Genomic DNA, 72,089 nt, shown 5'->3' on the forward strand with positions numbered 1-72,089 from the left:
TAGGGTCATCAGAACCATTTTTCTAGGTTCCATATATATGCATTAATATATAGTACTTGTACTTTGAAATGCAGATTTGAGTCCACATCCTCAACTTTGCAGCCTTCTTGTTCTCCTTTCTGAGACACATTTGTGTGGATAACAGCTCATCTCCAGGAGTACACTGGACCTGTGCGGGAGTAGAAAGTCAACTGGAATGGTCTGGGGGTTGCTGCTTGTCCCCTACTAAGGGGATGTTTGTGGATGCCAGGGAATCTCCGTATAGCTTGTTTGTCACTGATCTGGAGAAAGCTTCCAAGGGGAAAGGATGCTAGGTGACAATGACATTTCTGAAGCTCTGTGCTTGAGAAAATTCATGACTTTACTCCACACTCACCACCCCCCAAATTCAATAATATCCTAAATGGTAAAAACCTCAGAGACATTGAGATGCTGCAAAATGCAGAGATGGTGACCCCTTCTCTGGTCTAGCACACGTGCAGTGCAACTCCATTTGGATGTGATGCTGAAAAAAACTGGAAAGGCACCATTTCAATTCCCTTGATGTGTCTTCGAGTAGAGTCACTCAAAGGAATTGACCCAATGTGACATTTTTCATTCTAATGAAAATCTAATATCTTCTCCTGGCTACTAGTCTCAGTTTCCTCAACTTTTTAATATTTAGGAAAATACTGGGTAGCCTTACTCAAAGATAAGCCTCAACTACCATCTTTTTTGCTCATATTTTCCAAATTTATGTCTTCAGCTAAAACCTCTCTCCTGAAAGTCAGCAGTTTACTTGAAATTTCCACTTAGAGTCAGTAAGGCATCTCAGTGCATCTCAGTGCAACACATCTCACACTTCCCCCATAAACTAATTTCTCCCCAAATGTCCCACTCCTCTTGTTTTCTTCAATTTGGTTAATGCAGCACCATCTACCTAATCACTCAAAGAAGAAAATGGGCTGTAAACTTCCACTACAACCTTATTTTTCTCTACTCCTTTTTATTAGGTTTGTGTTTATCCCAGACTTTTCCCCAAGCTTTTTGTTCAACAGCTGACAATAAGAATTATGTCTCACATCATATCACATATACACACACGTGTGAAATAACACTTTCACAAAACAATAACAACCCCTACTTTATATAATAGCAAATTATTAAGTGTACCCATTAATAATTTACTATTCTGTTCTGTTCTATTTTATTTCACTTTCTTACATTCCTGCTGTGCTCCACTAAATTGATGTCACAACTCACTAATGGGTTGCAACCTGCAGTTTGAACAACATAACCAAGAGGAAAACCACAGAAAATGAGCTACATAAGGAAATAAATGCAAAGCCTTTGCTAAAATATGTAATACAAGATAGACCCTAGATTAGTATTCTTTGAACTTTTAATGATATTTCTTACCCTTTTTATTTTATTTACATTCTTAATATGCCCCTTAAGTGGCCTTCCCTGATTTCTGAATGTCCATATCCTACATGTATTTCCAGACAAAAGTGCTGTTTCTTCCATAAGCTTCCCATTGTCTGTGGAGTTGGAAATGGTTGGAAAGTGATTGCGTCCTCATGTGAAATCCTGAAATCCATGTGATGTGGCCCCCACCTCTCCATCCCCAGAGCACTTTCCACAGTCTGCAAGAATCATGATAGGTTCCTCTGTGTGTCTTTGATAGCTTTTAGTAAGGACCTTTAGGAGAGTCAGTGCTGAAGAAAGACGCTTGAAAGAAAGTATTAATAGGATTGGAAAACTAATCATATCTGGTTCCAGTGGAGCAAAATAAGCCAATATGAATGTTTTGAGCTTGTTTTATCACAGACTCTTAACTCTAAGAGCACTAACTTTCCAAATTTGGGTCACACAGGATACTAAATATGAGTATGATGAGTACAATTTTATTGCTATTATTGACAAAATCCCTAGACAATTTAGAAAGATTTCTCAAAATCTTGTCTATAAATTCATTCTTCATGTAATAGGCCATGCTAAAATTGGAAAAACTAATAAGAAAAGAGGACATGACAATAAAATCAGAGATATATACAAACATATATATGTACATGTGTAATTTAATATATATAATATATATAAAATTTGAGTTATTCCTATTATTAACATTATGTTTATCACATATTGAATAGATAATAATTGAAAGCAGCAGTCTTTAGAATTCTTTATTTGCATAGCCTTTAAAATAATTTGAAAAAACAATGTGCTTTCTCAGTACAAATAATGGCATGTAAAACTTTTTATCGTAAGTTTAAATAATTTCAAACTATAGACTTCTGGCAGATTTTTATAAATAAAATAGTTATGTCACAATTTTAAATACATCCAACAAAATCAAAATATCATTTCAAAATATCATTTGAAACTCATGAACACACTTTAAAAAATATACAAACACACTTTAAAAAAACTCTGATTTTGACTTTCTTTTTACTTCTTGAATTCCAAATTTTCTTCTTTCTTCACAAAGTGTTATCTAGTGTAGTACAGTTATGTATTTGAAAATCTGTTACTAATCACTCTATCATACATATCTACAACCATATATACATATATTATATATGGTATGTATGCATATGTAAAATATTTTAATATGTTTTGTTTCCTGTGAACATAACTATTAAGAACATTTTTTTCTGGGATATTGCTACATTACTGTTAGTACCCAACTGATCTATAAACAACATAAGTAGATTACAAATTCTGATAATTATTAAAGATAAATGAAACTTTATTGGAATTTTGATAAGATGAATTATGTCCAGAATTTTTCTATGCATCAATGAAAGAGAAAGGGAAATGCTGGCAAGAGCTAGTCTGTCTGGACACCAGCATATTATTTTTTAAAAAAATATGAAGTAGAGGGCTTCCTTGATGGCGCAGTTGTTGAGAGTCCGACTGTCGATGCAGCGGACGTGGGTTCGTGCCCCGGTGCGGGAGGATCCCGCATACCGCGGAGCGGCTGGGCCCGTGAGCCATGGCTGCTGGGCTTGCGCGTCTGGAGCCTGTGCTCCGCGGCGGGAGAGGCCACAACAGTGAGAGGCCCGCGTACCACAAAAAAAAAAAAAAAAAATATATATATATATATATATATATATATACACACACACATATATAGATGAAGTAGAAATGATTAAAACTTTTACAGGATGAAATAAAATGACAATTGACTTCAATTCATATAAATATTTAATGATAATTGGTAAAAATTAGGTTTTAACAACACCTTGAATAACAGAGAATATGAAACATATCACATAAAAGTTTTATCTGAGGTTTTATCCAGTGTCGAGTAAAAAATTTGGTAGTCCCGTAAAATACTGTAGTTGCAGTTAAACGTTTCAGTCAGCTACTTATTCTACTTAGGCTATTTTGACAGTGCTTTGCTTTCCAGCTCTTAAATTGCCCTAAGGATAAATATTGAGGGTAACTGAAAAGAATAGTTTCCATTTAGATATATGAAAAATAAAAAGCAATTTTTTTAGCATTCTGTTTATCTTACCAATACTCTCTTTACTTTGTTTTCTAGGACTACTTTGAGAGTAGCCAAGGAATGGAAGAATCCAAACCTTTCAGTAGGTTTATGGAGTTATGGTAGCTTGATCATAATCATTAGAGGAGGTTCCCCTTTGCTTGATACTTAAAGATTTTCATTCCTTAGGACTTGGGCCACATTAATTTGGGGATGGTTGAGGTGAATGCCTTTCCTTTATAAAGTATCAATAGAAGAGCTAACGGACATTCAAGTGAGTTCTCCAGCAAATTAATTTTCTGAAAGTGGCTACATGGAAGGTGAATATCTAGAGGTTGATTGCATTAAATCTATCCATAATCATATATGGGTTATAAATCCTTTATGTTTCTCATGAGTATCCAGGGAACAGAACTTAGAACCAAACTTCAAAACAAATGATTCTTCTTGGGGGTAAAGAACTGAGTAATTCCTAATTTACTGTTTTAGGGAGTGGGGGAAAATTCTGAAAATTTCTATTTATGCCTAAATAGTCCTTAACCTAATATGCTTTCCTGGATCTCCAAAAAGTTCTATGAACTTGTATAATTATGTTTGTATTGCGTATATCTGCTTTGTAGGGGGTATGGGTTCACAGCTTTTGTCAGATTCCAAAGTAATGTGTGACCCCAGAAGGGTTTAAAAGCCATTGCATTAGAGTTCCCTCCTTGATTCCTGTGGAATCTCTAAAACCACATTACAAAGAAATAAAAGTAAAATGAAAGAGAAAAGTGGATCAGTGAATCAATATTTTTAAAAAGTACATGTGTGTTGAATAGGAGAAGCAAAATATTAAGAGAATAAAAGAAGATTTTAGAGACTAAATCTGAAAATCTTTTCTGAAGGAAGAGGATTCTGGGTTTCACATGGGGGATTTCAAACGGAAACATCTCTCAAAGGGTGCATATATACCTACAACATTTAAATATTTTCCTTCAAGGCAATATCATGGTTCCTTCTCTGGAAAATCTCCCAACTCTTAGTAGAAGAATTAATAATAATAATGCAAATAGCTATGTTTAATGATCAACTACTATGTTTCATGCACTTTACATAGAAAAACTCTCCTCCCAGACACATGTTTCTTTTTAAGGAATGGGACAAATATTGTTTAGAGCCTTTAAGTAAGTTGCCCAAAGTCATATGGACAAGAACGGCAGATCTAAGCTTGGAGCCCATACATGTCTGATTCTCTGCTCTATTCTATCTTATTTTGGTGGAATGACTACATCGGACAAAACAGTTGCCATTTCCCGAGATGACAACCATAAATATTGTTCCAAACTTTCAAGTGTCACTTGAAAATTTTGGAAACCTGGGCCAAAAGGACCAAGAATTAACAATGAGTGTCTGACATGACCCACCTCATCAGAGCAGTGTTGTCCTTTCTCTGTGTATGTATCATTAGATTGCACTGTCCTTCCATATTTCCTTGGCTTCCGGTACTTGTCAAGCATCCTCCAAATCAATGAGGCTTTCTTGCATTGACTCACTTATTTCAACATGACTGCTGAGTCTCTAAAGATATATTCAACACGAATGAGATTTTTCCTCCTCAGGTCTCTCTCCCACATTGAGTTATGTCTCACATTCATCCCTCCTTCTGCTGCAATATATTACATCTCCCCAATTTCTCATTTGCTTTCTAGACATTTCTACCCGGACTCTCCAGTCTCTTAAGCTTGCCATCTTGTTTGTGCTCTACTTGTCTTAAAGCTTGGAGGGATTTAACCTCTTAAAAACTCAGCCCATTGACTCATGCAATCCTTATAGCATATATGATCAAAGCAATTGGCATTCAATTGATTCTAAAAACTTCCTAACCTTTCCTCTTCTGAAGTTAAAATAATGAGTGAAAATTAGTCAGAAGCAGATGTTTTATTTGCATTTTCATTTGTAGCAGCTTAAACTAGTTTGTCTAGGTCACCCATTTAAATGGGAATTATCCTCAATGAAAGCCAATTTAACTTTGATAAGGTAAGCAATACCCAATGTGTTATCTGGTGGGTATCCTGTGAGTTCTCAGTCCATGATGTTTTCTGCTTGAAAATTTGACTACTTAGTAATGGCTAAAACCTGTTTTAAATAGTCCAATTGGTTTTTAGTTATGAAAGCTTCACCTTAGGGACTTCACCTTTATTTATTTTTGTGCTGCACATCACATAGTTGGAGATTTAAAATGTCAATCAAAAGCTTTCATATTTACACAGATCAAAAAGTTGCTATTGGATACAAGTGTTGAAGGTGTCTCATAACATGGGGTACCTCCCATCTAAATAAATGCTCAGGTCCATGAAAAGAGGAGCCTCACACCTGATTAATATACAATTCCATTGCCTAATATTTATTGGAGCAGAGACGCTTATGGTCTAAGTGAATGGAGGCAGGCTCACTTCCATAAACTGGAATAACATTCTTGACATACTGTATGTCCACATACTTTTCCTGTAAATGGAGACTCATGTGCACCTGGCTCCCCTCCCCCTGCATGGTATTTCTTTGGCTTGCCCAGATTCTGGCTCATTCTCATCACCAGGATACAGATATCAGCTGGTGGACTTGTACAGGAACTGTCGTTGCAGATGCCTCTACTTCTTAATACCCATCCTCTACTCTTGGATAATTGAATCCTCAAAGCTTTTGATCTGAACTGGAATCCTTGAAAGTTGGGGCAAAGAGGGAGTCTGCAGAGAGTGTAGCTGGGCATCTGTTGAGCATAGATCAATGGAAGCTGAAGTATCCATCTTCGTAAAGGTCGATTCAAGAAGCTAAAGTCCAGGGGGACCAATGAACGTTTACTTAAGAGGCCAGAAAGGCTGAGCAAGCTGCTTCAGAGGCCAAGACGATCCTAGAAGTGATGAGACACAGGGAGGTAGCGTTTTATGATACTGAGACCATTAGGGGAGCCAGCTGGGATGGGGCTGAGCTGGTGAAGTCATTCAGAAAGAGGAGGGTTGATGCTGAATCTCAGCACTATGGGTTTCAAAGACCTAGTGGGCAAAAGATGAAGAAAGTAAAACCAAGCCGTAACCACAACAACCCACCACATGTGCATAACTGTCAGTCAAATGCAGTGAGAGATTTCTGTTTCTTTAGACTTGCATGCTTGAGTTTACCACTGGGGAGACTTCTTTCCTAAAAAAAACACCTACATGAGCTATTTAGTTATAAAAATGCAAAGCCAAACTCCTTTTCTGAGATGAAGACATGGCTTCAGGGCTTAAAAAAATAAATAAAGCTTCAAAGTGGAAAAGAGAAGGTTTCTGTGGAAGAGCCAGGGTCACCCAGAGGCCAAGCAAAAGCAACTGTTTCTGGAGAAGAGTGGGGAGGGGATGGAAGGGCGGGGCAGACATTGGCTTCCATCCTCTCCTCCACTGCCTTTGGAGTCCTTTGGTTTAAGCTGCGGGGAGAGGTTGGCGGCTGTTCGCCTGAGTGATGCATTAAGACTGTTCTAGAGAACCTTCAGGTCCCATAACAAAATATGGCGTGAAGATAGAGAGAGGGCCAGTCACCCTGCCTGGGCCCTGGACCTGACCTGGATCTGCCACCTCAAGGATTATCAGCTCTGTGAGTCCTGTTCTCAGGACAGACATTGGGCTTGGTACTCTTGGTGGCACCATTAGAAGCAGGCATGATGCTCTTTCAAGCAATAACTTGGGTAATAGACAGTGATAGATGGGTGCCCATGCAGGATAGAATAGAATAGAGTGTGAACTTTATAAATGCAGCTAACAGGCATGGGTGGGCTTCTGTGAGGCATCCCTTGGGGGCCTCCCAGACCTTGCAAAAAGGGCTGAACAGGAGATGATACTAATACCAAACAATAATACTAACAATAGGATTAAAGGGAATAACACGTGCAAAGAACGTAGTAGCATGCTTAATAAATGTTAGCTCTTATTAGGAAATTTGAAATGATGTAAACAGAAGTTAAGAACTGCTGAAAAGTTAAAAGCAAAGATTCCACTGAGCAAGTTTGCTAAAAAATATGCTGTCGTCAACATAGCAGCTGTCAAAAGTTTGCCTGCCTTGGAGAGATACTGGGAAACAAATTTTTAATTTGTCAGTAAAAATGATATGTAACTATATGATATAACGTTTGAGATGAAAAGTTCAGATCTTTGGGAGTCTACTGTAAGTGACCAGCGCAGTTTTCTTGCTCCATTTCTTCTCCTGCTTTGAACGGCTCAGTTACCTGACATGACTCCCACTCCTGGGACCCACCAAAATATTTTTTAGTTAGTGTTCCCCAAGCCATCCTTCTCCTAACCTGACTTCAAGGTCAAGGAATGCCTCTGATTCCAACTGATGTGTCCTTGGTTCCCAAAACAACCTTTGTAGCTTCGTGGTTAAAAGATTATTAATCTTCTTACTTCTAGATGCTTTTGTTCGCTTCTTTTTTCTATGATGCCTATAGTGAAAAGTTGCCCATTGTACATGCATTCTTTTATGTATATTATTGTTTTTACTACTACTGCAACTATAGCTTCTGCTATTATTAGTGCTTTTTTACTTAGAAGGCCAACTCTAGGCAAAGTTAGATGAAAATGTGCCTTTGCCTGGGCTCCTTTCTGACCTCCTTCAGTCACAACACTGCTTCTGCTGCTGAGACTTTGCACCCACACATGGAGAGTTCACATGTCTGTACAGCTATTGTAAGGATGGCAGGAAAGACACACTTAAGGGGAGAAAAAGAAGGCTGGTATGCAAAATGAAGGTCATATGTATGTGAAGCTTTATTCTGGCATTTTCTCTTAAAAATGTGTCAAGAAGATTTCCAAATGGGAGTAGATACTCTTAGATATCATGGTTTTAATGCCCATGTAGTATTCCATTGTATGGGTAGGCCAGAGATTCTTAAATTATTCTTGGTTTTAATTCATTTGATATTTAATTCATTGTTCTACACTCTGCTTTACTTTTACAAATTGTATGCCAAAATGAAATAATGCATTGAATTAACTACACAAACACCCCTTTGCCCAAACTGATGGCAATATTGCTGAGACTGAACTGTTAGTTGGGCAAGTAGAAATGTTTATAAGGTTATATCTGAAAGTCTAAATAGACATAGCAAATGTGGCTTAGAGTGCTAATGATTTATGCATGAAAGTGCATGTTTTTGTTTGTTTGTTTGTTTTGTTTCTGTTTTTGTTTTTTGCGATACACAGGCCTCTCACTGTTGTGGCTTCTCCCGTTGCAGAGCACAGGCTCCAGACGAGCAGGCTCAGCGGCCATGGCTCACGGGCCCAGCTGCTCCGCGGCGTGTGGGATCTTCCCAGACCAGGGCACGGACCCGTGTCCCCTGCATCGGCAGGCGGAGTCTCAACCCCTGCGCCACCAGGGAAGCCCAAAAGTGCATGTTTTTAGAAAGATGCAGGAATAAAAAGTGAAGAATGCCTGGATCACAGTAGAAAATCACAAATTAGAAAATGGGAAAAATAGATTAAAAAATCAAACCTCTTTTTCAAAAATAAAATCAGTCCCTTGAAATTAAAAATATTACTTCAAACAAGCAAACATAATTTGGAGTAAAAATTCCTTTTGAAAATTAATTTTTACAACCTGGATAGATGTCAAAGTGTTTTAGAATTTAAAGCACTTAATGGATACATTCTAGAACATTCATGGCTATATATCACTTTATATAATTTAAATTAGTTGAATTTATATTAATTTAAAAAACTGTAAGTTCCCTTGGAATTAAACAAACTTTAGAACATGTAAATCTATTGTTTAACATTTTTACAGACATAGTTTTAGGAACTAGTTATAGGAGAAAGTGGGGAATAGATCTTATGCTTCATTTGATCTGACCATCATTTCAGCTTTGTAAGTGTACAATCACATCATTTTAAAATAGTTTAAAATATTTTCTTATTATACTGCTTAATGCTAAGAAGTTAATGCTGAGTGATACTGGAGTCAGTAATCATCTTTGGTTTGATTTAAAATTTTATGGAGATGTTGGCTTTTGGCTTGAAATAAATCTTCATTTGATCAGAGAATACTTTTTTCTTTGGGAATCTTATTTCTTAGGGCATCTTATTTACCAAGGGAGTTAGCTTTTTTTTTTTTTTTTTTTCCAGATAGGTACTTCCTAATATGGTTGCATGGTTTCTGCTAAGTTCCGTTTGGAATTTACCTGCTTTTTATTTCCAGAGGCCTAGCAGAGGCAGGAGACAGTCAGGCTCAGGTCTTTCTATCAAAGCATTCTCTGGACTCAATGCTAGAAAAACACACTCAAGGTATGGTTTTGCTCCAGGAGCTTACAACCTCATGGTACCTCGTGCCCCACTATAGCCCATGCTCCTTGACAGGACCAGACTCTGGACATTACTGATTTCCTTTGTTAATTCAGGTTTTGTCATGAGCCCACTCTCTTCCTCATCCAAAAAGAGCCTCTTGAGAGACCTGGTGTGCTCCTTGCAAGAAGGCAACACAGGCAGAGTTAGACAACACTAAATAGTTAGGAGCTATTTGTGGGGACACTGAAGAGTCAGGTGGTGTGTTCAGGGTAGTGTGATGCTTTTCCTGAAATAAGTGGCAGAAATGATACTGGAAGATTCTCAGAGGAGTGATGCTGAGGCCAAGAGAAGCCAGTTAGGGGAGCCCTTGCATGAGGGAGAGGCTTGGGTAAGTGTTCTGGGGAATGGACTCTGTGGGCACCACTGGTAGTTGAGGGGCTCTTTGGCATTCGCCCTGAGATCACCTTGGTGGGCCTCCTCTTTGAGCACATTCTGCTGTTGGAAAGCTAATGCCGACACCTCTTCTCATCATTACTTTCCTCTGCTAGAGCTAAGGGCTCATCTCCCACCTCACCTTGACTAGGTGCAGCCAGAAGGCCAGCTCGGGCCGTAAGTCTCGCCAAACAGACGCACGACCTGTGGGCTCTGACTGTGGAGTTAGTGCCCAAAGACAGGGCCACTTGGAGATCAGAGAGGTCACAGCTGTGTTGGAGGTGTGCAGACCAGATTGTTCCTGTGGTGTGGCCCTGGGTCCTCTGGAGATCCCTGGTTTCTATCTCATTTTCCATGGCCAGCTTTCCGGCCCCTCATCAGTACGAGAGCCCCTGAGAACCTTTCTCTTTTAGCTCAAGAGAGACAGAATAGGCTTTTTTGCTTGCAGCTGAGAGCCTTGACTGACTGACTGACACAAACTGGACTTGGATGAACACAGAGAAGGGAGAAGAACATTCCAGGTGGAGGAAATGGCATCCTCAAGGGTTTAGAGACAGCGCCACACCTACCGGGCTTGGGGAGAGAGAGCAAGGGAAAAGGCTGTCTGTGGAGGGGGTTAAATGCCACAGAAAGAAAGGGGACATGAAACTCATGCTTATTGATTGACTATTGCGTGCCAGTCACATTTCCATAACGTCTTTTAGTTAATCTTCATGGTCCTGTGAGGCTCAGAGAGTGAAGAAAGATAAGGAGTTTGGGATTTATCTTTAATCCCCAAGAAACCATGGTGAGGATTTCAGGGACTATAGTAGGGCAGTGGGAGAGACCTTTTTTGGCCAGAGGAAACTTTCATTCTTGTTCCTCAAAGCAGTCTATAGAGTTGCCTTTTTAACATGTGTCTGTTTTACCCATGAAGTGACAGGCGGACTACACAGCGTATGATTTTAACATGCTTGCTTGTATAAGCCCAGTCATTATTTATTTAGCCTAAATAGACAAAATAACTTTAAGTACTTTTACCCAGGTATTAAGCACATACATTTGGCTGGAGTTTATTTTTACCCTAAGGCAGATAATTTATTACGTCCTGTCTATTGTCTTGAACTGAGTTACTCAAAAAGAACGTTATGTTCTAAGTCATCTTTTTCATAGATCGTAATAAATGATTATAACATCATTCTCAGAATAATTTTAGGGCAGGATCACAGTTCTTTATAACTAGTAGGGAACTTGGTTCATTTCCTTCGTTTTAGAAATGAGGACATGGAAGCCACAGACGCGATTTGTCATTAGTAGAGGGGTGTTTAGGAACAAAACTGGAAAAGGCAAATCGAGAATCCTAACTTCTGATCCAATTCTCTCATCACTTGACTGCATTAAGTTCGACATAGATTTTATGAGTACAGTAAAATTTTTTATCTAACTGGCACTCCTAGGTAATCACCCTCTTAGCCTAAATAATTGCAAACTCATATCTCTTCTTCTGAGAGCTTTGTTCATAGTAGTTACAAATATCGGAACATTAATCAGATTTTCCTTTTACGTATATCAAGTAACATGAGACTTCTACATCCTATTATGCTCTTGATGATTTCCTATTAAGTATTATCACATTGAAAGAATAGAAAATCCATTTCTCAAATAGTTCATGGTTCCATGGAGGCACCGGGCCCTTCCACGATAAGGTCACTGCACCTGCAAAGCTCTCTGTTCTGAATCCTTCTGGAAAGCTGTCCCTGAACAAGTCTCTTCTAAGACTCCAGAGGGGACTGTCCCCCACACACTGTCACACTAAATCACACCATTTATTTATTTATTTTTGCCTCTAACCTGAAAACTGTACAAGGGCAGAAGACCTGTGGCACTTAGGACAGTGTAGGGCACAGAATAGGATTCAATCAACACTTCCTGCATGAAGGAACTGAGCTTGACCAAAGGCTAAAGAAAATTGAGAACAACCAATAAGAGAGGTGACCATTTGCTCAGTAAAAAATGATAGGCTGACTGAATACAGATCATTTTTGAACCTTTAACAGTGAAAGATGTTTGCACCCAATGTTATTCAAGAGGGAGCCAGGGGCTAAAGAGAATTCTGACCCTTTAAGAAAAAAGTTTACTTTGGCAGTCGGTAGAGGGATTGGAGATAACTAGTGCAGAGCTTGGGGTGAACCAAAGCAGAGTTAAGGCTGTCAGATTCCTTCACCTCTGTCCATGGAAGGCTATGACAGTGAAATGGCCACCTCCAAGCTCAGCCTCACCCCAGCTCCCGATGAATCGTCGCCCATGGCAGTGGATATTTAAGTGATTTCACTGTCATGTCCTCACCATCACTATCACATACACATGCAGACACACAGCACGGTGTCTTGATGGCTGGACCTCACTTCCTGGGCTGTCACACAATGCTGCCCTCACCATGCCCTGCTCTGACCACTGGCTTCCTTTTTGATCCCTGATACTCAGCTTTCCTCTCCCAGGTCTTTGATGGCCCATTTGGACAATGAATACTTCTTTTCCGGTGACTGAGCCCAGGTGGTCCTTGCTCACCTCTTCTATATTGTGAGTCCTGCTTCCTATGATGGAAAAACGTTTTTTTTTCTAAGGCGGAATCCACTGATATACCTACTTCCAAATATTCCTCTTCAAACTTTTGTCACTCTCTGTGGTTTTTCTAGGCTTTCTCTCAAATTCTAGGACCCAGCTGCTGAACCCAGTCTTACTGGTTGAGGGGGAAGATTGTCTACCTACTTGTCTAATCTTCACTCCGGGTTGCCTCCCTATGGCTCTACTGGCTTCCTTCATGAGATATCACATTTCCGTACCCTCAGCTCCTGTGCTGTTCTTCTAGGTGGGTCTGGTTCTATGCCTTGGTATTCCCTGCACCCACCTACAACTACTTGCCATCCTGCTATATGTAACAGAGCAGGGTCCACTCAACCATGCACATGATAATCCTGATATGAGTGGAGTGGAATTTGAGGAAAATGCTGACGTGAGATATTGTAAACCATCTTTAAGAGGAGTCCTTAAAGGACCCTATTATAGAAATGTAAATATAATAGAAAGTGACCTGGTTTGTCATGAACTTTCAGTGCTTTCTGGCTGGATCTCCTCATTTGATCTGTCAGGGCATGGTAATGTTAACTTGCATATAATACTTCCCCTAAAAGGGGTTAGGAAGCACTGGATTGGAAATGCCTTTTGACCAAATGGGACGTGATGTTGATATGGGTTTTGTAACGTGTTGTGATGAGAGAGCCCCTAGGAAAACATATGGAAACAAAGAGAAAGTAGCTTGAGGCATCAGTACTAGGCTTTCTTCCTGGAAACCAGGAGATGGTATGTGGCAGGGTCTAGACCCTGCCTCCATGAGATGGGCTCTGAAGGACAGGTTTGCTTAGCTGACCTTTCATGGACTGTTGGGAAAACACAAGCAGAGAGTTCTACTTGGACTAACAAATCATGATCATTCTCAGACAATCAGAGCTCTCCCTTAGGAATAAACACATTTCCTTCTGGAGTTTCTAGGACAGCAGGGATTATGTCTGGTTAACCCTCTCTCCTTAGCGCCAGTTATGAGTCCTGGCACAGAGAAGGGCGTGCATAGCTCTTTGATGAAAGATGAAGGAACAAAGGCCAACATACACATATCCGTGCGTTATTGCTCTCATAGGACATTTTCATGAAGTTTTTCATGTGTGGTTCCTCAGCCTTTTGCTTAGAAAAATGTTCTGGGTTAGCGCAAAGCTCGGAATTTTACATACACTCCATTTCTATTCAACCAACCAAACCATTCTTCTAAAATTTTACATTTAATTAAAAATGTTCAAATGACACTAAAAGGAATAACGTAAGTAAGCATCACTTTTCTTCCAATTGAAGTTTCTCTGGCTCCCCTCTTTGTTAATCCCACAAGCCCTTGATAACTGTAATCTCCAGTAACAAAAATTTTGTATGTGATTTGTATGACAGCTCATTGTCAGAGCTCATTTTTCCAAATTGCTGCAGCATGAGAGAAAGATGAATGTATTCCAATGTTTTGACTGTGTGTAACAACTCTGCTGGCTTTAAACGTCTTGCCTGCTAGGTCAGCCCTTTGTCTTTGGCATTGCTGGATCCTTCTCATTCTTTTGCTACACATATATTTAGAGTTGATCTTCTGTCTTCACTTCTCAAGCCATTTTACAGTCTAAACTTTATGACAAGATCCACTTGCCCCAATTTCTTTCTTTTAATACAACATTAAAGAAATGGAAAAAAAATTTTGTGATCAGAACTCTTAGGATTTACTCTCTTGACTTACATATATAGCATACAGCAGTGTTCATTATATTTATCATGTTGTACGTTACAGCCCTAGTACTTATTTATCTTATAACTGGGAGTTGGTACCTTTGGACTACCTTCATCTAATTCCCAACCTCCTCCCCACACACCCCGTAACCACAAATGTGATCTCCTTTTCTTTTTCTTTTTAATAATTAATTAATTAATTTTTGGTTGCATTGGGTCTTTGTTGCTGTGCATGGGCTTTTTCTAGCTGCAGCTAGCAGGGGCTACTCTTCGTTGCGGTGTGTGGGCTTCTCATTGTTGCGGCTTCTCTTGCTGCAGAGCACGGGCTCTAGGTGCACAGGCTTCAGTAGTTGTGGCACGTGGGCTCACTAGCTGCAGCTCGTGGGCTCTAGAGCACTGGCTCAGTAGTTGTGGCTCATAGGCTTAGTTGCTCCGCAGCATGTGGGATCTTTCCGGACCAGGACTCACATCCGTGTCCCCTGCATTGGCAGGCAGATTCTTAACCACTGCAACACCAGAGAAATCCATGTGATCTCCTTTTCTATGAGTTTGTTTGCTTGAAGTATAATTGATCTACAACGCTATGAGTTCTTGTTATACAACATAGTGATTTGATATTTCTCTATACATTTCAAACTTTTCTTAATAATAGTAACAATATTTTCTTAATAATAGGAACAATAACAAGAAATAACATTTATGGATTGATTAATTCATGCCTGATAGAGAACCCAGAATCTCAATGAAGAAAATAGAGAGGAAATCAAAAAAGACCAGCAATGAAATCCCCACCCCATCCCACATCTACTTGCCTGAAGACTTGATTCTCAGCACCACTGTCTTCTTTCCTCTCTCTCCACTCCAACCTCCATCCCCAGTCGCCTTGACTGAGGACTCTGCTGTTTCAGTTCCTTCCCTCTTTCCCCCAGTCCCCACCACCTTGTTGATCCCAAGGCTTCAGGGAAATGAAAAATAGCTTGTCATCTTGAAAAGGGCTTCTGTCCCTGCTGTGAGGTATAATTGGACACGACACACTTATTTCCTGCCCCTTATTATCTGGGCCCTTATAGACATCTAAATCTGCTGTTTTTCCCTCTATTTAAAAAAAAAATGTTCTGTTATTGTGTCTATTGACACAGATAGTAGAGGGCTTCCTGGATGCCTTTGTGATAGTTCTTCGTTCTCGAAAGTACCATTTCTTAGTGACCTTTGAGGTCAGAGCCCTCATCAGTCAGAGCTTTGGGAACACAGGCAACCAGAGAATCACGTCACATATTCCCAGTGTCCCTTTCCTTCCAAATATACCTGCAGAGTCACGTATGTAGAAAATATGAAAACACAATGAGTCTCTTCTATGGTAAATGCCTACTTCTTGCTCATTCCCATGGTCCCTCTATAGGTAGCACTGAAGAATGTAGCTTTAGGGTTGCATCGGAATCCTCCACAGCCACCACTCCGCCCAGGCACACAAATAAAATGCCTTCTAAACAACAAGAGTATACTTGTTGAGGGAATGAAACTCTCAACAAGTCTCCTAGTGATTCCCAGCCCACCTCCACACCCAACCAATAAATTGCAGGACCTAAATGGCCTCCCCGACCCTGTGCTGAAATTCCGAAGTCTCTATTAGTTTCTCTTTATTCTTAAGTACGAAGTGGATTTATATTTCCTTCCAGGGCAGTGGTCCCCAACCTCTTTGGCACCAAGGACCGGTTTCATGGAAGCCAATTTTTCCATGGACCGGGGTGGGGGAATGGTTCAGGCAGTAATGTGAGCGATGGGGAGTGACAGATGAAACTTAGCTCCCTTGCCCGCACCTCACCTCCTGCTGTGCGGCCTGGTTCCTAATGAGCCGTGGACCGGTACCAGTCTGCGGTCCGGGGGTTGGGGACCCCTGTTCCAGGGGACACTGTTGTATTCTGTGATCAGAGACACAATTCTCCTTTGGTCTCTCAAAATTTATTTATTTTTCTCATAAGTTCCCTTTATTTCAGATAATGTGCTAGCACAGATACAGCTTGTCATCCTGCACAAACTGTGAGATGGAAAAGAAAGAGAACCATCCTTGGTTACTGTGGCAGCTCCATGCTAGGTACATGTGTCAGCTCTGTTCTCAAATAGTGCATCATCAGTGATTCCACAGAGCTAGGTGTGTTGGGGCAGGAATATGCCCAGATGTCAAGGGGACCCCAAGAAGGGCCACTCTGGATGAAGGCTGAAAAGATAGGGTGCCAGGGTGGGAGTCTTCAAAGGGAGTGAGAGGAAAACGTGAGTTTGAAGGATAGAATTTGAAGAATGGGTTTGAAGGGGTCTTGAAGGGATTTCAAAGACGGTACAAAGATTTTTCAGGAAGAGAGAGGAGTGAAGGATACAAAAAGGGTAGGCGAAAATGTGGAATGGTGTGACAGATATACTGAAGTGCACACAAGTGGACATGGTGGGTGGGTTAGGCTCTGAAGGGGATTTAGACCAGAGAAAGGGAGTAGAGCAGTGCGACTGTGACACGAGGCAGCGGTTTAGCCTGTGGTACCCGGGGAGCCATTGGGAGGCTTTAAGTAGGAAAATGGATGCATTCGATTTGTTTTTTGGACTTCTTCAACAGAGCTGCCAGAGGGTCTGAACCTTGCAGTGAGGGTGCCCGGGTGGTGACAAGCCATGGTGGTGACTGAATTCAAGTAGGACCAGAGCTGGCTTGAGAGGCTTTGGGAGGTGAGGGCCTGAGGTTTCACATGCAGGGGATGCACTTTCAGGGATTCAGACTTACATAAGAAAATAAAGGGGTTTTAATTGACTCTTGTCTTTCAAACCTGAAGAAGTCCTCCGTCTGTAAACTCAGCTGGAAGCAGGGACTCAAGCTGCCTCACAGGAGGTGTTCTGTCTCCCTCTCTCCGGATATCTGCATTTCTTTTGACCCCTTTGCTTTTGAGTCAACAAAATCCATCTCAGAAAGTTCTCACAGTCCATGATGGCCACCACCATACCTCCAACTTCACCACCTACATGCCCACCTCCATCACCTCCAGGACAACCTCCATTACCTCCAGGACCACTTCCATCACCTCCACGCCCATCTCCATCACCTCCAGGACCACCTCCATCACTTCCAGGACCACCTCCATCACCTCCAGGACCACCTCCATCACCTGCAGGACCACCTCCATCACCTCCGGCATCACTTCCATCACCTCCACTACTACCTCCCCTCCACAGCTTCCTCCATCTCCAGCTCTACCTCTCTCACCACCTCCACAACCATCACCTACATTTCCATCACCTTCACCTTTATCAGCTTCCCCTCCATCACCATCAAAACCTCCACTACCAACTCTCCCTTCACCTCCACAACCTCTACCTCTTCCCCAAATCTGTAATGCATTCCAACTAGGTGCCAAGCACTGTTCCATCTTCTGCAGGTCTAGCAAAGAACAAAGGAGGCAAAAATATCTGCCCACACAGAACTTACATAGTAAGGGATTCTAGTACATTTTCTTGTAATTCCATCAAGGGAGTCTCACCTGGATTCAAGTGGATGAAGGCAAGTATTTTAAAGGGTGATGGGTGTGTTGCTTGGAAGTAAAGGCGGGCCTGACTGTTTGGTTTACATTATCCTTTATTGCTTTCTCACTTTCTCTGCTTCTCTATCTCTGGTCCTATTTCCCCACATCTGTCATTGCTTGGGAAGTTTTCATTAGCACAAACAGCTGACAGCTGAGCCTGCAGCCTCTATCGTCACAATTCTTTGTCCAGCAGAACAGGAGGAAACTACACCTGACAGGACTCCTTCCAGAGGATTCAGCATCTATTCCACCCTAGCATCCTCCCCAGACCAGAGGACCAAATATCCTTGCTGCATCATGAACGTTCTCTCTAAAGATGCCATCAGGTCTCTCCATTTCTCCCCTGAAACCTTGGACCACGATGACTTTTCTCTTGGTTCTGGATAGAAGAGGATTTCTGTAGGAAGAGAAACCAGTGACCTTATTAACTTGAAAAGAGAGAGAGAGTCTCAGGTATTGCCAGATTTATTACATGAGTGAGCAAGCCATAAAATCACGGTTTACACTCATTTTGTTTGATCTAGTATCAGAGGAGAAAAATTGATATAAAATTTTCATAAAACTAGATTTTTGTCTTAGAATTAACTGGTGTCCTTTGCTCATGGTGGTAACTGGATACCCAATCTACCAATGTAGTTTAATGGAAAAAAGTGACTTCGTAAGAATATATGGATTAGGACCGAGAAGGTGTTTTAGGGAGCTTCGGATCCAGGCTCCTTATTTTATAGAAGAGTAAACTGAGGTATAGGGAACATGGTCCCATGATGGAAATGGTGATCACAAGATGGCAGAGCTTGGGAAGAAGTTGACTCCTAGTCTAGTTTTCTTTTATTAATACAATGAGGTGCCTGAGCAGGATTGGCCAAATGTGATCTTGGGAATCCATTCTGGGGTCCCCGGACAACAAGCTGGCTGAAAACAGCCGCTCGCGGTCACCCAGCCAGTCGTGGATCTTCCCTCCAGCAGGGAGACTGTGATATCCTTCCGCCCAATTTTTCCATGTGTGCACAGCAAGTGTTCCCTGACAACGGCAAACAAAGTATGTGTATCTTAGAGCCAGACGACCTGGGGATGAACAGCCCACCTGCCCCTCTCCAATGCCTCTTACACTTGTCCTCTCAGAAGAGACCCACAAAAAGGAGGGGTCTCTCCATTCAAACACAGAACCCCACTACAGGTCCGACAGCCTTTCTAGAGGATAATTAGACAATCAGGGGATCCTTCTTTCTCTTCTCTTGCTAACCTTGACCTACATAAGCTTTGCCCAGTTATGTGTACTCTTAGCCCACTTTGCCTGATGTTTTGGAATTTGTCTGCAGCTCCGGTGCCTGACAGGTGAAGATCCAGCTGTGACCTACCTGGTAAGACACGCACTTAACCTCTGACCTTTAATTTTCTAACTGCAGACTAGAATTATACCAAGAGAAAAGTATGATGAAATCAGCTTGCACTTTACTTATGAGCAAGGCCCTTGAAATGAAAACATTTTATAATTTGGAGTGTTCGGGGTTTGCTCCTTCATACAAGAAGCTCGCTTGGTGAAAAAGTATCACCTCATTCTCTTGCTAATTCTGGGCTTATCACATATTCAGTGTTCCATAAAGGTTGACTTGAAAGCTTTCATTTAGAACCCACTTCATATGAATTAGTGTACTACTCAAAATGTCAGGCTGCTAATAGGACATACATAGCAACTGGAAATTGAAATAAGTGCATTTTAATAGAGCTCAGAATTAGGATTTCCTCTATCTGTTTGACGTAGTATCACAATTATAATTGAGGGTAAAATTTTCTTTCTGTTGGAATTTAATGACTCTCTATCCAGAATTATCAGTCAACCTGAATTTGTTACACCATTTTTCAAATGTAAAATGGCAAAAAAGAGAGAAACATAAAGCTCTTTAATTATGATACTGATATGTAAGATTGTATCACCTAACACAAAGGGAAGAAATGAACAGACCTAGGATTATTCAGCTGATAATTCTTCTACCAAATACCAAGTGAAGTCCTACTTAATTATGACATAGCATAAGTTATTTTTTTATGTTTTTATTTTATTTGTGAAAAGTTTTATTTCACTTTTTAAATTTCTAAAATGTGATCTAGTTCATTATTGACAAGCTACTTTGAGAAGTTTCAATAAATGTACGTCTCTCCTATAAACTGAATGCAAGGTTTCTGAAAGCTTGGCTCACTTCAATATCAGTTTTTCAAAAAGTTGTGGAAATATCGTAGGAATTCCTTGTTTTTCAATTTAGCCTTATTTGAACACTTGGGTCCAACAGGAGGGTCTCAAACATACAATAAAGTAGTACACAAGTCAGAAATGCTATCCAAAAAAATTAGGGAGCATCTCATTCCGGGTGACGGGGAAGTCAGATTATTTAGTTTGTAGTTACAGTCATGCTCAATTTTTAATATGCAAGTAGAAATTTATTTGTTACAGATTTCCTAGCAATAAAGGAATAATCAGTGAAAGAGTAATCAATTTATAGGTCCCCACACTGTTTCAGGCTGTTACTATTTCTCTTTATATCCAGAAGAGGGCAGTCAGGTTACATGATAGAGAAGTAATCACCATTACCCCAGAAAGTGAGATTTTCAATAAATTTCAGTGATTGGAATTAAGTTTTCCTTTAATGGTATTAAAGGGCATTTAAAATTACCTGAAGATTTTCCTCTTTTTATTAAAAACCTTACCACCTTTGCGAGATACATACTTTTCACAAAAGGGATGAAATGCTGGTACATATTTATGTGTACACGTCATCAATGCATGCATTTTCTTCTGTTCCTGTTGGCCATCTTCAATGTTTGACTAGCGCATGGAGGAGGGGGCAGATCTTATCCTGTAGACAGTCCTCCTATTTTATAACTTTGTAACATTTTATAGGTAAAAAGAAACCTTGTACAAAGCAAAGAACCTTCATCAGCACTTTGGCTGCAAATCAAGAAAAGAGAGAGAAGAATTAGAAAATAGAAGATTCACAGCAATTGAAAAACAGGTATCTGCCAGAGGAAGTTAAAACCCAAAACATTTCTAGCAACATTTACTTGCTTTGAGGAAAAAAATTACACGTTTACTGGAGCTTTGAGTTAAACAATGTTACAAGAATGTGACACTTTTCCCCCCCTGAAATATCTTCTATAAGCTTCTAAGTGGAAGTAAGCAAGAGCTGAACACAAAATATCATAGATATTTCTGCTACTTTTTTCTCTTCTTCATTAGCAATAATGCCAAAGACTAATAAGCCACTAATTTTACCAAAGATAGAAAACTGCATATGTTTGTGAAGACAGCTTGAATATTTAAGTATATATAATATTTATTTAAAATATAATAGATATAAAACAATATATATTTATAAATATATAAAATAATATATTTATTTAAAAGAAATTCTTAAAATATATGTATATAAAAACATATATATATATATAAAGGATTTATTTTAAAGGGTCAATCTTAATTAAAAAATGTAAGAAAGAGTTGGTTTTAGGGAACTAATGTCAATACAGCTATGATAGTTAACTGTAATTCAGAGTATTTATTTTTGTCCGTGTTTTAAATGTTCCCTTTGTACTAATAGTGCTTCTAATGCTATTTTTAGATAATTGTACATGAAACCAATGCTATTTATCTGATGTGGATAATGTATGCTTGTGTGTGAATCTGTAGGTATGTATATTATACATATATCATGTTGCTATGTTAGTTTCTATCAGCCTCCTGTGTATAAAATAGCTTTCTCAATGGTTGTGAAATTCGCTAGCCCCGTACATGCTCCTCTGAGGTCTGTGGATTAACTGGAAATCCAGGTGATTTTCTACCTGATCCATGTCCCCACTCCCTCTGCCACCATTCCTGGAGATTCTGCCTTTGGAAAGAGCTGCCTCTGAAAGTGACCTTGCTCAGCAAATGCTGATTGGCTTATGTTGAAATGCCTTTCCCAGAAGAGGTGCTGTACCATGCCAAGTTTTGCTGCTGCAAAGATGGGTATGGAATCAGGGTGGGAAGGAGGGGCGAGAGGAGGATGCAGCTTGCCAAGTCGCTTGGGCTACTTATAAACAAACTTTGGCTTTGTTTCTCAAGCCCTTTCTGGTTGGACACATACTGTGTCCGGGACTCCATTTATGTTCTGTGTAAACCTTGGGGAGAGCTGCTTTTATGAGACTGATTTGGTTTAGAAGATGATTTCCATCAGCCTCTTTAAAAAGATACGTACTATTTCAGCACAAAGCTGAAGCCCGTTAGAGCTGCGCTAAGGATTAAGAAGGCATGTATTTTAATGCCTTATGAATAGGAGTAGCTGATAAAAGAGGCTCTTGTTACCCCTGCTACATTTAAATGTGAAAAGCAGCTGCTTCTAGTGGGGAGGGGGTAGGGCAAAGGAGAAGAGATATATTATTTTCATAGGGATTTAATCTTCAGACTACACTGAAACCATAGAATACCATTGGCCATTCACTTTGCTGCTCTCTCATCGCACTGAGATCTGTAAGATTGTGGAGAGGGAAGGAGAGGGACGAGATGGCAGAGAAAGGGATTATGTGTAGTGATGAGGCTGGCATTTTCATCTACATGTATGTTTTGAACCTCAGATCAAACCGCACGCGCTGTATTTTCTCTTTCCCTTATGAGCATTAACCCTTTAAACTTTTAAAATGCAAGCCAATTAAAGAGTCTGATGCAACTAAGCTGTCTTCAGAGCATGGGTTTAGCAAGAGTAAGATGACCACAGAGATCTCATTAGGAATATGGACCGTGTGTGTGTGTGTGTGTGTGTGTGTGTGTGTGTGTGTAACATGAAAAAGACTTTCTTCTCACATTTCAGGGACAGCTTATTTCAGGTAGAATCCAAGAGACGTCATGAATGCAGCAGAGAAAGGTTCTTTTGGTAACTTTTATTGCCACAGAAAGCTGATGGTATAAATAAAGCCTAGGAATATTAAACTAGCAGATCTTTGCCAAATGTTGGGAGAAATATGACTCAAGAATGTACATCCTTTGAATGAGTGAAAGAGCAAACAAATCTGGGCATCATTTTCTTCCTCTCCAGGTTATCATTTATAACTTGGTTTTGTTTATTCTGATGTTGGGCTTAGTGAAATTGGTCACTAATTAATTGTTCTGTATGCTTGATCTCTGAGGTTCCTAACAGTATTTTCTGAAAAACCTAAGATTTTGCTCCCAGACATTGTAAATAAATCTTTTTTGATAAGAATTAGACTCATTCCCTACATACACTTACTCTTTCCAATTTTTCTCAATGTTACCGCTCTCAAGAAGTTAAAGGATTAAAAACAAGTCTGGTAGTGATAAATCGGTGGTTCTTGCCTAGCTTATAATTAAGGGTAATTCACATGTAGAGGACGGTTTAACAGCTCTAGCCCACTTGCTCAGAAACTTGCATCAAAATGAAACCAATGAGTCGTTTGAACCCAAAGTACAGCCCCGCTGCCCTTGCACATGCTTTGCAGGAGGACAGGCTGCAGTCTGCTCCTCCACTGACCAAAAGCGAGAGGAAAGAAGAGGAAGGGAAAATTTCCAGCTGCCCACACATCAAAAAGCCACAAATGGGCAGCAAGATGCTTCCAGCCCCCAAGCACTGCCAGACCTGCTGCCCAGGGACACACCACACACCTGTCCCACTGCCAGACCGGTGTGGTGCTTTTCATCGGACAGGAGGCATCCCTGGCCTGGGTGGTCCTGCACTCGCGGTTGTGAGGGATGGAGCTCCCGGCAGACTGGAAGAGCGGCCTGGCTTGCTGCAGAAAACCACTTTGGGGAATTCATCACAGCAAATTCATCACAGTGCCCGACCAGCTCTGGCTCTTGCATGGGGCATGGTGCTAATAACAGGCTTGCACTAGTGTGATGGGGTTCAATCAATATTTTGATTTCCTGAACAAATGTCCCTCCACATAAAAAATAAAAGCCAAGAGACCAGCCACATCAGGTACCACCGCAAAGCAAGTGGAAGAGGCAGGCAGAGAGAAAGCTGGAGCCAGCACGAGTCTAGGAAGCGCAACAGCAGCCAACTGTGAGCTCGGGGAAAGTTGCCGCTGCCTCGGGGCTGCCGCTGCCTCTCTCCTGGCTGCAGTGGCTTAGCCCTGCGTCTCTGCTTCTGAGACCTCTGGCTGGCTTTCTTCCCTTTTTCCCATCCCCACCCCCTTCCTTCTTTGCTTTTTTAAAAAACTTGGCTACGGAACATTAGGTTTGATGAAGGGAAAGCGATTTAACATCTTTTAACTCAGAGAGGTTGATTTTCATTTGAGACCAAATGGCTCATTTTTACCTTTTTTGCTCCTGGAAGAGTAAAAAGTGAGAGGTCAGCCTTGTGTCACCATGGCAACCCACACAGCTCAGGCCAGGAGCAGATGAAGGGAGGTGATAATGGCAGGGAAGTTTCTCCCCCTGACTTGGCATTTTCTCCCCATTCAGGGATGCACCTGGATAGATGAAAACAATGATGTCTTTTTAAAAATATGTTTAAAATATTGCTCCTAAATTGTCTGGCCCAGAGCTCTGACCTTATGCAGATCTGTGTAGGGTTTTGTTAGTTTGGGATGGAGACCATCCTAACTAACTCTCATCTGTATCCAAAGGGTCTTGAATTACACCAGCAAGATCATGTGAGCCCCACCCTGGGGGAATCTGTCTTTCTGTCAGTGTCCACCCACCGTGTACTGGCAGCCCAAAGCCTTCCTAAAGAGAGAATCTGGCCCTGATGTTGAAATCTCGTGTCCAGGACCCCAAACTTCAGCACATGACACCTTTTCCAAGCTTGTTTGCAAAGAACTTCTTGATCTTATTCCAGTCCATGGACATTAAAAAGGAAAGAGGAAAAGAGAAATCAAAATGACAAATGTGCTAGAAAGGCCAGATTAAACCCTGGAGGGGTAGCCTGGGCCAGAGCAGGAAGGAATTTCCATGACCTTGGAGCACAGGACTCAAATGTCCAACATATTTCTCCCACGGCTCTTTACCTCATGTGCTCACTGGTAAACGGGGAAATAATGAACATACCTTGAAGGAAGACCCATGGGTGCCAGGCACTGGGTTAGGTGCTGTATTATCTTATTGCCTCTTATCCTCACAGGGATCTTATGAGGTTGGCAGTTTGATCTTTATTTTACAGATTAAGAAAATAAAGCCCAGGAAGGTTAAGTGATGTGCCCAGGGTCACAGATTCTGATGCCTTTTCCATCCATGCCCTAGGTAGACTTTCTCTCCAGACTTGTTAATATCAGCCAGATGCATGAATAATAAATTCATGTCCCAAGACAGGACTCTGTGCTTTTCTCTGTAATTTATTCATTTAGTTGCAATGAAACTATTCACAGCCTGCTAAGTTTTCAGTGCAGTTCTAGATGCTTGAGAAACATAGGGAGATGCCGACACACTGTTCTCCTAGATATCAGGGCAGAGTGGCTTGAATTCCAGTGGTGTGAACTTGGACAAGACAGTCAGCGGGTCTGAACTTCAACTTTCTCTCCTGTGAAATGTTATTAGTATTTATCTCAAGGGCTAGGTGAGCATTCAAAGAGGGGACTTTGTCAGCTGCCTAACATCCATGCAAGTGGATGTTCTGTAAATATCAACTTTTGTCTTCTTTACCTTCCTGGCCTCCACCTCTCCACTGCATGGTATTCTCCTCTGTGCCTGGGGTCAGACTGGTGGCCTCCCTGCTCTCTGGCAACTGTGCTTTTTTCTAAGCGGCATCTGGCTCCCAGGCCGTCTGGGTGGCCCTGTTAAAGCCCCAGTCCTCTCCGCAGGGTTGAGGAAGGACTGTAGGGCAGCAGGGATGGGAGCAAGCAGAGGAGGGCACTTTACTTTCTTTCTTTTTTTTTTTTGGTTGATATGTCTTTTTTTTTACATCTTTATTGGAGTATAATTGCTTTACAATGGTGTGTTAGTTTCTGCTTTACAACAAAGTGAATCAGTTATCCATATACATATGTTCCCATTCTATAGACTTTAGAGAAGCCATCCGAAAGGAGGAGATAGTCTGGTACCTTTGCACTCTCCACCTCCCCTCTCATCAGCCCCGGGTGTCACCTGCAAGTCCAGGGTAGTCTCTCTGCTCACTCTCTGTACAGGCTCAGAGAGACTGGCACAACTTGGAGCTCGTCCACGCTCCCCTGCACAGGGCAAGGCTCGAAGCCAGCTCCAACTTAACTGGGCTTCATAAATCCAAATCAGAGCTTGCCCTGACGAGACTGCACTGGATAAAAGGCATAGGCTCCATTAAAAAAAAGTCACGATGAGTCGCTAGGGTATCTTTTCACTTGCATACGGTGCAAGCAAGTTAAGGAAGCAAAGAGAATGCAAGAAACATCAGCTTGATCCCATTCTAAGGCGATGCTAAGGGTGGTTGACATCAAGAAAATAATCTATTGCACTGGCACTAAAATCCTCGCTGAGTTTCAGAGCCCACTGGTTAGCCAAATGCCACCTTGATGTTGTAGTGTTCAGAGTCAAATTCTCAGTCACAAGCATCACCTGAAAGACTATTTCCTCTCCCCTCCTTTCTTCCCTTCCCCCTTGACTCCCCTCTGCTTCTTTCCCCCTCTGCCATCCTTCTGCTTACCCCTGACCCCCACCTCTTTCTCTCTGCCCCTTTTCCCTCATTTAAGGAGATGTGTGTAGTGCCTAAGTGCTGTGAATCACACAGGAAATCAGTCCTTTTGCTGCTTAAAACCTAAGAGGAAAAGTGAAACTGGCACCTAAAAATAAGAGCATATGACACATAGCACAGTAAAAGTAAAGCTTAAGTATCGAGGTAGTTTGCTTTCGGTTTCAGCTTAATCATCACTTTTTCAACGATATCTTCTTTGATCTCTTACTACACCTTGGCTTCGTAATTCTTTATCATCTTGTGTTGGTGTGTTTTTATTCCGATTATTTGTTTACTGTCTGTTCCTCTTACTAGGATATAAGTCCCCAGAGGGCAAGCATCACCGTAAGATTTCCTCAGGAATAGATGGAAGCCTGGGTCATGGGCAGAGGGAAAGTCAGCGTTTTTAGGAAGGGAGCACAGGAGTGGGAAGACTGAGGTGTCTGTCTGTCTGTCTGGTGAGGACTAACACGAACAAGACTTCCAGCTGGGGCCAGGGAAGGAGCTGTGGGCTCAAATCCTGAAGTTCCACGTGTCGGGGCTGCAGAGATCAGGTGGGTGAGGATTTGGACCAGCGGAATAAAGCTATATGTCGATGTTTTTGAAGTTGAAGGAATGTATTGAGTCGATATGTGTTTTATAACTGAAGGAGAGCTAAAAAATTTGTCATGGAGTATTATTCATCTGCTTAACAAAGGCTGGCTGAGTGCCAGCCATATGCCAGCCACCACTCAAGGTTGGGAAGATATGGCATGAGCAGACAGGCCCAGGCATGAGATGGAGCTTATAATCTGGTGAAGAGAAGCAGGCAATAAACACACAAATAAGCAAATGGGCAACAAATCAATAAAAAGTATGATCATTTCAGATAATGAATGAGCGAGAGTTGGAAATGGGCAGGGTGACAGGCAGGCACAGAGGGTGGTGGGGCTCATTGGCCGTGGTGAGGCAGGTGGATTTTATTCCACATGTAAAGGGGAGTGGTTGGAGGGTGTTAAACAGAGGAGGGACATGATGCAATTTATCAAAACGTCTTACTGCTTGCTCTGTGCTGAATGGGCTTTGGAGGGGTCAAGGGGAAAGACAGAGCTGGGAGGCCAGTTGAGGGAAATGATGTGGTCCAGGGCAGAGACAATGGGGGTGGGGGTGTAGGCAGACGTGTGGAATGAGGATGAGTTCTAGAGTTAGCAATCACACCATTTGGGCTGTAAGGGGAAAAAAAGAATCATGGAAGATGCTTCAATTTGGGGCAAGCGTTATTGAGTGGATTGTGGTACCAATTGATTAGATTGGCAGACTTGGAAGAAGTATGTTTTTAGTGGGGAGACTCGAAACTTCCGTATGAATGTGTTAAGTCTGGCTATTGAAAACTATACTTACAAAGACTTCATAGTATAACACGTAGGAACTATTTTTATTATAATAGGATGTAAAAATGTACAAAACAAAATTACATATAAAGTATCTCTTCAATAATTTTATGTATTAATAGAAAAAAATAAAGGAAACATTATTAGAGAATATTATTAATGCTCATTTTTGTAGATGAGGATTCTAGCAAATACTCTCTTCAGTATACTCTCTGTATTCACATTTTTTACATTACAGTATTAATTTTATGAGCCAAAAAATGTTTGTCATCACAGAAGATAACTTAGCTTCATTATTCTGGCTCTTATTTGGTTTCATTTGGCTTTAGACCCTTTTCTAGGAAATGTATAGACAAAACAAACCTGAAAGGTAAAAGAATAGAGAGTGAATAGTTATATTACAGTATATAATGAATGAGCCACATATCAGAGAGATGCTCTGAAAGGTACTATAGTAGAGACCTGAAGTCAGCATAATGCTCCGGAGAAAACAGGAGATCAGAGGCTAGCAGGGGTATCAGCTCTCAGGGGTATAAGCTCATCATCTTCTATAAATGTGCCACTCACTAGGGAAATCTTGAATAAGACAGAATCAGGATCTCCTGGCATGGAACTACATGACCTCATGCCTATTATAGCCAGGATGCGTTGATAGTTGACATAGGGTTCTCCATGCTGAGCTCACAGCCTTCTTAACGCTGCTTCAGGCAGCCATTATTAATGGACCTATAAGAGATAATGGCTTATCTGTCATTACTGAAGTTAGGGAACCTCTGTTCTTGTTAACAAGCCTTAGCCTTCCATTTGAGTTGATAAAGTCACACCATTAAAATATCTTACCTTTCCCATTTCCTGAAGGAGCTAATGTATCCTATTCTATCATCTCTCTTCTCAGGGACTTATTTCCTTCTAACACAAAAACTTTGTTTTTCAGATGGAAATGGAAACACTAAAGAACAGTGCTCTGTAAATGTTGTAGGGTGATGGTAGAAGAAAGCAAGGGAGGACAATTTTGGCTAACTAAAAATAGACTTTGATTTCAGGAAGACTTTTGCAATTATTTTTATTCAAGTAAATCCAGCTGAAGAACTTTTCAAAACTCTATGGGAAACAGCAGAGTAGAGTTGAGGGAACTGGAAGAACAGAGTTGAAAACTGGTTCCATTCTAATGCTCCTTGAAGAAACTTGGAAGATGAGTTTTGTTGAGCTATAGCATATGTGAAATAAGCTTGGGGCTGCCACTATCTGGGTAATCTATCTTACAGTGTTAATAGGAGAATCAAATAAAACAGGTTGTAATAAAGGACTTTGTAAACCCTATGAAATACACAAATATAAATGTGCCATGTGGTCAGAGCTTTAGACAACAATAGCTATTATTGGAAACCTCTATAATGGTAATAAAGAATGGTGGGCTGTCAAAGAATAAACCTACTGATAAGCTGTTTCTTCTTTCTTCTCAAACTCCTGATTCTTTCTTACTTTAATTTCCAATTTAAATTGTGGAATCATTGTTGTGGGATAGTACTAATTTTTATACCTCATTAAAGCATTTTGTAAGCTGATGAATAAGAGATGTTTAACCCCAGATCTAGGTCAGGAAAACCAATGACCTTCAAGTGCTTCTCCTTTAAGCTCTTCCTAATTGATCTAAAAAATGTTATTTCTTCCTTTTTTGAATTTCCAAGGAATTTGTTTGTAGCTGTACTTACTCTATTCTTATTTTACCTTTTCCCACGCTTCCTTCCCACTCGATTTTTGGTTCTTTGAAGAGAGATACCCAGTCTATCTCATTTTTCTATATCTTTACTGCCAGACATATAATGGGAACTAAATATAAAATTATTCAGTTGAATTCATTTTTTAAAACAGTTGTCAGGAACCTGCTATCTGCTCAGTTCTGTGTAAGTAGAGTGGAAATAGTGTCTCTGAGGCTACCCACAGATGTTTTCGGAAATGGAGCATTTATAAGGAGTGTGAGAGTTTCCTAAATTCCTATGTAATTTAGGTTTCGATTTATCAAAAATAAAATATCAAAGGCTGTGGATAAATCACCCCCTCTGTTTTAAGAAAAGGACAACACCCAGTGCAAACTTGCTCAAAGGGGAACTTGCTACCTTGTATCTCCACCAAGACCATCTTGATAGTTCCAGGTTTGGAATAGCTTTTCAGGAAATATTAGGGTTTGACCTGACCCTCTCTGCACTGCTGTGCTGGGGCACTTTGGGAACATTGGTTTGGGGCCAGTCTTCCTTTCAGAGTTTGGCCTTTCTGGATCTTCCTCAGAGCCTCAATATCCTGGTGTCCATGGTTTGGGTGGCTGCCTTGGAGCCAGGAGATAACAGTAAAAGAAACAGCAACTAACCTAGAATTGCTTATCAGACTGATGAAGGAACTCTCAAGCTAGTCATCTTTCCCACATTTTCTCCCCTAGTTTCCAGATAGTGCTAAGGAGCTGGCTGACCTTTCATAGCATAGTTCCATTATGTTTCCCATCTCCCGTCCTTCTCCCAATTCCCAGGAGATTTAGGAGCTATGCCTCTTCCCCCACAGTGCCTGGTGCTGCCTCTACCATCACCCCCCCCCCCCCACCCACCATGAAATGGCAATGGTATGTCTTAGTCCTGAGTTTTGGACATCAAGGAAGAAGTCTTATTCTTATGTTTCTTCCTCTTCTTCCTAGAGCCTATCACATGCCATGCATACACTAGGTGCTCAATACATGTTTGTTGAAAAAACAAATCCTTGAAACCAAAGGTAATCTCTTCTTCCTTTCACACTGTCATGCTTCATTTTTATGTCTCCTTCTTAAACCTTAGACTTTTAAAACAGATATTAGACTTTTGTCTGCCAGATATCAGAGTCCTGTCTTCCACATCCAAGTGGAGAGAAAGTTGCCTGGGAGTAGATTCCAGGTCTATTTACTTTTTTTAACATTAAAAACTTAACCTTTTCCTCAACAGATCATTATGAAGCTTTCCCCAGACATCAGAAATATAGAGAAGCCTGAGAGAGTGGAAGATAAGATAGACATAGCATTCCTGCTCTCAAGGACTGTAAAATCTGTTAGAAGAGACTGGGGCTGCAATAGAACATGAAGGTTCTGAGAGTGAGATGCAGTCAGGAATCTGTGGGAGAACAAAGTCTTGCCTTCATTAATTCAGCATTTCTACAGAGCCTACGTTTAACCAATCATTTTGTCAGATGGGTGCTTTCCAAAAAGCTTGGCATAGTCTCTGTCTTCATGGTGTGTATAATAGGGAAGAGATAGGCAGCTATGTCCATGTTACTTTGTGATATCTAAAATATTTCAATGTTAAACACATGCATCCACTGTGCTGAAATTCCAAAAAAAAAAAAAAAAAGGAATGAAGAAAGATACTTGAGTTTGAGTTTTTAAAGAAACGATGGATTTGCCAAGGAGACCTGATGGGCCAGATCATGAATGCTAGTGAGTCTTACTAAAGGGGTTAACACATGATCCATTGAGCAATGGGGAGAGACTGATGGTTTTTAAGAGGGGCAGTGAAATGATCAGATTTGTGTTTTAGATAGATGGCTCTGGTGGCAGAGTAAGATGGACGGGGTGAGGGGAGAGAAACTCACATCAGTGAAAGCAGTTTGAAGGTGGTTCCAATTGTCTAGGCTTCCAAAAAATGTTTGTTATTAAACAGACAAATATCAGAATACCCACTGTGCATTGAGGTCCCTGAGGGAGGAGCCATGCATGTTGGGTTACCTCGTGCTAGGCAGAAGAGGGATGTCTTTGCCCTGGCTGCCCCTTTGTGCCTGGTGTCGCACAGAGGAAGTCCCTGAAGGCTAACAAGCTCCATGCCCAGAGGCACTCTATTAATGGCCCTTTCCAAAGATAAAATGTAATTCAACATTCCAGGATGATTAGATAAATTTGTAAATATAATCAAAACATGTTTTTCTTTGGTTTCCAGGATAGAATCAGAAAAATAATGCTCAAGGGAAAAGAAGAAACATTTTCTTTTCTGCCTCTTTTTCCTGATTCTGGGCCAATGAACTTAGAATTGAAACACTTAGAGCAAGATTACGCAGCCATTTTCATTGGTAGAGGCCTTGAGCTGTGGAAAAGCACAGGTATATCAGAACAGACTGGCCCCACAGCTTACAAGTAGGACACCCTTGGCTGTTAGAAAAAGAGGGTACTTTTCTTCCACTCTGAGATCTAGAACACATTCCTGAAGAGACTTGACAGGTCAGATATCTTGAGAATTGTTTTACTTTTCAAGACATATGCTGCTATGAGGCTGGTTTTGACTTGTTAGAACCATTCCAAGTTCACCTTGATGCAGACCAGAGCACTCAGAATGATATGACCTGCCCCCTCAGGCTTCTGTAAACCATGATTTCTTGACACTTGATGTCGAAAACTCGGCCTCTGTGCACTGGTGCTGAATCAAATCTCAGAGACAGAGTTCTGGGTGAAGTAGAAAATAATAGCTTTATTGTTTTGCCAGGCACAGGGGGACACAGCGGACTTGTGTCCCTCAAAACTGTGTCCCAACCCAGGGGGCTTTGCTGAGGAGTTTTATAGCAATGGTTCAAGGCCAGGGTTGCTGATCAGGATCAGGGTGTGTGCAGAACATGTACTCCTTTAATCTGGCCTCAGGTGGTCTCCTGATAAGCTTCTCTGGTTCTCAAGGTTCTCAAGGTTATCAAACTGTGACCTTCTCTGGAATGAAGAATGCTTCATCAAGTAGTTAACATCTTCCATTTGTTGGGGGTTTAAGTTCTGTAGAAGAGCTCAAAGATACTGTTATGTGTATCCCTTGAGGCAGAACCAGGACCCTGCCTCAAGGCTGCACTATTGTTTCTTGACTGTTCCTCCCTTGTCTCTGAATGCCCTCCCTTCTCCGATCAACAACTGTCTGAACCTGCCCTTTGGAACTCAGGGGAGATCAAGAAACAGGGGACCCAGAAAGGCTTTCGTGCTGAGGAGCCCCATAGCATCTTGTTCGGTTTCAATACCAGAAGGTAAAGAGCCATGACTGTGATCTGGACACCTGGAGGTTGATACATTTACTTTAAGACCTAATGCCTCATAAGAAATTGGCAAGATGAAATGATGTAAAGGATGAAAGCAAAACAGACAAAAAGCAAATGATATACTTCTGACAACAGCTCTGCAAAGTGCTTTTCAGTGGTAATTGATTTTTTACAAACTACAGATATTTTTGCTGCTATAATCTCCTTTTTTACAGTGGAGGATACTGAGGATGAGAAAAATATATGCTCTTCCCTGTAGTTTATGAGAGGAGCCAGCATTAGAACCCAGATGACCTGATTCTACAAGAGTTAGGCTATAACAGTAAGTTACCAACCAATGTATAGGGAACAGTCACGTTGCTTGGGTTGTAGTTAGCTGAACTGTATCAGGAGATGAAACTTAGGGATAGAAGAAGGGGAACCAAGGGTATGACTATAAGAGGAACATATCCTGCTCTTCATTAAGCATAATTATATTGATAAATGGATACAAGGCAAAGGGCCAGAATGATTTCAAAGAGCAGTGCTGTACACAGCCACAGGATCCAGAACATTCTCATAAGAGCCATAAAATACCATACTAATGATCAGAGTTCTTTCCAGGATCAGTAAAGTGTCCTTTTGGCAAAACTTTTGAAAGTGGTAAAAAATCATTTTGGAATCTGCAGAACGCAATGAAATTCAGGAAGCAACTTTGGCCTTGAGAGTCCCTCACTTAGGCTGAACACTTTAGATTCCATGGTGCAGAAATTCCCTGGATTGCATTAGAGAAACAAGGTACAGCATGTGAAATCTTGGCCTTTATTTTTAGGCTCTAGAACTGGGGTGAGCAGACCTTTTCTGTAAATGGCCAGATAGTGAATATTTTAGGTTTTGCAGGCTACCAGGTCTCCGTCACACCCACTCAGTTCTGTCTGCTGTTGTAGCATAAAAGCAGCCATAGGTACTAAATAAAAGGCTGGCCAAGGCTCTATTCCAGTAATACTTTACACAAACACATGGTCAGCTGGATTTGGCCTGCAGGCAGTCCATAGTTGTTTGCCAAACTCTGCTCTAGAACACATTAAGGTGGGATCAGAAAAGAACGAGTAGCCAATCATTCACTCAACAAATACTTAGTAAGTGCTCCATGTCTAATACATGCGTCAGGGAAGTTCACAGTTTAATGTAGAGAACAGATACATAAGAAACTAAATACAATGAAGTTCAGGATGCTTCAGGAATGCAAAGCAGTGGGCTGATACCTCCTTCTGGGGGAGTTGGAGAAGGTTTCATGGAGGGAGTAACATTTTATCCAGAGCAACCCTTCTCCTTTCCTCACCCTGGGAGGACATTGCTAACCTATTTCTGCACTATTGTTACCAATCCCAGACACAGCATCATTACCCCACTGAGCAAAGAAGCTCAGGAATCAACACTACTGAACAACATTGCATTTATCATATAAAATGTAACCTATTTCCACTCCTCCCTTAAAGGATGAATAGAAGCTCCCCCCAACCCCCGGAAAGAAGCAAGGCATTAGATAAGACAGGGAGACAGGGACATTGTGGGGAGAAATACACGGCAAGGACAGGCACAATGTTCAAAGGAACAGCAAAGTTTGATTGAAAAAGGAGCAAGGAATTCAGAGCAGAGAAGGGGCTGGAGGTAAAGATGGACTTGGGGGTTGCAGTCAGGTCATGAGGAATCTCAAAGTCACACTCAGGCTTCTGACTTATTTCATCAATGTAGTGTTGTGATCCTACTTATATTTTAGAATATCCTTTCTAATAGTGATGTGAATGCTAGATTGAAAGAGAAAGTTGAGGGGGGTGGGCAGTGGGAAGCAAGGGGAAATCATTTAAAGGCTGTTAGAAAAAATCCATGAGAAATAATGAGCTTCTATCCTAAGACCTTGGTGGTAAGAATGAAACACATGCAGAGAAAATAGATTTAATACTCATTAAAAGTGCAAAATTTGCAGTTCTTGGTTATCAAATTGGATGTGGAATTAAGAGGAAAGGAAGAAACCAGGATAACATTCCAACCTTAGATCTGTCCTGCAAAGAAAGACTAGATACATGTAAGAAAGAAATGTAATCAAGCCAACATGCCTAATGTCCTGATTTGAATAAAAGCTTGAAAATCTGTGCAAAGTAGGGAATTTTGGAAAGAGGGGAACATCAGACTTAGATGTTGGGGAAAACCTCAGCTGATTTTAATTTTTAATTCCCACTGCTTTATACCACAGCCATAGAATTGAATCCGACGTTGCACGCCTCCAGTTAGCTCATTAGCAATGACAGATCTGATCTTTACAAGAAAAATTGGGAAATTTCACCACAGATGGGAGTGCCTTGATTGCTTGGTGAGGCTGTGACTGCACAGTCAGCAACAGGTGCTGTTGCTTTTGTAGAACTCTGTGCTTCCAAAGACAAGCTGAGACTCCGAAATGGTTGGTGAATAACAATTTACACTGATTGCAAAGCCCTGATCTTGTTTTTCTCAAATTTCCCTCTTATATTGAGCAAGTGGAGGTACCATTTCTTATTCAATCTATTTTAAACATGCACTTATGATTTTTTTCTGCTCTGAAAGTCCTATCTCCCACCGTACCTTTTTACTCTCTTCCCATCTGTTGGGCCTGATAATGTGCAGATCTAACAACAATGAACAAATAATATTTTCCCAGAGAAACACTGGCAACATAAGATGGTTATCTTTAATAATCTGGAAGTGCCTAATCTTCTGCTTTGGGGAAAAAAGCCAATAGAAATCTCCACTTTTTTACTTGTGGGAAGTTAATGACAAATTCAGAGAGTGTAAAAAGATGGAGTGACAAGTAATAGCCCATCTTGTATATATGAATGTGTGCACTGAGGGCATTTTAAGCTTTAAAAATGTGAATAGAGGTTGGAGTTATGTGAACCAAGTACATAATATGCTAGGTGGGTTAAAGAGAGATTTCAGGTCTTTCTTAGTTTATAGGGGCAGCTGCTAAACTGAGTAATATCATTCCTCTTCCTTGAAGAATACATGTGAGGTACAATAACTCTCATGAAGGACCATCTCTCTTGGATTTGTAGGGGAAGAAGAATTCAACATGTAAAGCACTTTTAATAGTCTATCCAAGATGTGCCTTTCTCACATATAAAACTTCGTTCCTATGTTTATTTTTGGCATCATATCCCTTAGAAGGGTTTGATGACCATGTTAACTGAAGCTCTGAAAGTCTATATTGTGCATAAAAGCTTGGCCAAAAATATTTTGAGCTATTTTAAAGTCAGCCTCCAGCTAAGATAATTGACAAGCAGTTCCAATATACTTTGTTAAATCTTCCAGAAATGTCTTATCTTTTCTTTAAACTTTGGTTCAGTACTGGTGAATAAAGTAGTCTTAGAAAATTTACTTAATCTCTCTGTATCTCAATTTCTCACCTGTAAATGGAGATGAGATCTTAATATTTACCTTGCAAGATTTTCAGAAGCAGAGAAAATATATTTTAAATGGAACATAGTACCTGGTAGATAGTAAGAAAGCAATAAATAGTAACTGTGATCATGTTCATGGTTCTTGTGATTTAAACAATAATGAAATCAATAATATCTATACACCTCCCCGGGCCTGATAAGTTTCTTAATAGTTTATTACTATCTTGTGGAAGCACATATGTTTTTGGAGGATACAGAGCTGAATGGGCAATGACGACTTTGAATTTTAAAAAAGGAATAAAGCTCTTGTTCTTTGCTGCTGACCTTTTTTTCCAGTGACCTCTTTACCTCCTCATTTTCCACTTAGACCCATTAGCAGGATGTGCTGCAATATGTTGCTTGTCATCTGTTTCAAAGACACAGTGATAGGATACAGGTAGACCAGATGGATAAACCTAGTGTGACTAATTATTGTGTATTTGCCTTTAATTGTTATCATTTATTACCAGAGGAAAGACAATAGAGGTTCTCTGACTTAGAAGAGACTGTTGGCAGCAGGGAAGTTTTTCTTGCAACATTACTGAGCACAGCCGAAGTTTTCATTGTCGGTGAAAAGAAAAAAAAAAAAGAAAAGGGTAGACATACGATACCATACGATACGATAGATAGACAGATAGATAGATAGGTGAAATTTTGTTTGCTTTAACATTTAATCTAGTTGCTTTCAATAATATCTGACTTTAATTTTTAAAGGTTATTCCAGAGAGTTTTGGATATTGACCCAGCAGTTCTTTTTCTAAGTCTACCACAGAATAGTACGTCAAATAATTAGACCAACAAATGTGTGATGATGATTGAGATTTGGGAGAGAAATCTGAACCTAGAAAATCATCTCCAGATTTTAAAAGATAGGCATTTCCATAAAAGAGTCTAGTTACTTCTATTTTTATTTTTCTTTCATTATGAACTAGTATTTTTAAGACACTTTTACTTGTATTAGAATTTCAATCATGAGAGAGATGAATTTAAAAGCATGAAAGTTTTTCTTTTCCCACTAAGGTTAAGAACTCTTTTCATAAAGTAAGCCACTTTATGGGAAACTTCTAGGGGGAAAGTTTGTACTCAAGTAAATTTCTTATTTAGACAAGAATATGTATCATAAAGTAGCCTAAAATCAGCATAAGTGGTTTGACATATTGACATGCCATAACTCCAGAACAGCTGTGACTCCTCTTGTATGGGATAATGAATTAAAATAAATTTAAACGAGAAGAAAATGCTCCATAATGTCATGGAACTTATATTTTGTGAAGAGATTATTTTTCTTTTAATTTTATAAAGCAGTCTGTTTTAGAGAATCATCTGTACTGTGGAGTTTTATTTGGTGGAATAAAACAAATAAAAGCAGTGAGTTCTTTAATAATAAATTATAGTTAAGGTTAATCTTTCAAAAGACCTTTGAGTCTGTATTTTTCCTTTTCTAGATTCTAGGATCATATGGCTACAGGTATAAAGATGGGAATTCGGAAGTTTGCAATAGGAAAGAGAAGAACAGTAGATGTTGAAGCTAGAGTAGCTGCGTTTGAAATAAAATAGTAGGAGTGTAACCAGAAGCTGAGATGCAGTACAACCATGGAATAACCCAATGCATCTGCTGGGTAAGTGGGAGAAATCCCTCATCTAAAGAGGGTGGGTGTGTGCCCCTGGATACACTAGTACATTTTTTCTTAGCTATGGGAGGTGAACACATTGTTTGGGGGGGGTGGCTTCCCAGTATCATTTTCTATTTCTGAACAACTATTTTATTTCCTCCTCTTCCTCTGTGGAAATAGCCTTCTCTTAGCCAAGGGGCATAATTAGAATAAATGGATGCTCTTGTCCTAGATTATGAATATTGAGTAGAGGAATAAAGAGACAGAAAATAGTCTGGTTCCACTGCATCCTGATCATACTGTGTGAGCTTCAAATCTCTAACTGTGGTTCCCGCTTCCTGGACCGTGAGGCAGCCTTGTGTCACAAAAATACATACACTGTCATATAACAGCAGCCACATCTGAGGTATGTTTGCCTCTCCCACCTTCTTTAGAATCCCTGATAGTTTTTCAATAAACTCCTTTCCCTTAGGTTAGTTAGAATCAGCTTCACTTCCTTGCAACTAAAGCAACCTTACAAATAACATAGTGCAGTTGTGCATAGTTGTTTGTTTGTTTGTTTTAAAGTTGCCCATTATGGTTTTCTCATCTCAAACATCCAAGTTATACTGCTCCTCTGGGACCCCAACATGTTAGGATCAACAGAGACTTATCAAGTGATTTGGACATCAGATGTGGCTACTATTATAATAAGATGTTTATATAACTTCATACTTCTCATGATGCAACTTTACTTAAAAATTGTTTTAATTCTAATACTATAAAATGAAGCTTTAATATAATTGATTCTAAACCAGTTTTAGAGTATAAAACTAAAAGAAAGACATAAATCAGTGACTATGGCAGAATCATCTACTGTTCTTTTTTGTTCTCCTTCCAGTATTGTAATTCCCCATCTGCTTATATTTAGATGTGTCCATTGACTTGCTTTGACCAGTGAGCGAGATATGTGTCTTCTTTGTCTAAAAGCATCTAATTGCTAGTGCTTAACTCTCCAACTCTTTCTTCCTCTTGCCATAGCAATGGGGGATTCCCAATGATGGAGACTCCGTCAACTTGAGTCCATGAGCAGGGACTTTGTAGAAGAGAGACCTCACTAATCTAAATATGGATATGTTAAATGAGTGAGAAATAAATCATGGATTTAAGCCACTGAAATGTATTGTGCTTACTGGAGCAAAAATTAGCCTACCCTGACTAGTAGAGTACGGTATGATTGAATGAGTAAAAGACTGGTAGTTAAAAGAATTGAATTTATATTGTATTCTGCAAGTAATTAACTAAGTGGCCTTGTGCAAGTCATTTAATCCACTTGAATCATTCATCTACTCTCAAAATTTATAGGTGGTGGGACGAAGTAGACAGACAGTCATATTACATGAAAAAAAAAAAAAGGTGTACAGTGGCACTCAGTGCCTAAAGGCTCTGGGGAGGAGCTTCCTGGGTGAATGGACAGGCTCAGTGGTGTATGCAGAAACCCAGACTTTGGCTTCCATCATTGAAGTTCCACTTCATTTGTTCTATGTGATGTGAGGTTATGTACAATATTTAATATTTAATTTAAATATTTCCTTGGTTAATAAGGTTAACAACTGACCTTTCAGCAGAAACTCTGTAAGCCAGAAGCAAGTGGCAGGACATATTTAAAGTGATGAAAGGGAAAAACCTACAACCAAGATTAATCTACCCAGCAAGGATCTCATTCAGATTCGACAGAGAAATTGAAAACTTTCCGGATGAGCAAAAGCTAAGAGAATTCAGCACCACCAAACCAGCTTTACAACAAATGCTAAAGGAACTTCCCTAGGCAGGAAACACAAGAGATGGAAAAGACCTACAATAACAAACCCAAAACAATTAAGAAAATGGTAATGGGAACATACATATAGATAACTACCTTAAATGAAAATGGATTAAGTGCTCCAACAAAAAGACATAGACTGTCTGAATGGATACCAAAACAAGACCCATATATATGCTGTCTACAAGAGACCCACTTCAGATCTAGGGACACATACAGACTGAAAGTGAAGTGATGGAAAAAGATATTCCATGCAAATGGAAATCAAAAGAAAGCTGGAGTAGCAATTCTCATATCAGACAAAATAGACTGTAAAATAAAGACTATTACAAGAGACAAAGAAGGACACTACATAATGATCAAGGGATCAATCAAAGAAGAAGATATAACAATTGTAAATATTTATGCACCCAACATAGGAACACCTCAATACATAGGCAAATGCTAACGGCCATAAAATGAGAAACTGACAATAACACAATAATAGTAGGGGACTTAACACCCCACTTTCACCAATGGACAGATCTTCCAAAATGAAAATAGATGAGGAAACACAAGCTTTAAATGACACATTAAATAAGATGGACTTAATTGGTATTTATAGGACATTTCATCCAAAAACAACAGAATACACTTTCTTCTCAAGTGCTCATGGAACATTCTCTAGGATAGATCATATCTTGGGTCACAAATCAAGCCTTGGTAAATTTAAGAAAATTGAAATTGTATCAAGTATCTTTTCTGACCACAACGCTATGAGACTAGATATCAATTACAGGAAAAAATCTGTAAAAAATACAAACACATGGAGTCTAAACAATACACTACTAAATAAGCAAGAAAGAAATCAAAGAATACCGAGAAACAAATAACAATGAAAACACTATGACCCAAAAGCTACGGGATGCAGCAAAATATATTCTAAGAGAGATATTTAGAGCAATACAATTTTACCTCAAAAAAAAAAAAGAAAAATCTGAAATAAACAACCTAACCTCACACCTAAAGCAATTAGAGAAAGAAGAACAAAAAACCCCCAAAGTTAGCAGAAGGAAAGAAATCATACAGATCAGATCAGAAATAAATGAAAAAGAAATGAAGGAAATGATAGCAAAGATCAATAAAACTAAAAGCTGGTTCTTTGAGAAGGTAAACAAAATTGATAAACCATTAGCCAGACTCATCAAGAAAAAAAGGGAGAAGACTCAAATCAATAAAATTAGAAATGAAAAAGGAGAAGTAACAAGTGATACTGAAGAAATACAAAGGATCATGAGAGATTACTACAAGCAACTATATGCCAATAAAATGGACAACCTGGAAGAAATGGACAAATTCGTAGAAAAGCACAACCTACTGAGACTGAACCAGGAAGAAATAGGAAATATAAACAGACCAATCACAAGCACAGAAATTGAAACTGTGATTAAAAATCTTCCAACAAACAAAAGCCCAGGACCAGATGGCTTCACAGGTGGATTCTAAAAAACATTTAGAGAAGAGCTAACACTTATTCTTCTCAAACTCTTCCAAAATATAGCAGAGGGTAGAACACTCCCAACCTCCTTCTACAGGGCCACAGTCACCCTGATACCAAAACCAGACAAAGATGTCACAAAAAAAGAAAACTACAGGCCAATATAACTGATAAGCATAAATGCAAAAATCCTCAACGAAATACTAGCAAACAGAATCCAAAAGCATAGTAAAAGTTTCATATACCATGATCAAGTGAGATTTATCCCAGGAATGCAAGAATTCTTCAATATACACAAATCAATCAAGGTGATAAACCATTTTAACAAACTGAAGTATAAAAACCATATGACCAACTCAATAGATGCAGAAAAAGCTTTTGACAAAATTCAACACCGATTTACGATAAAATCCCTCCAGAAATTAGGCATAGAAGGAACTTACCTCAACATAATAAAGGCCGTATATGAAAAACCCACAGCCAACATTGTTCTCAGTGGGGAAAAACTGAAACATTTCCACTAAGATCAGGAAGAAGACAAGGCTGCCCACTCTAACCACTATTGTTCAAAATAGTTGTGGAAGTTTTAGCCACAGCAATCAGTGAGGAAAAACAAATAAAAGGAATCCAAATTGGAAAAGAGAAGTAAAACTGTCACTGCTTGCAAATGACATGATACTATATGTAGAGAATCCTAAAGATGCTACCAGAAAACTACTAGAGCTGATCAATGAATTTGGTAAATTAGCAGGATACAAAATTAATGTACAGAAATCTCTTGCAAGCCTATACACTAATGATGAAAAATCTGAAAGACAAATTAGGGGAACAGTCCCATTTACCATTGCAACAAAAAGAATAAAATGCCTAGGAATAAACCTACCTAAGGAGAAAATAGACCTATATGCAGAAAACTATAAGACACTGATGAAAGAAATTAAAGAGGATACAAAGAGTTGGAGAGATATACCATGTTCCTGGCTTGGAAGAATCAACATTGTGAAAATGACTCTACTACCCACAGCAATCTACAGATTCAGTGCAATCCCTATCAAACTACCAATGGAATTTTTCACAGAACTAGAACAAAAACTTTCACAATTTTATGGAAACACAAAAGACCCCGAATAGCCAAAGCAATCTTGAGAAAGAAAAACGGAGCTAAAGGATTCAGGCTCCCTGACATCAGACTATACTACAAAGCTACAGTAATCAAGACAGTATGGTACTGACACAAAAACAGAAATATAGATCAATGCAACAGGACAGAAAGCCAAGAGATAAACCCACATACATATGGTCACCTTATCTTTGTTAAATGAGGCAAGAATATACAATGGAGTAAAGACAGCCTCTTCAATAAGTGGTGCTGGGAAAACTGGGCAGCTACATGTAAAAGAATGAAATTAGAGTATTCCCTAACACCATACACAAAAATAAACTCAAAATGGATTAAAGACCTAAATATAAGGCCCTACACTATAAAAATCTGAGAGGAAAACATAGACAGAACACTCTATGACATAAATCACAGCAAGATTCTTTTTGACCAACGTCCTAGAGAAATGGAAATAAAACCAGAAATATACACATGGGACCTAATGAAACTTAAAAGCTTTTGCACAGCAATGGAAACCATAAACAAGACAAACAGACAACCCTTAGAATGGGAGAGAATATTTGCAAACCAAGCAACTGACAAAGGATTAATCTCCAAAATATACAAGCAGCTCATGCAGCTCAATATCAAAAAAAACCCAAACAACCCAATCCAAAAATGGGCAGCAGACCTAAATAGACATTTCTCCAGTGAAGGTATGCAGATTGCCAACAAACACATGAAAGGATGCTCAGCATCCCTAATCACTAGAGAAATGTAAATCAAAACTACAATGAGGTATCACCTCACACCGGTCAGAATGGCCATCACCAAAAGTCTACAAACAATAAATGCTGGAGAGGGTGTGGAGAAAAGGGAGCCCTCTTGCACTGTTGGTGGGAATGTAACTTGATACAGCCACTATGGAGAACAGTATGGAGGTTCCTTCAAAAACTAAAAATAGAACTACCATATGACCCAGCATTACCACTTCTGGGCATATACCCCGAGAAAACCATATTTCAAAACGAGTCATGTACCACAATGTTCATTGCAGCTCTATTTACAATAGCCAGGAGATGGAATCAACCTATGTGTCCATCAACAGATGAATGGATAAAGAAGATGTGGCACATATATACAATGGAATATTACTCAGCCATAAAAAGAAATGAAATTGAGTTATTTGTAGTGAGGTGGATGGACCTAGAGTCTGACATACAGAGTGAAGTAAGTCAGAAAGAGAAAAACAAATACTGTAAGCTAACACATATATATGAAATCTAAAAAAAATAAAAATAAAAAAATAAGGTTCTGAAGAACCTAGGGGCAGGGCAGGAATAAAGATGCAGACGCATAGAATAGACATGAGGACACAGGGAGGGGGAAGGGCAAGCTGGGACGAAGTGAGAGAGTGGCATGGACATATATACAATACCAAATGTAAAATAGAAAGCTAGTGGGAAGCAGCCGCATAGCACAGGGAGATCAGCTCGGTGCTTTGTTTCCACCTAGAGGGGTGGGATAGGGAGGGTGGGAGGGAGACACAAGAGGGAGGAGATACGGAGATATATGTATATATATAGCTGATTTACTTTGTTTTACAGCAGAAACTACCACACCATTGTAAAGCAATTATACTCCGATAACGATGTTTAAAAACATTTTTTAATTGAAAAAAAAGTTTTCTTTTTTAAATAAAGTATTTGAAAACCTCTGTACTTGATAATCTCTAAATTTCTGTTTCATTCTCTAATTCTCCTTCTATTTAATCATTGTTAAAATGGTCAGTTTTGTCACCCTATTCACCTACAGTGATCTTTCAAAAAATTTTATGTAAGTGATTACTTTCTTCCAAGGGGAAGGGTGGTAAAGGGTAAAGTAAACTTATGCTAGGCATTCTCAGAGATATTTTTACTCTATTCACTCAACAACCTTACTGAACGGTAACTTAGTTCGTCTAATGATGAAGAAAATAAAGCTCAGAAGAGTGAAATTCCTTCCTCTTGGAGACACAGAACTAGGAATTTAAACCACCCCCTTGTGCCCCCCAGGACTAACTATCCTCCTTTAATTATACTAGACATTTTTTTTTTTTTTTTTTTTGCGGTACGCAGGCCTCTCACTGTTGTGGCCTCTCCTGCTGCGGAGCGGCCATGGCTCACGGGCCCAGCCCCTCTGCGGCATGTGGGATCTTCCCGGACCGGGGCACGAACCTGTGTCCCCTGCATCGGCAGGCGGACTCTCAACCACTGCGCCATCAGGGAAGTCCTATACTAGACTTTTATACCAAATTTTATGAATCTGATTATTTCTCCAAATAATAGAAAGTTTCTACAAAATTTAAATAAACCTTATGCCTGGAGTTAATTTTCTTTTGTGTGAAAATCCCTGGCATTTTATTTTATAAACAGATTTTCTTTGAACATTGATTCTATGGAATTACATGCTTTTCCCCATTTCCACTATGCTATGAATGAAGTTGTAGAAATCCTGGTTCAAGATTCTATTTTTTCAAATAACCATTGCATGAGCATGATATAGAGCTATAACTAAAGGAATTCATTAGCATATTGACTCATTTGATAGGCTGAGAACCTCAACTCAGCTACTATATTCTGATGCTTACTTTTCTATGATTAGATAAACATCTGCCCTCCTGGGAAAGGGAGATTTTTAAAACACTTTCTTAATAGTCTATTCATAACAATCATTAGAAGAAAACAGATAAAGTCTGTGTCATTCTTAAATCCACATCTATAGAAGGTAAAAAAGAGATCATTGAGGGGGATTCAATGAAAGACAGTGGCATCACAAAAGGAACTGTAAACAGATGGTGCTGAGATATAAGAACACAACCTTTCAGAATAGGCTGGAGAAATGGAAGACGATATACCACTGAAAACTCAGTACTTTAAGAGCAGTTATTCATTTATACAACAGATACTGATTGAGAACCTGCTACGTACCAGGCACTGTTTCAGACCCAACACCAAACAGACTTTTTCTCCTCTGTATCTATGGAGCCTTCAGTAGATCTAAAACAGAAATGGCTTTGGGTGAATATAATCTGACAATGTAAGTTCATCAACTATAACAAATGTACCACTCTAGTGGAGGTATTGATAATGGGGAGACTATGCGTGTGGATGGAGCATGGGGTGTATAGAAAACCCTATACTTTTTTCTCAATTTTGTTGTGATCATCAAACTGGTCAAAAAATAAAGTCTTAAATTAAAAAAAAATGGGTAAGGAATTCAAAAGCCATGAATATTTCTGAAAGCCACTCCCACCAAATTAATCTGCAGGGCTTTAAATCTTCAGACAGCTAGAAGAAACCCCTAGAGACCTCTTATTCCCAAAGGTAGCCTTGTACAAGATCACTGGTCACTGGGTATCATTAATGATGCTGAAGTTGTTTGCTTACTCCCTGATTTATTCATTCATTCAACAAATATTTTTTTGAATATCTGCTATGTGTTAACATCTGACGTCCAGAAATTCAATCCCAACTAGATATAATCTTGCATTCATTAGCCATATATTTGAGTAGGAGGGTCAATTATAAGCAAGTTAAATAAAGTATTTTAAACTTTTGATCAATGCTATACTGTCATAAATTTCAGAGGTCTAGTACTTGACATTATATATGGCAGATGTTCATGAAATGAAGGAATGAGGCTTGACATAATTCCTCACCATATTAGGCTATTCATATACAGATTGATTAATAAATGCACTTAGTTATTCACCAAAGAATTACTGGATTTTTACTAGGTGATGAACACTTATGTTAGGAATTGGATCCACAAGGATGAATACGACTTTGCTCATGCCCATAAAGTCACTCACAGTCTGATGGAAGAGACATACAAAAAAAATCCTAAATTAATATGAGAAGCTTTTCAGAAATTCTAGGCACAAAATCGGTCAGAAGTAAAGAGGGAAAGAAACTAACTTTTCGGGAAACTAGGAAAGAATCACAGAGGCATTGACTTTGCAGTTGGGTTTCATACATATTGAAGCCCAAAGTTCTAGTTCAGTTTTTCTATTTCTGAGATTCACAAATGACAAGTCAAGAAAGAAGAAGAAAAATGAACTAGTTTCTTTGCAGGATTCCCAAGCCTGGATGACTAGTTAGTGAGGCTGCTTCCTGCAATGCTGGGAATGAAACTTTAGTCCTCCTTTATTTCTCATCAGAAACTCATTGTTTCCTGTTGAAAACATGTGAATCCCTCATCATCTTTGATAATGATAAAAGGTCATAGGCACACTGATAAAACGATAAAGACAAAAGGATAATCTCAGTCTCAGGTATTTTTTAGTCCTGAAATGCACTCTAACCCCATGAGTTCCTGGAACATGGAGACTGGGGTGCAATAATGCAAAAATAGAAGTGACCTATGCAACTCCATGGCTGACAGATGGTAGACCAGAAAGATAATGCTAAATGTCCACTCTCACGCTGCTCCAGTCATAGTAATGGTGTACAATTTACTATATCTTCCCTGGCTAAGCATGTCTTTCTTTGATGTTACGCATTTGGGTTCTCTATCATTTCAGGAAGAAACTTACACACTGAAAAATCCTTCCTAAAAAAAAAAAAAAAAAAAGGTTATCGTAGAGAGCTGCTGTTCTTCAGGCTCAAATATAATCATGATCCAATCCATCACACCCATTCCCTTATCCCCCTACATATCCCATGAGGCTTCTTTATCTTATACTCTCCAGAATCATCCTTTCTAGCTACAGGAACACACTCCTAAAGAACACACTGCTAAAGAACCACAGAAGTTCTTTATATGATGGGAAGATACTTTGAAAGTCTTGACATCTATAAAACTGTATCTCCTTTGGACAGTTGAAGCTGGTGGCTTAGAAGCACAGGAGCCACACAGACCAAGCAAAGTCAAATTTCCTTGTAAACTGCACCTGTATCCAGCATCAGACAGCATGGATTTCTGCCTTTTAAAATCCTTAACAGGCAGCACTTAATTCCCTCCTCTGTGATTCCTGTCAAAGAGAAAGCCCTTGACTTCAGAATTAAATCCCAGAATAACAATCAATTTATTTATGAGATACCTAAAAGGCATGAAATCAAGGGTATCTAACATGCAGCCTCCATCAACTTTTACATTTTAGTTGTGCTTTCTATAGCAAAGATAAAATCTCATCGTAAACCTCTAGACATAGATCAGATGATGGGGGGGTTCCAAGTATGTCTCTATCTAATGGAGAATCTTTTTCCCTGTAAAAGAAAAACTTTTAACATAAATTTAGTGCTGTCTTCTATGGGCCCCGACCCTATGGTGGGCACAGGGATTGCTGCCAACTTATGGTGCACACTGATTAGTCCTTCAATTCTTTGAATCACTTTTGTGGGGATGTTTTTCTCTGCAAACTAGGCTGAGCTAATGGTGCCGGGCCCAGGCTTTGCAAACAAATAGACCTTATTTCAAAGTTTGTGTCTGTTTTTTTCAAGCTGTGTCACCCATAGCAAAATATTTTACCTCACTATCCCCTAAGTTCACCTGTAAAACACAGATGTAATAATACCTACATCTGGCAAGACGGCAAGATGAAGAGAGAAATAAAATGAAAGCGCCTGGCACAGTTAAATGTTCATACATGTTCACTAGTGTTTTTATCTTTACATAACTAAATGAAGAAGATAGAGTGGGATGATTAGCTCATCTTACAGAAGAGAAAATGGAAGGCTGGAGAGACTGAGTCACTTAAGATGAGACTGTCAATGCCAAAGGTGGAACTAAGATTCTGATGTCCTGTTTTTAAGCTGGTGCAAGCCAAATTTTCTGTAATTATTATTGTCTTCAAAGAACCCATTTTAAACACCAATTTTATGTATTTATGTATGTATATACATTATGTAATTAAATGTATTCACTTTGTAGCTATATGTAGTATATATATTGTGTATATATAATATCTACAAAGTGACTCTTTTAGGGCCTTACATAACATTTATCGTCAAAAAATCTGTATTATGGTAGAGTAGGTAAAATTCCAGTTTTTAAATATTTAAAGATAAAGATTACTCATGGGGCTTCCCTGGTGGTGCAGTGGTTGGGAGTCCGCCTGCCGATGCAGGGGACACGGGTTCGTGCCCCGGTCCGGGAGGATCCCACATGCCGCGGAGCGGCTGGGCCCGTGAGCCATGGCCGCGGAGCCTGCGCGTCCGGAGCCTGTGCTCCGCAACGGGAGAGGCCACAACAGTGAGAGGCCCGCGTATCGCAAAAAAAAAAAAAAAAAAAAAAAAAGATTACTCATGGATAATCAGCTTTTATTATGTTAATATCATGACTAAAAATGAGGTACACGTTTAGGAGTATCAGGAAAATGAAATAAGTTACTTCATGGCTTATCAAGAGCTTTAAATTTACTTATAAGTTTTTCAATGAAATTTGACAAAAGCATGCATATTCTGTAGCTTGGGGATATATATGAATTGGTATATATGAATGTGTCTATATGTGTATATGTATGTGTGTTTGTGTATATATATGTGTGTTAATGTGTATGGATATATTATACACACACACACACACACACACACACTTTTTCTTCTTTCCTTTTCCTCCATATGAATCCTCACATGAATTTCCCTCGAATTTTCAACAATCATTATACACTCTAAGAGAAAAGACTTTCTCAGTTGTTTCTTTAATCACAATAAGCTTATGCTTCTTTCTTGATCCAATTTAGATGGAATTTCTTTTGTCTAAATGGGACTGTCATTTTGTACCGTCAGATCCAGACTTTATAAAATCAGCATACAGAATCAAACAAATAAACCAACATGAGCTTCATATTTCCAATAAGAAGGGAAAAGTCCTACGATTAACTTTTCTTAATACTAAGAGGGAAAGATGTGTATTGTTTGCTTGCTTACTTTTATCAGAGCTTTTCCTTTGAAGGTGGCTGGAATCTCTCTGAGCATTTTCATCTCAGTGGTAAGTCGGTTTGGAATCTGAGTAGAAGGTTCCTGAAAATATTATTTTTGGAAAACTGACACTAATTGAAAGTCAACCCTAATAATGTAAGGCCATCATCAATGGAGCGGAGTGGTAGGAGGGAGCAGAGTTTATAGAGATGAGCCAGAGCATCTGGAACCCTCGTCTGGTTCCCTCAGTCAGAGACCCAGGACTGGATCCTGGGAAGAGAGTCTGGCCTACAGTGTTTTGGCCAATTTTTTTGTTAACCTTATTGTTCACCTTATTGCTTATGAATTACATTCCTTTCTATTAATTCAAGATAAGGCTTTCTTCTCTGTCTTGACATTATGGATTCAAAAAAATAATTATTCAACAAAACTGTATTAAGTGTTGTGCCAGGTACAGAAGCTATGACATTGAATCAAGCAGGATTGGGGCCAGGCAGTGCCCACTGGGTTCTAGGACTATAAACATGAGCATAAACAACTTTAATTTGATGTGATTTGATCTAAATACTATGGCAGTATGGAAGGAAGAAGGAAGCAAAGGTGACTACAGTTTCCATCAGAATAATGGTCACATCTTCTAACTACTGTAGCCAGTACCTAGCACTGTGCCTTAATCATAGTAGATGCTCAATAAATAAGGTGGGAGAGAGGATGAGGATAGGAGGCAGGGTGCCTCGAAGAGGATAACTTAAGGATTTTTTTTTTTTTTTTTTTTTTTTTTGCGGTACGCGGGCCTCTCACTGTTGTGGCCCCTCCCGTTGCGAAGCACAGGCTCCAGACGCGCAGGCTCAGCGGCCATGGCTCACGGGCCCAGCCGCTCCGCGGCATGTGGGATCTTCCCGGACCGGGGCACGAACCCGTGTCCCCTGCATCGGCAGGCGGACTCTCAACCACTGCGCCACCAGAGAAGTCCGAGGGTGGAGTTTTTAATGTATACTTATAGAAAATGAATCTGTAAAAGCTAGAGAATGAAGGCCCTTATGAGCAGCACTAAGATTCAGAACATTAACTTACAGGAGACAAGAATAGCAATCAGCTTGAAGCCTGGATACCAGTGAGATGGCCGTTCTGAGCAGCTTTCTCATCTGCCAGAGCTGATTCTTTTACTTGCTGGGCTGAGTTTCCATTAAACTGAGAAAGGCAAGTTTCATGGGGTTCAAGATTTAAGTGTGTAGAATTTGGATTGGCCTTAGATTTAGGGTCAATGTTGACAATTCACCAGGCAGGACTGAAGCTAAGAAATAGGTTTAAAAAGAGAAGGAGGGGAAAAAAAGAACATGGCAAAAATAAAACTTTTTTTTTTTTATAGATGCTCTTCACTCTGGGTGAATGATAATCAAGTTGTGACCATGTAAAAGCTACCCTTGGTGAAGTCCCCTTGCTCATTTTCTCTCAAACGATGCACACTCATGTCAATAATACCAGGCTTTCTAAATTGTTATAAGGTAGGGCTGCTTGTTGGGGTAATTTGAAATTGGAGTTTGATTGCAAATATGTAATTTCAAATCACTCTAGTAGCAATTACCCTAGTCATTTATTTTGAAGAAAGGATGCCCTCCCAAGGCACTTGCTTTCCTGAAAGGCTGGATCTGAAATTCCAGATGTAGGAAGTCGAGTTGCTCTCCAGGAGGGGATGGGATGCATATGCCATATGAATAGGAGTTATGATGTGGATTCTACTGTTTCTGTAATCAACAATATTTAGGTAGCTTACCCTTATGATGTTGGAAAAGAAGTGACTTGTGTATGAGATAAAGTAAAATGAAATGATTAACCTGGTGGAAGAAAGGCTTATTTCTCCCCTTAAAGATGCAAAAGCAACACTTCAACATTGTTGATTGTCTCACTGTCTTTCCCAGGTAACGTTTGAGCCCATGACTTTCCAAGGCAGAGAGAAAGATGCTGTGATAGTTAGTTGCAGTTGACATCTCTTGGCTCAGTTGCCAACTCAAAATTGTCACTTCTTTGGAGACAGCCATGATGAACAGGGGAGAACCCTCACGTTTGTGAGCATACTGGGTAATCACCAGCCAAGCTGTGGGATCCAGCTGTGTGATCTCACTGGAATTTTTCATTGTCCATCTATAGGAGCTACGAAATGAATACAACTTTAGTAGCTGTGTGGAAAGTGTTTGTTGACTGATTAAAAACAGATTCCACATATCTTGCAAACTCGCTTACATCCACTTCATGACTTTCACTGAAGATTTATTCACATTGTCTGGAAAAAAAAATTCTTCTCTGTGGTTACTTGGCACAGATAACTCAAAGTGAGACTTGATAAATCCACCTTGAATAAATCAATAAAGACTGTCAGTCTTATACCTCCACACGGGCTTGTGCAAGGGAGACAGGGAGGAACCCACCAATGAAATAAGTCTGAGACATCAACTAAAGTGGCAGTAATTGAAGCCCGACTCCTGCTTCAGCCAAGACAGCTTCAGCAGGCTACCTTCTTTTATTTCTCTTCCTGTCTACAAAGTAGGATGGAGGTGGTTTGATGAAGAAATTCCCAAACTTGTAGCGGCTGACGCATTTTTTTCTGGGTAACTCAGGGAGTGCAACCTCTCCTCCCAACCCAAAGAATTAGGACATTTTCCAAGATCATCAGACTTTCAGTGTCCGCTTTGAATCTTTCCAGAGATATTGATTAAATGCATGATTCAGTTTCCTTTGGTTCCTGGCATATCCTGTAGTGTTGTTTTGGGGGACTCAAGGAGTTGCAAAATTGAAACCATTTGATTGCTTGATGAATTGGCCCTGGGTCCAGGGTGAGCTGGATTTTATGTTCAGTTGAGATGCTACGTAGGGGTTAACACCACTTCTGGTGCAACATGGTAGAAAAAGCACTGGACGCGGACCCCAGACCACTGGGTTCTCACTGCAGTTTGACACTAACCTGAGGCAGAGAGAATTTCACCAGCCTTCATTCTCTGCTGTACCTTTTGCTCTGGTCTTCAGCAGCCTGCCCTCAATGGCAGCTCTCAGATGGGATGCCTTTAGTCAGTGGCAGTGTGCACTGCACAGAACTGGGAAGCTTGCCTTGTTTTCAGAGTGTTCCCTCTTTATTTTCCTTTCAATTAGTTTTATGTGTCTATTTATTTTCCTCAACAAGTTCATAATTTCATTTCTTTTTTCTGTTTATAGTCCCTCTCTGTTTCCACTCAAACCCTGCCGTGCTACACACTCTGAAAATCTGCTTGCTTTTTAAGTCCTTCCACATTGAATTATTTATAGTTTTGATAAAGTCCTGTTTTGTCTGATGTTTATTTTCTTTCATAACAAGGAACCTGGGTGAACTTTTCCAAAAGACCAAAAAAGGATTCTAGTTTTTAAAGATGCTAGGCAACCCCTGGCCAAAATGTACAAAACAAGCCTTGGGTGCCCTTTCTTCTGTGATTTGGTTTTTTTCCCCTCTGGTAAACATTCTTTCATCTAAATGTGTTGCAGGGAGGGGAAAGGAAAATAAATCCCTTCAGCATGGACTCTCTCCAGAACACAATTAGGTGCCTCTCTTCACTAGCCAATCCCTGTGCTTCAATCACCTCTAGACTAATAATGATACTTGGAGTCCATGAGAGGAATCCTGGAATGTGATTGGCAGGTGTGGTCATGTGATAAAGATGTTCAATTATCCTACATTTTTTTTTTTACTCTAAAGTCTACATGAAAATAACTCTTCACTTTTTGCCATCCTGATTTTAGTTTACTTCTGTGGCTTTTCCATTGTTACCCCTCTAGCTAATTTTTCACGTCACTTATGTCACTGATGACTCTGAGCCTTTGTAGCTGAATAGGTTTCAGACTCACACCCCTTCCCCCTTCCCTCTTCCTCCAACATCCTTTCCCTACTTTACCTTTTCCCATCTCATCCCATGTTTCCTGCATTAAATTAATTAGTTTAGGTGTTGAAGATGTGTCCATAGGGGATGGAGATAGAGAGATTTTTAGCCTTCAGTGCTAGATAAAAACATACCACACCCCCTCACACTCACATATATCACACATGCACACACACACACAGAACGTGAAAACAGGATGCATAGCCAGTGCTGTCAGGGTGACCAAAGATGAGAAAAAAGAACAGAGCAAATATACAAACCAGAGGCTATAAGTTAGCTATACCCATTGAAGTAATTTGGAATACTGAATAAGGGAAAAACAAACGGAAGTCTCATATCTTGAATAGTTCTGAGGGTATAATTTTTTATTCTGTTATATGAAAAAGAGAAAGTTTTATTTCTTCACCTTCCAATCTATTATTTCCTCCTCTCTCCCTTTTCCTTTTGTGCATTTTTTATTATATATATATATATATATTTATATATATATCCCACTCCTCCCCCACTCCTCTTTCCAATCCTTCCTTTAAGGTTTAATTTAACAATAACATTTGCGATTGGGGTCCTGCGCATCTCAAGGGCATTGCGCTTGAAATTGCACACACTCTGCACCATTTATCATAGGCTGACATGTGTCATGTTCCAGACTGCAGCTCCAAGAGGTTACAGCTCACGACTGCTCCTTTGTTGATCCGCTGCCGAGACAACTGAGGCACCTTTCTTCCCTTCTCCTTACATTTTTTTTTCTTCTTATTAAAGCTGCCTCATCCCCTTTCTGAAGGCCTAACTCACCCCTTCGCAGAAGAAGAAACACAAAAGAATGTGCATTGTGTTAGACGCTGTGTCCCTCATTTCCTGCGATTTCTGATGGGGGCCACTCGGTGTTTAATAAGATCGGAATGCACCACTATAAACTTTCATCTTTGTCGACAGAGAAACGGAAAAGGTCATTAAAGTTAGCACCAACCTGGCTTTGTTTCCAAGCAGACGGCGTCCTGTGCAGGATGGGAACATTTGGAGCCCTAACTGGACCCCTGCCACACTGACAGAGGCCACCCCATGTCCTCCTTGCAAAGCATGGTCTTTCATAGTGGGTTCCTCATTTCATGCCATCTTCTAAGCCAGCTGGGATTTGAACTTAACCCCGAAAACTCCTTTTTTTGCAAATGGAAGTATTGCATCAAAAGATACAGGGCTATCATTTACCAGTACCAGGCCTCAGAGGGCCTCACCCACCAAGGGCTCAACATTTAACAGAAACTTGGGCTGAAGTGACTATTTGCAAAAATTTTAAGACTAGGCTAACTGCAATAAATATTTATGGGGGTTTTCCCTCATGGCCAGTTTTGTCTTAAGGTTTTTTTTTTTTTTTTTTTTGCGGTACGCGGGCCTCTCACTCTTGTGGCCTCTCCCTGTTGCAGAGCACAGGCTCTGGACTCGCAGGCTCAGCAGCCATGGCTCACAGGCCCAGCCACTCTGCGGCATGTGTGAATCTTCCCAGACCAGGGCACGAACCTGTGTCCCCTGCATCGGCAGGCGAACTCTCAACCACTGCGCCACCAGGGAAGCCCCTGTCTTAGGGTATTTTAAAGCCAGTATCCCTGACTGTATATTTTCTCCCGTGAAGAAGAGTTGGAATTCTGGTTTTAAAAGTACAGACATAGAAAACAAACTTATGGTTATCAAGGGGAAATGTTGGGGGGCGAGATAAATTAGGAATTTAGTATTAACTGATACATATTACTATATATTAAATAGATAAACATCAAGGTTCTGCTGAATAGCACAGGAAACTATACTCAGTATCTTGTAATAAGCTATAATGGAAAAGAATCTGAAGAAGAATATACTCATATATATATATATATATATATTCAGATATATATATCTGAATCTCTTTACTGTACATCTGAAACACTGTAAATCAACTATATTTCAATAAAAATATTATTAAAATAGAAATAGAATAGAAATAGAAATATTATATTTCAATAAAAAATCTTATTAAAAATAATAAAGAAAAATTTTTAAAATTTAAAAAGTAGATTTCTCATACATTCTCCTCATTCTCCCACCTCCTGCCCACATGTTCACATTTGGCCTCTTCCAGCTTCCCTTTCTTCCTGTGGCAAAACAACCCTGTCACTCTTCTCCCTGCTCCCCCCTTCCCCCCAGTGAACTTGCCACTGCCGTCCTCCCCTCAGATACCACTTCCTCAGGGCAGCTCACACTGTGCTCCCCTGCCCTCTCCCCTTGCACCTTGCACAGCCACCTTTTCTCTATGGGGCTGACCACAGCTCTATTGCAGTATTTATTTTCATAACTTATTACATGTTACCTCCCAAGAATTTAATCTTTCTGTTTTGCTCATCCTTGTTGTCTCAGCTCACAGTAGACCTTCAAATGATTTGTTGAGTGAATGAATAAAAGACACTGTTAAAACTCTTCCTTAGGGATTCTGGAAGGAGTTGCAGGGTGGCAATTCCATGAGCTCTTTCCTTAACTACGCTCAGCGTCTGTGGCACTGGCTGTCTCCCTCCCCTTCACACTCATCCAGCCACGTTAGGTGAACACTTACCTCTTAGAAGTGAGGCACTCCTATGAACTTGGGACTGGGAGTGTGTATAATAAACAGAAACATATATACACACAATTTGTCATTGGCTGCTGAAATTCACCCACAAAGGAAGTGTGCCAGCTTGGAGTAAAGAGGGCATTTGGTTAGGTAGTGTTTACTAAGACTGACTAGTTGTCAAGTACTGAGCTAATTTTCAGGACTCCAAAGGTGGTAAGAACTACCCCTGGCTATTAAAAGCCCACAGTCTGGCAGGAGCAATAGTGAATCCAGAACAATAAAGGTTATGACCAGAGAGTGATGGGAGAGCAGAGGCCACCCATCTGCTGAGATTTTGAGGAGGGTTCACAGAAAAAGTGAGGCTGAGTCTTTAGGAAGGAAGTGAAACTCCAGCCAGATGGTTAAGAGTAAAGGGTCTTCGTGGAGGTACTGCCTGGATGAAGGCCAGGGGAATGTGAATGCAGGGTGACTGTTCTATCCCCTAATTCCATTGACATCTCCTGCATGACTGAAGAATCATTTGGTCAGCTTTAGGATCCTTCAGGACATAACTATTAAGTGGCCTGGGCTTATCCAACCCATAGCAGCAGATGGTCTCCCCTGGCATCTATCTCAGAATTCTCTAAGGGACCTTTACCACAATAGGCCCCTGAATCCTGAAACCAATTATTGATGACTGGTTCCCTTAAGTAAGCCTTAGGAAGCATATGAATGAGATGACTTGTGTGTCTGTGTGTCTGTGAGAGAGAGAGAGAGAGAGAGAGAAATAGACCCAATAGCTGGTGAGCTTTACATTATCTTAGAAACAGGTAAAATCCTTGAGTATGTCCCAGAAAAGTTGTGCTGCTACTGAACTTCTAACATTTACCAATTCATTCGAACAGAACTCTGGCTTTGCAAACTTCCTGTGGTCTACTTGAACAATAATCTACAGCTGAAATCACAGCCCAAGGCCCACTAGAGGAAGAGGTGATTTGAGGAGGGTCCTTGTGACGCCAAAACATCTCACTGAAAAATGAATAATTCAATTGTCAACTCGTTGTTTTGTTTCTATGACACTAAACATCAGGGTCGTTTCCAAATATATCCATGTTTGGCATCACTTAGACAATACCTTGAGATGATTCACTTTTCATCCAGATATCTTAACATCCTGAAAGATATATCCTAATTGTCATTTAATTTGAGGTCAATATGCTAGCATATGATGAATGAGAAAGTAGTATATGGGCACACTTGGGAAAGAGGTTAAAGTACAGAATCTGAAACACTGAGTGTATAAAAACAATTGAATCTCCTTTTTTTCTGCCATATATTTATTTTCATAACTGCAAAGTATAATTATTATTCCTATTGTCCTAAAAGAGTGTAATGTCACACAATTATGATTTACCACCTCAAACAATGGGGTAATTTTAGAAATTGATAAAAGGCTATGTAATCATTGAGTCAAATATATCACCATTATCAAGGAGGTGAGGGATTTTGGTTATTACTGTTTTCCTGACTTTCATTAAAACTTTAAAAAAACACCTGTAACCAACTCACATTCTTTGCTTATTAAAAGAGGGTCTTTGTTGAGATATGAACTATTGGGTAATAAGAGGGAGGTGACTAAAGGCTAAAAAAGGTTATCTGATTCCTGAAAGGGGAAGGTGGCACCAAACCAAATAAGCAAAGCTAAAAAATAGATAAGACATCATAATAAGCTGAAAAGCATTCAAAAGCAGTCAAGTGAAGATGTTGAGAGTATTATACAAAGGAATAATGATATTTGTACAGTAGGTAAAATATAGATTACAATTTATAACAGGATACAGGAAGGAGACAGGAATTGTTTATAGGACCTTGTGACAGAATTTCAACAAATCTTTTTTAAAAGCTTTCTCTTTGCCTTGGCATCGAATCCTGGGCACCTCTGGCAGTGACATGAGATGAAATAAAATGCCCAGACTGGCAAGTGTTACAGCATCTGAGGAACAGAACTTGAAGTGAATTCCAGATTTGGCTACTATCCTATCTTTTGTCCAGTTCATCTACTGTCAGAAGCATCATTGCCTCTCTGTCGGAGAACACTGATCGGGGAGTAGTTTGCTTGTGGAAAGTTTTCTAATTTATTTTTTAATATCAAGTGGTTCATGTGACCTTTAAGTTGACCTTTTCGGTCTCCATCCTGACATGATTATTTTCTTCAAGGTCCTGGTTCCAAGATACATGTCTAAATTAAGATAATAGTTAAAGAACTTTCTCCCTGCTGTATAACTGGACTTCAATTGCAGTTTAATGAATGGCAGCCCTGCTATTTCCTACCTATTTCATAAAGTTGTTGTGAGGATAAAATGGATTAATATATGTAAAGTGCTAAGAACAGTGCTTGGCACATAATAAAGGCTACAAAATGAGAGTTGTTATTATTGCCATTATTATTACTATTATTATGATAGCAAGTCAGCTGGATGGATAGGTTAGGTTGCTACATATATTCCCACTCTGATTGGGGGTGCAATGTCTTAAGTTTTCCTTGCTTTAGCCTGCTCTTACCCCCATTCTCTCTGTTCCTTTCTTGGTCAAGTCTTATTTAAATCCTTGACTTCTTGTCTCATTTGTGAATTGTTGCCATTAACATTTATCACACACTCACTGTGGGCTGGATGCTTTATGTGCATCGTCTCATTTATGATGAGAATCCACCCCCCCAAAAAAACCTTATGAGGTAGATACTATTATTCTTTATCATTTTACAGATGAGGAAATTGAGCTCTATAAAAATTAAGAGGTGTGCACAAAGTTGTACCAGAAGAATGAGTTGACCTGGGGTTTGAGTCCAGGCGGTCCAATGTCGGTGCTGAAGTTCTCACCCCAGTCAGTCTTGTTCTAATTTCTGTCCCCAAGATCACAGCTGGACTTGGTGATTGAACTGCGCACCTGGTGTTCACCCTCTGTCTTCCTTGTGGACTCGGGTCTTGCTTATTCCTCACCCCCAATATCCTACATCTTCTGCTTGGGTTTTAGCCCCTTGGACCTGGAACCAGTGCCAGTGCACTGGCAGGCCACAGTGCCTGGCCTGGCCAGCATCCCAGTATGACCATCCACAGCACCCTCATTTTGTATTCCTTTTATTAAATATTTCTACAGGGACAAGGAAAATGTTCTATCAAATTCATTTAGAAAAAGAGAGCTTTTCACACAGAGGTAGAAAACAGTAGTAAAATCCACCTCATAAAATTCACATGTGATTAAGCGGATGGACATAATTTTACAACTCCTTGCATCTCCTTACTAGAATTCCTTTTGCACTCTTAAGTGGAAAATGTCAATTAACCCGAAGGCTTAGGAAATGGGGCTTTCCAGGTAAGTTGAGATTTTGTTTTTGCTGTTAATTGATGATCAAACAAAATTAAATCTTTTGTTTCCATTGCCATTATTATCCAATTTTTTTTTCCAAATGGATAAATTCACTTCCCTGCTTCAGCAATCATAGTAAACTGAACTTGCCTCATTCTTTATTTGATGTTTTAGATCCTTACAGTTCCCCAGGGTCCACTTTCTGAATATGAAATATTGGTATTTATTATGGTAAACATAGACTACGGTGGAGATTAAGAACAGAGAGGGATTTTTCTAATTTTTTTCTATGTGCATAAGTATGTAGTATTTCTTTTTCCATCAGAGGTGACTTTTCTCCTTACAGTAAATCAAAGAATAAAAGGAAAAGATCATAGATTTTTGTTGGTTATGCTCAGATCAACCATTTCGTTATTTAATTTCAATTTACTCTTACCCTTCTGTCTAGTTAGCATGATCCTGCTCAATTATTCTCTTCCCTCTCCAGCTCTTTTGGTTTTCCTCTCCTTCAGCCCCAGGCAGAATGACTTTTCCTTCTCTGTGTCCTCATAAACCACATGCAGCATTTATAAACTTGTCTCAAAATCCTGGTCTATAATCCGTTTCCCTGCCCTCTCCTTCGCTCTTTGCTCCCTCCTCTGCTCTGACATTTTTGAAACTTTTAATCCTCAAACATCTTCAGTACTTCCACACGTGGTGCTGATACACTTCACCTTGTTCTTAACAATATGGAAAGGCGTAGTAAGGGTGGGTACCAGGAATGAAGACACCAGAGTCCTGACGGGGACTCTGCCAATCCTTGGTTACATGACCGCAAGCAAGAAGAGAATGTTAGAGCCAAATGCAACTTGAGAGAACTTGAATCCTCTCATTTTATACATTAAACCAAAGCCCAGCTAGGTCAAATTTCTCACCCACTGTACCAACAGCACAATTTGAACTCAGAACTTCCTATTTTAGATTGATCATTTTCCCTAACTCATCCATCCCAGGAGTCCCTCCTTATTGAGACATGTGTCGACTTTGGGCATAAAATCAAGACAATATTATAGTTGTGAAGGTGCTTTGAAACATGTTGAATGCTAAACACATAAGCACCAATACTCAGCAAAGGGTAACCTACTATTAGCCTTTTTGTGGATTCTGCTAGAATAGTGGAGTTATTGTTGTAGTTCTAAAATATAATTTAGCAAACTTTAGTGACCCTAAGACAAACCAGAAGAGTGAAGTTTGCTGTTAATAACCTAAAGACTGATCACTTTTCCTTCCTACAATTACAATATAAGTGAAAGGAAAAAAAAAAAACAAACAGAGCTGGAGCAAAATAAACATAAAAGCACAAAATGATGAAGAATCTTTCATATGGTTTATCTGTTTGTTAATCGCTCTAAGGGAAACAGCAACAGTATTTCAAACAAATATGCCCAAACAAACAAAGCAAACGATAAATTAAGGTGGGCAGCTACCAGATGTAGGTACTCCAGGGAGGTCAAAGGGATGCCCCAGCTGTGGCGAATGCCAAGATGAGAGTATAGAGTCTGGTGCTGAACTGAGTTGTCTAGAAGGAACAAAAGGAATTAAAATGTGAGTACTAAGCAATGTCTGAAAAGAAGACGGTGAGGATAAACAGAACAAGCCAATTCTGTCCTCATATCCAAGCGATTATGATGACAGCCAAAGGAACCATGTGGAAAATGAGAAGTCAGGATGGGAGAAAGGCTGTTCCCTCGGGAAAGACTAAGGTTCCCACCACTCCCTCTTCCTGGGTTCAGGGTATGTGACTTTGGAAAAGATGGCTAGATGTAGAATTATAAGGTGGCATGCAAATTCCCAATACCTATTTCCATTAGTTCTCAGAAACCTATAAGCTTCAGGAGTCTTCCGTGATATCTAAATGAAGTATCTACAGAAACTGACAATATTTGTTGTTTTTTTACGCTTGCATCCAATTACCATATGGAGGGCAAGAGGACGGAAATCCACCCCCAGAATCTCTAGGAGAAAAACACTTATATATAAAAAAAATCTAGTGACATTATTGGACACAAACTGGGTTCTTGGTAGGTGTCTTTTGTCATTAGTGAAAAATCAGTTACCTATTAATATTGTCATTTTCTTTGAATACAATTCTGCACAAACAGGCTATAGAGGAAGATCTCCTTAATTTGCTTCCCTGGTTGGTGGCCACCTGAAGGAGGGAAGTAGAACTGCTGGTCCCAGGAAATTGAGAGAGGCGGTGTCAGGGAGCTCAGTGGGAAGCTGATTTGAGACTAGAGTAATTGCCAAGATGATTAATTATTCCTCTGAGGCACACACAAGTGTCCTTTTCTCTACTCTTCACCAGCAGGCTGACTTGAGAAGAGGAGCTAGCCCGCACTGGCGGGTCCAGCTGCCCAGGCATGGTCAGAACCATGGTCCCATTGTCCCCTGCAGGCCAATGGCCAGGGGACGAGTCCTTCTCTCTCCTCTCTGTAGAACTACCTGAGATGTCACCTTTTCATAGCTCACACCTTCTTTCTTCTAGAGAGTACCATGCATTCCTGCATATTTCTTAAGCACTTGTGAGAGTATTTGCACTCCTCACATGGAGTGCCTGCTCTTAGCTCAGGGTGTTACCAATGTCATTGCATGTGAACCTCCCAGAAGCCCCATAAGGTTGGTATAATTGTCTGTATTCTACAAAAAAAAAGGGGCTAAAATCAACAAAGTAAGGAGCTGAGCTTACACAGCTAGGAAGGGGTTGGACCAGAGCACAAATCTCCCCAACCCAGAACGCATTGCCTTTGCAATCTACAAGGCCCCCTCCCCACCTGAGCACACAGTTCACCACAGAAGTGCCTTATAATGGAGCGTACATGCATTATCCTCCCCCAGAAAAGCCAATAGAAAATGGACAACATAGAATTACCACAAAGGTATGTTTAGAAATGTTTTTCAGTTTCTTGACTGAAGAAATTAAAGGTCCATGACAACTTTTTGTCAAGTTTTGATTCCATAAACTATAAAGTCCTATTTAAGAGGAGAGATGAATCAAACACGAATGAAGAGACGATAGAGTGTTGCAGTTAAGAGCCCTGTACTTGGCACCATCTTGCCTGGGTTTTTAATCTCTCATCTACCAGTTGCTGCCATGGATGACACTTAGGAATAGACTTAAACATGCTTTGCTTCAGTTTTCTCATCTGAGAAATGGGTATGTAAAATAACACTTACCTCATAAAATGGTTATAAGGATTAAATGGTCCATGGACAATGCTTAGAACTGTTCCTGGTGCATGGTAACTACTCAATAAATATCAGCTGTTATTATTGTCATGGCAACCATGTACACCAAACTAATTAGCCTCAGATGAATAACACAAATTTTTGGTTGAAAATCAGTGGCAAAAAAGAAACAGGAAAAGCAAGCAGAAAACAAATAAGTAATTTGGCTATAATTCAGGAAAAGAATAATTGGACATTTAGTCTGGCTATAAGTCAACAATGAGACAGAAGTCTAATGCAATTATTTTGAAAAGGTAAATGAATGCAATAAGAAACCCCGTGAATACAGGCAGAGTGTCCTGACATTCTTCTGCCTTCTGCTCTTGTTGATCAGTTCTGAGTCAAATAGTTTCATTTCTGGGCAAAGTCCTTGAAGGGGAAAATTAATAACCCCAAACTAGAGTGTGTCCAGAGGAGAAACAGCAAGATGAAGAGGGGTCTGGCAACCACTCCACTGAAGGAGTACTTGATGAAAACAAGCAGGTTGAATTTAGAGCCATGAAAAAGGGGAAAATCCTGACTATTCTAGAGAATGTTTTAACTTTTCCATTGTCCAACTATGAAAGAGGATGTTTTGTTAGCTCATGAGAACCCTGTCTCTGAGAGTATTCTTGAAAACTTGAAAAAAAAAAAACATCGTGGATTTTTCTAAGAAGATAGTTGTTGGAAATCTGAATTCCATAAACTGGTGGTTGGAAGGCTTCCTACCATGTCTGCAATTTTCTGATTCTGTGACAGAAAGAGATAAGTCTGCATAGCCACCTGCCACTGGTAAGCAGCCTCCACTTTTATGACCTACCATACTAACTAGTACTCCCCATGCCCTCAGATTTCTGTAATGGATGGAGTTGTCCCCACCACAGAGTATGCTGCTCACTAAGATACCCACGGACTTCTGCTTCTTTCCATTGAGTTGGATGCTTTCCAAGAACCAGGTGTATTTGTCTCCGTTTCTATTTAAACCAGTTGCATCTGTTACTGTAATTGCTTAGTTTCATTAAACATTATGTAAACTGGTGAAATATTAGTGTTAGAAGAAAGCAAGATGTTGTGTCTATGAAAACGAAGTTGAGTGCTTTGGAGAGATTTGATGAAGGCGATTTGCTAAAAAGTAATTGCTGTTAAATTAGGTGTGAGTTAGACAAATGTGTAAGATTGGGAAAGATCATTAAAATTTAGATGGATTCTCTTCTGAGATTGCTCTGAAAGTCTTTAAGTTCTTGCTCCACTTTGTAGCAACTGAAAAATCATGGATGCTTCTTCATGGGTGTAATTTATGCAAAATGACGCCGCAGAACTCTGACAGAGCTGGCCCATAAGCAGAGAGGATGTCTTGGCCCTATATCAAAAGGTTGACAAATTAGAGATACATTTTTAGAGGTTTTAAGTTTAAAAGTTTAATATATGATGTTTCTTTTTTATGAGTCTCTGCTGACTGGATTTTTTTTTTTTTTTTTTTTTTTTTTTTTTGTGGTATGTGGGCCTATCACTGTTGTGGCCTCTCCCGTTGAGGAGCACAGGCTCCGGACGCGTAGGTCCAGTGGCCACGGCCCACGGGCCTAGCCACTCCGCGGCATGTGGGATCTTCCTGGACCGGGGCACGAACCCGTGTCCCCTGCATCGGCAGGCGGACTCTCAACCACTGCGCCACCAGGGAAGCCCCTGCTGACTGGATTTTTAAATTCAACACTGATGATCTACCAGCCATAACTGTACAGATTAAAGAACTCCTCTTGTTCAGCCAAGTGACAGCCAAGCTACTAAAAAAGTGGATTTGCCATAACTGTAGGGAGGACTGGCATGACAGAGTGTGACTCCAGAGTTCCATGGTGGGCCAAGGCCGGGACAGGCATTTCGGACATGGAGATATAGTGTGGTGAGCATTGCCAAGTAAAAGGAAGGGAGGCAAAGTAGGAAGATTGGTGCTCCTGGGTCCAAGATGTAGGTTTAGGATTCAGTCCATGAGACAAAGAGGAGTAGGGTGAAGCAAGTCAATGTCAACTATTGGATGTTCTTACCACCAGGTAAGCAATGGAAGTGTCTGAGATGTAGCTAAGACACAAAAGCCAACAACCAGTGAGGCAGGAAAGATAGGACCAGGTCCAAGGACAGCCTACTCATGTATAGATATTAGGCGGAAGGCAAAGCCGCCTCCTTGTTTTCCACTTAAGGAGGCCATGATGCATGGAGGAATGACATCTAAAACAGAAACTTTGTAGCATCTGAACAAGGAACTGACCAGGAAAACCTTGGAGCATGCGCAATAAAAATGCACAGGTTGTTGACAACCCTGTATGACCTTCCATGTGTGGCCGCTTGACTAGCAAGGGACAATTTAAGAGAAAACAGCTTTTCGAGCACATGTACTGTGGCTTCAGAAGACAAATGCGCAGGACCAGGAGCTGAAACAACCTGGCGCAATCCAGGCCTTGCCTCAGCTTTCCCCTCAATGAATGTTCCACCCCTAATCAAAAAGACCCTCACCATTTAAAGGGCTAAAAATAAGATAAAAAGAGGGATCAAAAAACCTGTGGGGCACCCCTCACTCGCGAGGATGCCCACACTCTTCTCTGAGTGTGTAACTTTCGATCTTGTCTCAATAACCTGCTGCTTTGGTGTCTTTGCTACTCATCCTCAGTGTGTGTGTGTTTCCCTTTGTGTTCCTCATCCAAATTCTTTTTGGATGAGTTGAGCAAGAGTATGGACTTTCCATACTGGTCCAAATGGCTTACTGAAACTCTTGGTGTCTCAAAAGTTCCACCAAGCACCTGTCAGCAGGACTAGTTCTTTGTTTTGATGTACAAAGAACATTTGATAAAGAGGCAACAGAACTTGATACTGACCAGGGTTCTTGGCCTTCCCCAATAAATAGAAATTGATAAGAGGACAGAGAAGAAATTCAGGCAAGACTTTATTGGGTCCTCTGCTGCAGCAGGTGGGGAGTGAAAACAAGTAACAGCTTCCCTTGCTTGCTCCCCGAGGGGGGGCGAGCTGGTTCCTTACATGGGGTGAGGGTGGGGGTGGGTCCAGGGGTCGGGCTGGAGGGGGGGCTTAGGTGTTTGCCCACCCCTTTGGTGGTATTGAGTGCAGGGGGCATGCCCAGTACCGTGTTTTTTTCGTTTTTTGTTTTTTTGTTTTTTTTGCGGTACGCGGGCCTTTTACTCCTGTGGCCTCTCCCATTGTGGAGCACAGGCTCCGGACGCTCAGGCTCAGCGGCCATGGCTCACGGGCCCAGCCGCTCCGCGGCATGTGGGATCTTCCCGGACCGGGGCATGAACCCGTGTCCTCTGCATCGACAGGCGGACTCTCAACCACCGTGCCAGCAGGGAAGCCCCAGTACCATGTTTTTGCTCCCAGCTCTTCAGAATTGGCAGTTGGTTCTTTTGGTCTTTTTGTATCTTGTCCATAATTTGCCCCAACTGTGCATGCATGCAGTTATTTTTAGTCCCTTATAATTTCTTTGTATTTTGTTGCTTAAGGAAACATTTGTCCAGGTGCAAGCACTGCAGCAAAGGGTCCTAGGTCCTAGCCTGTCTCAAACTGACCTACATGGACCAGCAATGCCATGATCGTAGGCAGATCCGAAGACAAGTCTGGACCTCACTGCCTCTCTTGACATCCTCACCTGTCAAGTGTACATCCTCATTTTCCTTCAGGTAAAGTCCCAGTAAATGAAAAAATTGCATATGTAAAACCACTTTGACAGCAATAAACAAATGGAATCTTTTACTATGGTTTGCTAAGAATTTGGTGGTGGAAACAACATTTTCCAATTTGCTTCAAATAGAATTGCCTTCCTGGTATGGAAAATGTGAATGAATTCCAAATATTTTATTTGTTAAATTACTGATATTATGGTGAATTGGTCACTGCTTTTAGAACAAGTTAACCATATATTTAATTCTTCCAAACTGGAGGGCAATATTTTTCTCTAATGTTCTTTTGCTGGTTCTTTTGATTTAATCAAAAATTTTCTAGTTGCTTACAGGGGTAAATATAATGAGAGATAGACAGCAAAGTGATGGAATGTAAGATAAAGCCAGGATTCCAAACTCAACTTCAACATTATTGGCTATGAGATCTTGAGTAAGTAAAGGTCCTTCTGACATGATCCTTGATTTCTGAAAGAGGCAATAACAAAGCTAACCTCAAAAGTTTTATAAGGATTGAATACATTGATAATAATGCATGTAATTTGCCTAGTTTAATACCAGGCTGCAAATAAGTAAGCATTAAAATTAATTTATGTCAGTATTATTCAATTTACAAATAAAATTTTTGTATATTCAATGTTACAAAGCAGGATTTTTCTTCAGAAGTTAAAAGTTTGAGGGAATTAGTCCCTTTACAAAATGTATTTTTATTTTCTTTAGGGATTCATCATCATTGGACTCCTTTTAATATAAAACTCTTCTATAATGCTTCAAATATCATTTGCCATGCAATGGCAAAGAAATAGTAATTATATACAATGATATATAGTGTGACAGTGTGAAGATGGTAGATCTGAAAACCTACATGGTCTGTGTCATTCCAGCCTTCTGCCAGGTCCTCTAGGACTAGAAAACTGTTAGAAGGCAGGCATGGCTACTCAAAATCTCACGATCCAGGGGGAGGAGTCAGGAAGGACACTGAAAATAGAAACAGCTCACCCTGTAACATAGTCTCGAAGTAATGGTCTCATGGTGTGGTGCAGATTCTAAATGATCCATTTAACCACTCACACATAGTTAGTTAGCACCTACTATGTGCCAGGCACTGTTCCCGGCACTGGGATTGAAGCAAAGACTGAAGCAATTACACTGTCTGCTCTCAGAATGTTTCCTTGTAATTGTGGAAAGACATACAGCAACATGGTAAATACTTGCATAAAATGAGTGCAGATGGTGATAAGTGCTATGAAGAAAATAAAGTGGGGCATTAAGAGAGTGACACAGGGCTTAGGCAGCAGGAGTTTAGGAACAGCCTCTCCTGGGAGGTGACATATGAGTTGAGTCTGAATGATGAGAAGGAAGGGTAAGCTATGCAAGGATTTGGAGGAAGGGTGTTCCAAGCAGGGGGAAAATCAGTGGCAAAGAGCCTGCAGCAGGACAACATCAGATGTGTCCTAGGGATGGAAGGAAGGCCAGTGAGGCTGGAGCCAAAGAGTGAAGGGGAAGTGACAGGAGTTGAGGCGGGTGAGGTAGGCTGAGCCCAAGTGCTTCTTTAACAGGAGTTCCGGACTTGAGCGCTCAGTGAGACCTGAATGGAAGAGGTGGGGTCTGAGCTAGTTTGGGGAGAAAATAGAGAATAAGGAAGATCAGCACAGTCAAATGCACAGAAATTGTGAAACTGGCCATTTCATGGCAAAGTAAGCAAGCTTATTTTTTAAAATTAATTAATTTTTAATCTTCCATTATGGTTTATTACAAGATATTGAATATATATCAATATATTGATATATTATATATTGACATATATAAGGTCCTATGCTATACAATAGGACCTTATTTGTTATCCATTCTATATATAATAGTTTGCTAATCCCAAACTCCCAATCCATCCCTCCCAGACCCCCTTCCCCATAGCAGGCTGATTTGACTGGTCTGAGGGCAGAAAGATATCAGACAGCAATAGATTAGGGGAGAAGCATGGGAACCCTGAACTGTCAGCAACTTGGCCTTCACAGAGCAGAGGATGGAGACTGACTCCAGGTTTCTGAGCAGAGAGGAGTGTGATGAAAATGATATTCATGAAGGAAGAGCTTGGCAAAGCTAAGCAAGGTGTATTAGAGGGTGGGAGAAAGACTGAGGTCAGGATGGTCAGCTGAGATGAGCCGAAGACTCAAACTTGAGTGAGTATCTGGACCATCCAAAGGGCTTATTGAAACTCAGAGTGCTGGGTCTTGGCCTCAGGGCTGCTGATTCAGTAGATTTCGGGTGGAGCCTGGGAATTTGCATTTCTAATAAGGGTCCTGGTGATGCTGATACAGCTGTCTGGGCACATATTCTGAGGACCACTACCCAAAACAACCATGATGGACACATGATCCAGAGTTAGGAGATTAGATTCAGAGCCTGACATCACGACCAGAGGCTGTGTCAATTTCACCACCTTGAAATTCTGTGTTCTCATCTGAAAATGGAGATAATAATAACTGTATCCAAAGATCCCATGATGTTTAACTGCAGTGATGTGTTTCAGACACCTAGCAGTGTGTCTGACATAGTAAATGCTTTTTAGTTGAGTTGAATCCGACATGAAGAGGATTTGGGCTATTTAACAAATGGCAAGGAAGGGATATATTTAGGAGAAAAGGAAGACCTTTTATTTATTTTGTTTCATTTGTTTATTAAAGCAAATGGCCTCATTTAGCATGGTATATGTCAGCTGGAGCGCATCAGAGTATATTTCCAAGTTAATGCTGCATTTAAGTCCTAACTGAAAATTAGGTCATGTTATTCATTAATAAATAACAAAATTCTTTAGTTGTCATCAAGAATAGTTCTCAAATATTATGAATCTATTGGGGAGAAGACCATGCATTGTGTGTTTAAAAGACATTTGAAAGCATTCTGGGTGTTCCATAATGATGAAATATTTGGATCAGAGCATATATCAGGATTCTGAGGAAGGTTACTTGCTCAGTTAATAATTCTACATAAGAAGTTTGGCTTTGTATCTTGTTCCTGTTTCTCTTGACCTTACCTGGAAAAAGATAGAAAGACTTCACCGTACTTTTAAAAGTCTCTATTTAACAAGCCTTCTCCACGTGCCAGCCTCTTTTCTAAGCACGTTCAAGCGTTAACTCTTTTAATCGTCATGACTTAGGGACCATTATCATCCTGGTGTAACAGATGGGGAAACTGAGGGATTAAACGATGTACCCAAGATTACAAAGCATATAAAAATCAGAGCCAAGGTGTGAACCTTTGCTGTCCAGCTCCAAATATGTGCCCTCCCTCCACACCATGTTGCCTTTCCCACTACTCCTGGGGTCTTCAAAGCAGAAACTCATATTGCATAGGTCTCTTTAGATGGGAGTTTAAAAACTCAGAAGCTAGAAGATAGGAGTGTAGAATGGAAACATAAATTAGTGACAGCAACTCCAAAAATGCAGGAGGATACAGGCTATCGTGAAATGGAGAAAAACTGACCCATCTACATGGGGAGCTGCTATTCTTCTCTAGATAAATTTCCACTAGAATAGAAGCTCCATTCCTCCTGGGAAGACAGGGACTTTTTGTTTGCAACCATTTCCCCCACTGATTTATGCCCAGCACCGTTAATAGATTATCTGGGAAACAGCATGCACTCAAGATTTGTTGAATAAATAAATGCAGAATGCAAGAATAACCGTGTGTGTGTGTGTGTGTGTGTGTGTGTGTGTGTGTGTGTGTGTGTGTGTGTATCTCCAAGTATATCTAGGTTCTTCATTTTTTAAAAAAGCTGGGTACCCAAAATTTATATGAAATTTCCAGATTCATATATTAGTCCATTAAAAAGAAAAAGTTCTGGGCTTCCCTGGTGGCGTAGTGGTTGAGAGTCCGCCTGCTGATGTAGGGGACATGGGTTCGTGCCCCAGTCCGGGAAGATCCCACATGCCGTGGAGCGTCTGGGCCCGTGAGCCATGGCCGCTGAGCCTGCACATCCGGAGCCTGTGCTCCGCAACGGGAGAGGCCACAGCAGTGAGAGGCCTGTGTACCGCAAAAAAAAAAAAAAAAAAAAAAAAAAATTCTGTGGAAAAATCTTAATATGCTTGTAGGCTGGGTTTGAATAGTGGGAAGGATTTGGCCCTTAGGTGGCTAAATTGAGACACTAATCCTGTAGTTAAAAGCCATTAACTCTTTGCAAATGGTAGACATTTGAAATGGTGGTATATTGATTCAAGCATTGTTCTGGAATTCAGTTTAACATTTGAGAAAAACTCTGGATACACTTTTTAAAAATCCATGCAGAGTGCATGATTGGGTAGAAAAAAATATTGAAGTTCAGTAGCTGCATTTCCAAGTTATAATTCCAGTTCTTGTACAACTCTGCTTAACTTTAATTTGTTTGGTGTAAAAAAATACTTCCATGCCTTTGATTATATAAAGTAGTTTGGAATATATATTCAAAGAGTACCAATATCCCTTGAGCTGTATCATCCTCTTTTTAATTTCAAATGCCAGTGATAAGGGAAGGAAGCCAGTTTGTGCCTGAAACACCAAGTCCTAGAAGCAGAACAAGAACGTTTGTTGAAGTTTGTCACCCCAATCCAACCAGCAGGAGAGTGCACTGCCTTGAATATTTTTCTAGGTCAAGTATTTTGACAGTGTCCATAGCCTTGAACTTTAGAGTTGCAGAGGAACATAAGGAAAAATTTCCTAGAAGCTGTGATTTTGCTTCATACAAATGTAACATGAATTGACTAATAAACTAAATTTAACATGAAGGGGACAAAAGAAACCTGACTTCATATGAATCTCTAAGAAAGAAGACAGATAAGATTTTTCTTAGTCATAGTCATAACTTGAGTTGAAATATTTTTAAAATAAACAAGAGAGGCAGGGCATGGTAATGATGGGGAGTCAAGGAGAAGGCGGCCAGAGAAACTTTTCCAGGTGTCTGGAGGTGACTCTTAATTGCTGAGCAAAGTCCTTGTTTGACCTGATGCTTTCACATCATTGTTGAAGCCTTGGTTCATAGATACAAAACTTCCTCCTTGGACTTTATTGGTTTTGGCTTCTGATGACTTCTTCCAGCAAAACAGCCTCTAACGTCCTGGAAGCCCCATCATCATTACTCACTTTGGGATGAGATTTTTTTTAACAAAGTGCAACACAAAGAAAGAAGCCTGCTCTCACCAACTTCTCCAGTGCAGCCCGAGTGAATGCCTTAAGCAATCCAAGAAAATGCACAAAGAAAAATGAATGTCAGGAGCAAGAATTATAGTAAGTATATTAAATTTCATGCCTGATTATTCAAAATCAGCTTATTGGGGCTTGAAATCCAAATGCTTGAGTTCTACTCCAGGCTTTGATAACTATTCCCAGCTGGTTACTTTCCTTCCAGATGTATTGGAACGGTAAAATCAGAACAATAATTGTATTTACATAGAGGGTTATAAGTGTTAAATGAGATAATGCTAGCCAAGTACTTGAAATAGAACGTTTACTCATTAAAGTTTATGTATCATTGTTATTACATTACTGGATGAGGAAATGGAGCAACAAATTCATGCAGATTTAAAAAGAAAACACCTTTGAGAATTCAAATCTATTACCGAGGGCCGTCATATAGAACACTGCCCGGCTGAACATTGTAGAACCATCCGCGTTCTTGTTGTACCATCCACATGAACTAGGATTTGAATGGTGCCCTCTGGAATTGTGCATCATAGCAGACCACCATGCATTCAGATTAAAGACAGAGAAAGGGATACTAATGTATTGAGCTACCAGAGAGCGTTGAAAACTAGGTTATGGCCGAAGTAGGTATTAAGAGGTTTGTGGTGACAAAAGTGATATGGATCTTAATACTGTGTCTAGAAGTGAAAATTGCTTTCCATTTTTAAGATGGTCTCTGCTCTGAAGATAAATTGTTTTGATTCCATTCATAGAGAAGAACATTAAATTTGGGAAAAAGAA

The sequence above is a fragment of the Globicephala melas genome, chromosome 2, assembly GCF_963455315.2.
Source record: "Globicephala melas chromosome 2, mGloMel1.2, whole genome shotgun sequence".
Taxonomy (NCBI): Eukaryota; Metazoa; Chordata; class Mammalia; order Artiodactyla; family Delphinidae; genus Globicephala; species Globicephala melas.